At 42.5% G+C, this 71,050-nt stretch overlaps 3 protein-coding genes across 10 annotated transcripts; 1 reads left to right on the top strand and 2 right to left on the bottom strand.

Moving 5' to 3' along the window:
• Window positions 1-2,670: 2,670 nt before the first annotated feature.
• LOC146436224 (uncharacterized) lies at window positions 2,671-11,960 on the bottom strand. 3 transcript variants are annotated; one of them, XR_014852578.1, is made up of 4 exons: window positions 11,574-11,960; window positions 11,049-11,126; window positions 5,651-5,695; window positions 2,671-2,846 (listed from the first exon to the last, which is right to left on the bottom strand). XR_014852578.1 is itself a non-coding variant. In XM_085061979.1 (4 exons), exons 1-4 carry the CDS (start codon window positions 11,507-11,509, stop codon window positions 2,805-2,807), a joined length of 396 nt encoding a protein of 131 aa, XP_084918105.1. In that variant the 5' UTR covers window positions 11,510-11,566; the 3' UTR covers window positions 2,671-2,804. The 3 variants fall into 3 exon arrangements, 1 of the variants encoding a protein (XP_084918105.1); XR_014852579.1 differs by lacking the exon at window positions 11,574-11,960 and adding an exon at window positions 11,231-11,274; XM_085061979.1 differs by lacking the exon at window positions 11,574-11,960 and adding an exon at window positions 11,279-11,566.
• Window positions 11,961-15,610: 3,650 nt separating this feature from the next.
• On the bottom strand, window positions 15,611-18,547 carry FOXG1 (forkhead box G1). The gene has a single exon (XM_085061980.1). It carries the CDS (start codon window positions 17,966-17,968, stop codon window positions 16,589-16,591), a length of 1,380 nt encoding a protein of 459 aa, XP_084918106.1. The 5' UTR covers window positions 17,969-18,547; the 3' UTR covers window positions 15,611-16,588.
• A 133-nt stretch (window positions 18,548-18,680) lies between these two features.
• LOC146436226 (uncharacterized) lies at window positions 18,681-28,844 on the top strand. 6 transcript variants are annotated; one of them, XM_085061983.1, is made up of 5 exons: window positions 19,512-19,873; window positions 20,285-20,353; window positions 21,488-21,632; window positions 21,704-23,231; window positions 28,050-28,844. In XM_085061983.1, the coding sequence occupies exons 2-4, from the start codon at window positions 20,344-20,346 to the stop codon at window positions 21,927-21,929; spliced, it is 381 nt and encodes a 126-aa protein (XP_084918109.1). In that variant the 5' UTR covers window positions 19,512-19,873; window positions 20,285-20,343; the 3' UTR covers window positions 21,930-23,231; window positions 28,050-28,844. The 6 variants fall into 6 exon arrangements, 3 of the variants coding, with proteins under 3 accessions (XP_084918109.1, XP_084918108.1, XP_084918107.1); XM_085061981.1 differs by having other exon boundaries at window positions 19,513-19,873; window positions 20,285-20,365; XR_014852582.1 differs by adding an exon at window positions 18,681-18,921 and having other exon boundaries at window positions 19,607-20,365; window positions 21,488-23,231.
• Window positions 28,845-71,050: the final 42,206 nt, after the last annotated feature.

A 71,050-nucleotide genomic window follows, 5' to 3' on the forward strand; every position in this document is an offset into this window, starting at 1 on the left:
CCAGTGCCTTCTCTTTTAGGGCAATGTGTACCTTTTCCACACTACTTTCAAGAAGTTGAAATAACTATTTGAAAAATAAGGAAAATTGCTGCTCACATAAGGCCTAAAACAATATTGAAGTGAAGCTCTAGGATAATATTGGTCCCTTTTTCACCTCTCAGATGATCAGAAAAGTCTTTGCATTTTCTGTTTCAGAAAACCCTAAACATAATGGATAATTCATTTCAGAAATTGCAAGTAACACCCCATTCTTCCCAGGTTTTCATAGCTCATAGTAGTGGCTGGATAGATGAGGCCATCACAAGCCAGAGACACCATCAGCACAGAACACTCTGCTATTTATTTAGACTCTGAAAAAGAGCCTTCTTGCTTATTTTCCTAAAATAATTAAAATGCATCACTTAAGTTCCGATTTGCTAAAAAAAAAAAAAAAAAAAAGAAAAAAAAAGGCGTGGGAGCATAAATGTTTTGGCTCTGAGCTGACAGTAAATATATCTTCACATCATGCTTTTATTTTACCGTTTCCAATGCATCTATCCCTCCTAGCCCCTTCCCCTCCCCCATTAATTTCTGAAGTGTCTGAAAGAGCCCTGGAGCTCACAGCATTCTCTCTCCCCCTCTTTCCGGCGGGAGATCAGATGTATTACCTTCCTCTATTGCACGCCTGATGGCGGGATGGAGGAGCGGGCCGAGCCGGGGTGCTGTGGCCCTGGGCCGCGGTTGGCGCCCGGAGCTCAGCCCAGGGCCCCGCTCAGCCCCGGGCAGCAGCAGCAGCAGCAGCAGCAGCAGCAGCAGCAGCAGCAGCAGCAGCAGCAGCAGCAGCAGCAGCAGCAGCAGCAGCAGCAGCGCCCATTCCCGCGGCCGGCGCGGAGCTCCCCGCGGCCGGGAGCCGCAGGCAGCGGAGCCGCCGCCGCTGAGCCGCAGATGTGCTTACCCTGCCTGTGCGGCCGTCGGTCCGCTTCGGGGCTTTGGTGCTGCTTTGTAGATGGGTTTTTTAACCCGCAAAACAGGTCGGGGGGGGCGTTACCCCAAATTCGTCCGCTGCTGACTGGCTACACCGGGAAATGGGTTTCTTGGGTTAAACTAGGGGGAAATACACATATATGTTTCTTTCAATCTTCGTTCCCCTCGAAAGCTGAGAAATGTCTGTTATTTGCACATTGTGCAGGGAAGCCAGCTCGATATTAATTTAAGGAGGGTAACTCCAGCACTACTGGTGATGTTCATTTGCAATTCCTACACACTGGCTATTATGTGCAGGGAACTAATCCTGCCCTGCCTTGAAAACAGAGCTCTCACTTAGCTCGTTGCGCTCCTCAGATTTCCTTTATAAGGGAGTCGTTGTTTTGCTGGGGTTTTATTATTTTTAATAACATTACATAGGTATTTGAATTCTCCCAACACGTGTGTAGTGCTTTCTTTTTTTTCTTTTTTTCCCCTTTTATTTTCTTTTTTTTTTATTTTTTTTTTGGAGGGGGGGTTTGCTCTCTCATGAGCCTTTGGGATCCTGCCGTGCTCCCGTTGCTGCAGTGGGACGGAAAAGTTGAGAGCACCCATGTTTCGTTCCTCCTCCCTGTTACAGCTGTCGGCGGTGAAAATCAGCCCATAAGCACTGCATAATGGCCAACCCTCTCAAACCCAGGATCAGTGTCCGGCCACGGAGCACCGCCGAGGTTTAATTGCATCCATCTGCTGGCATTTACTGAAAGGGTGAGCGATATGGGCCATGCTACCCAACAGGGTATCCGCCCCTGGAGAGCTGTGTCTCCTCGTAAGCAGACTCTAAGTCGGGCAAAAATCGGGCAGGATTGTCTCCAACCGATAAACTTCTAAAGTCCTGAAATCCTGAACCCACTGACACGAAATGAGCCCTTGCCTCTGCGACCCCTCGCAAGCCAGGACTGGCCCCTCCGAGGACAGAAAAATCAGAGGTCAGTGTAACAGACCCCGGCCCACCCCCAGCCACATTCTCCCAGAGCACCAAGAGCGCCCGAAGGTAGGGAGCGATCCAGCAGTCCCGGACCGGGCCAGGTCTCGCTTAGACCGGGCCTGGGGGGCGGGAGCATGTGATGGCCGCTACTAAGACGCGTTTAAAGCGTTTATTGGCATTATGGCAATACAGTGCACGGTCAAAAACAATTTGAGAAGTTACAGGCTCGTCCACGACAGCCTTTCCCGCCAAACCCGAGGAAGAAGCTCTAGTTCTGCATGAAATTACTCCAGGAACGAAATAATGTTTGCAAATTTTGGTAGAGTTTTAGTTTATGTAGTAATGTCGCTCCAACTTCGCAATCGCCTTTCCCATCCTAGCCCCTGCCCCGGGGCAGAACTTGCTCCCTACCATGAGCAGACGATTATCGAAGAGCCTTACTTAACCTCGGACACCTGTCTGGAAGATTCTGGGACTGATTATTTTATAAAGTGCTGTCCCTCGAGTCAGCCGGGACCAGATTTCACAGCCGCATCTCGGAGCGCTCCGATGGCGCCTCTGCCTCTCGTCGGGGCTCTAGCCCGTTTGGCAAACACAGCTTCTCCTTCTCCCGAGGAGACGATGCACTCATGCTAACGCTACAGCCACTAACTTCTCCGATCTCTCTCTCCCTCCCAATTCTCACTGACCCCCTCCCCAGGGTCCCCCTCCCCCACTCCACCTTCACCCATCCTCCCCTCATTTTTCTTTCCAATTCTAGCGAACAAAAACCAGCTTTTGATGCCAGCACACTGTCCTGAGCTGCTTTTGCATCGTGACTTCGCAGACCTCATTCATCACGGATCCTTCTCCCGGACAGTTCCCACTTTGGCTGTCAGGCTTTTCTCGTCACGTCACCTTCTTCCTCCACAGATACCTAATCAGGGAGAGAGCACATCCCAGACACATCCAAGGCAGAAAAGTCCGCCCACCCCCACCTTCCCGTGCTCCCTGCGACCGCCCTTCAGGCCCCATGGCTTGGCTTTCCCAGGGCTCAAGAAATGCAGGAATAGAGAAAAGTGCTAACGCAGCTTCCCCGGGTCCCAAGCTAAGGGCACTGATTCAGTGACGAATTTCACCAAGCACTACACGACAGCACCAAAACTTTGTGACCGGGCTGTTCACGCCTCTCCCTGCCAAAATACTTGTAATGCTGGAGAACGATGCTGCTGAGATAGCTAACTGCATCTGCAGGTAGGTTATGAAATGCTGAAGGTCTGGTTAGCAGAGAGTGGAAAAAGCAGACACCGAGGAGAGTTTTTCAAGAGCTCCTAATAAAGTCTCACTAAATCACTGTTTTTCTCGGAAGAAAGGTAAAGGTATGAGTGCATCTATTTGACCTTTTTATTAGTGTTTTTAAAAGCAGGAACCAAGGTACAATCTTTAAAAGATCGCTCATTACTTAAGTGATGACTCATCACACGGTTAGTAGCTTTTCAACTATCGGCTACCACAAGATGTGCATAAAAGCATTAAAAAAAAACAACCAAGCAAACAAAAAACACCAAAAAACCCAAAGCAAAACCAACTAAACAAAAAGGAGCTGCGGGCCCAAACTCCCATGAGTCACCATGTTTAATAACTAACTAGGTTCAACTCTACGTGTCTATGTGTGTTTGTATTTTCATTGTCAAAGAATAAGCGTGTATGTTCTTCACATGTTAGATTTGCAATTTCGTGTTCATTTCGACATTCCCTAACGACCCATCCCACAGAGGTGTCTAAAAGCACCTACAGATTATCTCCCATCTCTCTACTATAATGTGACACACCTACTTACATTTTAGGGGTAAATAATTTGAGACAGATTTACAGTTCAACCCTCTCAGCAGACAGGAGGAGAGGTCTGCGTGGAATATAAATTCAAGAATGTAATTCTTTCTCAAACAAATAATCTGTTCCCTTTCAAATATAATTAATGTTTTGATAGTGCATTTCTTGTGAGAGAGAGATACAAAAACAGAGGCAACCTCTTGGATCTTTGTTTGTATATTTTCAACAGGAATTTACAGTACCTATCTTGTGAATGTGACAGATAGAGTGTTTTAAACATCTAGAATTTTATTTATTAGCAGAACTGCAGCAGGAAACTGATAGGTCTTTACTATCCACCGTGCCCATTTAATGCACGGTTTTGTTGCAAAGGAAATTGCAGTTGCAGGAGGAGGGCATTAGTCTTTCACTGGGATGAGAAATGTTCCCTAGCTCTCAGGATGCAGACTTCTGTCCTGTTGTGCTCAGGAGGCTCATGTCTTTGTGCTTTGTCTTTCATTGTGCTCTCTCTTTCCTCCGTGGGACTGAGCCTACGTCCCTTATTTTCTCACGTAGGTAGTTAAGGAAAACAGTGGGAACATTTCGGTTTTGAGTCTCCAACGTTCACACTCATCCGGCGATGATGTGTTTCAAGTCATATAGTCTGAACAAAGCCATGTTTGCAAATGCCCCGAACATTCGTCAGAGGCTTGTTAAGTACTGTTATATGATCGTATGGTTCATTAGTTACAGATCTGCTACCTAATCTAGTGGGGATGAGCTATCTCTTTTTCCCTTCTTCCCCTCTCTCTCTTTCTTTACTTCTTTCTCTCTTTGCTTTCTATCACCGGCTTCAGAGGAAGGTGTACAAAGACGATTGATTCTACCACGCCTGGGGACACGGAATTCGCCGATATCCGTTCTCAATACCTACATCGTTTCTAAAGCACAACACAAAACTGTCTTTGTGGGGCAAAAAAACCCAAAACCAACCAACCAACGACAAAATAAAAACAAACAAAGAAAAAATACCAACAAAAGACAGAAACAACAAAAAAAACACCCCACCAAAACAAAAACAAAACAAAATTTAAAAAAAAAAACAGAAGCAAAAAAAACCAACCCCAAATACCCAACCCCAAACCAAACACAAAAACTATCTTTTAACTCCAAATCCATGAACGCTGGAAATCACTTCGAGGCCAAAGCCATATGGACACTCTTACCTAGTTCATCAATGGCCAGATTCGACTTCCACAAGTATCAAAAGTAAGTTTCACATTCATGCCAATGCACTGGGTCCCCATTATGTCCATAGCTTACTAATGCATCTTGTCATATCGTTCATATTCCAACGTCATATTATTTTTGAAAAATAGAGTATTAATCAGAAGAGTGGAGAAATTTTTTAAAACATTGGTTTCCAGCTGGGGTTGCCTTGCCTCACCTCACTTTGCTCAAGCCGGTATTTTCAAAAGAAAGGGAGGACACATCTGAAAATGACTCTTCATAGGATGCCCCAGACCTGCAGTCGGTCTGAAAGTCTTCAGCAACAATAAACATTAGGAATATGCGTCATTACTAACCTAGAAAAAATAATCAATGGACTTAGAAGAGCGGGATTTGAGTTTAAAAAATAGTGCAAGGAAGGCCCTCTAGTTGTACAGGAAACAGACCTGGCTATTCCGATATCAGGCTTTAAAAAAAAAAAAAATATATTCTCTGGATAGATTATTACAGACCCACAGAGTGTTACCTCCCTGCACAGTGGTAGTATAACTTGGATTTGGAATATACAATATTGTAACGCCCTTTTAATTTTATCAGATATATTGTCTGGATTTACCTTTTCTAGAAACTCTTAAAATGTCTTGTAAACACCTGAACACTATGACAGAGATAACCTTAGTGCAATACAAAGTTACCAACCTCAGTCATTGAGATCCAATTAATTCGATGTTTGCCTCCAGTGATCTGTGAAAAAAAGAAAAACATACGGAGAGGGAGGCGACGGACACACAAAAAAGGAAAATATTTACTGCATTGATCTGATAATATCTAGAGAAATGTCAAATACACACTTTTTAACTGTCGTCTTAAAAAATAGTAAAAATTAATAAAAATAGCTTCGATACCTCTGATATGCAACTGGTATTTTTTTCGCCAAAGGCTAACATTAGGGACGATCGCACTTACGTTCAGAAAATATTGTTATTTTTCTTAATGGGGAAAATTGGACTCCCGCGACTTAGATCTGTGGTTTTTAGAACTGGGATGGAAATTGGACTGACACCACTTTGCACTTTAACAATCGGATTTCGTCAGGGTACAAGTTGTTTGTTTAACCCGACAGCTCCGTGCACCCCGTCGCACGCTTTTACACACTCATTAAAACGATTATTCACGACCTGTCGAGTGTTTTCTCGTTCATTCACAGGAAAGACTTAGCGCTCTAAGATTCAAGAGCATACGGTCAGCTATACCGCTGGCCGAGGGGAGAGATTACTTATCTCTGTGATCATCTGATGCGAGGCTGTCTTATCTCTACAGGTTGTAAAGCAGCAGTTCCTGGAGGTAAAAGAAAGACGAAAAAAAATTCTCCCCCCTTCCCGCAAAACTTGCCGAAAGCAAAAGCCGAGGAAGATAAGCGAAGAAGGGCTCAACACTTGCTCGGCACAGCGCGGGTCCTGTTCCCTCTTCCCAGCCCGTGGCTTAGGCTCCTGCCGCGCTGCTCGGCGGGCAAGCGGCGGCCAGGGCGGCGGGGGCTGCGCCCCGCGGAGCAGTGCGGCCGCCGTGGGCCCTGCCGAGGCTGCCTTCCCTCCCTGCACCTGGCTCTCACTGCGGCCCCCGCCAGCTATCCCTGCTCCCGAGCTCGCTCCCAGCCGCCGGGTGCCTGTGTCGGCACAGTCGAGGCGGAGTGGGGAAAATATTGATAAAGCACAGCCCTCCCCGGAACGGCCGCGAAAGAAAACGCAGGTATCGGCAGGATAAGTGTGTTAAAAAAATAGATCAAAATATGAGCCTTCGGGGGTCTTGAGAGGGGATGGCTGGAAAATAGGCCGTTTAGCAGAGAGGCTGGGGAGATTTTTTGGGACCGATTAAATCATTAAGCAAAAAAAGCAACTCAAAATTTTGCCTCTGTTTTGAGCACTCTGATATTTGGATACCGATCCCTCTATTTTGTTTGGTTTTGCTTGGTAGGATTTTTTCTTTTAATATATCGATTCCTGATTTCGATATTCAGATTACCTCCAGTCCTTACATTCCATCTATGAGGAAACCCCAGGGGCCACTCTGTTGCTGGGAAGGTGTTTTACACTTACAAAGGAAGCCAAGGGCCCAGAAGGCAAAGCACACATCCACTCCTGTTCTGCCTCTGCGGATCCAGAAACGCATTTTTCATTTGGAAAATATCTAAACATAATGCCCCTTTATTTAAATGAACCGACCCCGAATGCAACAAGGGATTTTAATCTGAAACGGTTTCCTAATTGCTCGAAAGGCAAGCACGTATAAGTAATTTGTTAAACTTATTGGATTGCAATAATCCACTATCAGGTTAGCTAAGAATGGATCTGTCAAGTGTATTTCCCAGTCTAAGCTCTTTCTTTCAAACCAATCTGGTATAATAATTAGCAGACAAAGAACCCGAAATATGTAAGCAAATACCTAAAGATCTGCATAAATAAACATACTAATCAATAGCAACCTACTCGACACATGTCTTATTGATGAAGAGACAATCGATTTTGCTGTTCCAACCTGCAATCAGAGATCTGTATTTAATTATCAGTACTTCTACCTTCGCTGATTTAGTAATAAAAATAGAGGTAATAAGTCCTACCCTTCCACCTAAATGCAAATGATAGTGATGACATAACTAAAGGCAACTTACGCTTCCCAGCAAAACAAACAACTTTGCTCAAACAGAATAAACAAGCAAGCAAGAAAAGAGCTGACTTTTCTGATGAATGCTACATGACACCTTCACAGTCAGAAAAAATCGGACAGATATGTATGTGCATATACACATACGTGTATACACGTGCATATGTATAGCTATAGAAAGATAAATATAGAGGGAAAAGTTCATTGATAAATCAACCATGCCATTTTTATTTGCAGAACTCTTATCTGTTTTCTCATAAACCAACATGAGTGTGTGTACACTATATGCTAATAAAAATACCCTTGCCATTTTGTACCACTGTGAGTGTGGTACAACACAGTGGTACAAAATCGAGACTGCATTTAGAGTCCTCTAGATGCACTCACCATCAGAAGTGCAGCTCAGAAACCTAATAGGAGATTTACTCATCACTAGCATGTTGTGAAGTTACCTATGGGCCATAGCATTAAATAGGTAGATGATTATGTGATGTGCTTAACCATACCCTGCCATAGACCTCTCTAATAATCTGTCCCAGCTTTGTTTTGTTCTGGGTCTAGTGAAAAGTCTAATCGGAGCCATCATCCCCATTAGAAAATATATTGGTGTGGGGGAGAAAGAGCGTTTGGGTGTGCAAGAAGCATAAAAAGATGTGAAATGCAACTTATAGTATAGCATCACCAAGATTTTTGATTCAACAGAACAGTTTGGTAACCAGTGATTACCCGTATTTAATTTGTAAAAGTATTGCATCCTTTTGGGACATGCCATGCTTCACAATGAGATCATGCTTTTTTTTTTTTTTTTTTTAATGAGAATACAACTTTTTCTTTTTTTTTTTTTTTTTCCCTGGCTGTGTTCTAAGGCTGAGAAAATGTTCTCCATTTTTACTTTATAGCCAGACTTCGGCCAGACTTTTCGGCAGGTATGTGTCTCCTCTTGGGTATGATTAATTTAGCAGACTAGCTAATATTAAATACTTGAGTTGTGATAATTTCTGAGTAAAAGCAGGAAAGGTGGGAGTGTGAGGTCAAGAGGCGACGGAGAGGGGTTCTCTTCCTTCCACTAGCGACTAGTGCAGGGTAAACTTTTAGCTTGGAGGGTCTCCAAGTAAATGGGGAGATTGCACGGTCTCCCCCGTGGGCCGGGCGCTGCAAACCCCGCTCCTCGCCACCGTCAAGGGAGAGCTGCCGGGAGCGCCCCGAAGGGGAAGAGCTCCTTTCACGTGTTTCTACTTTCCTGTAAAAGATGCCCCTGCGAAGTCATTTGTAAAGCGCTCTGAATTCCCCGCAGCGAGGGAAAAAAAAAAAAAAATCTACCCAAGAGAGCCCAGGCTTCGTGCCGCCTTTGTAGTTCGAAATTCAGGCTCCCTGGTCAGGCGGCTCCGGGCGAGGAGAGGTTTCACCTCTCGGGCTTAGGTTAAGCAGTTCTTTGCAGCTAGCTTTACAGGGATGCTTTACTCACCTTAGGGTAGGGTGACAATGGCAGGCTTTTCTCAGACTCCCTCTAGTTTAGTCTTTCCTCTCAAATCACGGATAACCCCAAATACACTTGGAGGACTCCCTAGAGATAATTCTTTGAAATGGACTTTTCATTCATTTCCCCGATTGAGAGCAGCAAATCCGCTCGCTTTGAGTCTAATTCGCTAGCCTGATACTGTATTCTGTTACATGGTATTGAAGAGGGGGAGGAGGGGAGATTGCTAGTAGTTGCTTCGGTTATTTGTTTATTTTTGCAGTTTAATTATTATCTTTATTTTTGTTTTTCAAGTTTTCGCCTGTTTGTTTCGCTCCAGTGGAGCGAGAGGTGAGTTTAGCAATCCCTTTCCTGGATCGGAGCATCCTGGACCAGTTCTTGGGAGGAGGACTTGAAACGCCTTTCCCTAGGACAACATCTGTCCGTTGGTGGCTAGAAGAACGCAACGCTAAGTTTGCACGTAGAAGGACACTTCAAATCCTTCCTCCTCTCTGAAGGAAGGGAGGCCGCACGGGCTCAGGCCCTGTGAGTACAAACGCCCGCGGCCCGCAAGCCGCCGTTTCACCGACGGGCAGGGTGCCGGGCGGCGGGAGAGGCCCCGAGCGGACCCCGCGGCTGGCCGTGCAGTGCGGCCGCTGCCCGCGGCCCGGCGGGGCGGCTCTCCCGCGGGCCAAGAGCGCCCCCAGCCCGCGGAAGGCGCAGCGCCGCCGCCGCGCCGCGCCAGGCCCCCGCCGCGCCCCGCGGACACGCGTGTGAGGGCACGGCTGCTCGCTCGCCCCGGGGTCGCGCCCAGGGGCTGGCTGCGCCGGGCCCTGCCGTCCCGGGGATACGGGAGTGCGGATGCCGCTCTCCGCTGCGCAGGGAGCGGGGAGCTCCACCGGTGCCCCGCGGCACCCACGGGGCATCCCCGGACGGGTTTGCGCCGGGCACACAACGCGCCGGCGGATCTGTCACAAGTCACCGCCGGCGTGTGCTGTGCGTGTGCGAACGCTCGTCTCCGTGCATCGTGTAGCTTTCTGCGATGCGAAAGAGACAGGCGCTCAGTACCGCTGCCCCCTGCTCTGAGGTGTCCCAAGCACAGCGTCACGGAAAACTCAACTTGCTGTATATTAAAAAAATTAATTATGTTCATGAGGTCAAAAATGTCAGGAGCAAAGAGGTCAAAGTCATCCCCCGGGTGGGACACCAGCCGTGGCTCTCCCCCTCAGTCACATCAGGACAGCAAAAGAAGAACGAGTCGGTCCAAGGAGGGCCCCATCCCGGGTCCTGCCCACGCACCAGCGAGCCTGCCCCCACCCGCAAGGATGAGCACGCTGAGCACATCAGTTTTATCAGTCGTTTAAACTTCCGCCCCTATCCCGAGATTTCGGCACGTAAATCTCTACGTACACACAGCTCAGTCATGGAATTTGGGGAGTGGGAAGACAAAGGGAGAGTGCCTGTAGCTCTCCCATGGACATGAACGCTGGTCGTGATCGTTTGTAAGGGCGCATTTTCTCCGCTGGAGCACTCAAAGCAGAACCCAGCTCAGGACAGTTCTTTACAAGGTCTCTCTCCTCGATCTCCCAAAATTTTTGGCATTTAGTCGCTTTCCTGGAAATTTAGGGATACTAGCACTCTTTACACAACCCCAAAAGGTGAGATAAGCCTGTAGGTTTCTCTCAAATGACAGGCTCAGAATTTTTAGAAATAATTCTTTACGGAATCCGCCTATACTCGCCATGCTAAAATCGCCTTTCAAACAGCAGAGATGGATAAAGGACCAAATTTCCTCCCGAAATGAGTGGTGGAGGGGAATTTTGCCTAACCCCCGTAATATTTCTGTGCTGTGACCAAAAATGCAGAGCACGCACAAGGATCTGCGGGAATGGCGCTCTCTCCCGTTCTGGTACCAGAGGACAGAAATCGCGCGTGTAGTTACTTGGTTGCTGAGTGTAAACGAGGAGTAAAATCCGCACTCACCCGCTGCCGTCGGAAGACTCCTATCCCCAAGTGCCATCGTGCGCCTTTCTTGCAGGTAGAGGCAGTTTCTCCTGGCATCTTAAAAAAGGCAAACACAACATTGCACCCGTGTGACTTTCTCTGACATTGGTGGCAAACAAGCAAACAAAGAGCACGTTAACAAAGCAAGCTAAAATATCTACAGATTAACCGCAAGGACTGCTAAATCGGCGAAGAAACTTCCAACTTACCGGTTGAAACGAAAGAGCCCGAGGGGGAGGGGGAAGGCCGGGGGAGGAAACACTTTGAGGAAGAGACCGAAAAAAAAAAAAAAAGAGAGAGAGCGAAAATCCTGACATTAGGCACACGCAGTTTTGGTGTAACTGGTGCTTTGAAACTGTGCTCGGTTGCACGGGCGATCTGCTTATCAGGGGGCACGGGGAAACTGTACGTTTAGACAGAAGTCTGTCATCTCTATTCATTCGTATCACATGGATCTGCCTGTGGGGATAAGAGGTAGGGAAGATTTTCTTGAAGTGCACCTACCCTTCTGGCGGGAAGGATTGCTGGGCAGGTTTCTTCTGGAGGGTCCCATCTCTCTGGAGTAGCTGAAGTGGAGTTGAGGGCAGGTTCTCCGGTGAGGTAGGAATGTGCAGGAACTCCGCCCTCTGGGCACAGTCACACAAACCCAGCACAACAGACACAGCCAGCCCTAAAACCTCTATTGATCTTCACCTTCACCTCTTCCTAACCCAGTTGCCCACCAGTTTTTGACCCATTTACCCAGGCACCTTCACCACGGGGCGGGGAGGGGGGGGGTATTCAAAACAAGAATATTTCAGTGCACGGAAGCAGAGAAGTTACTCCAGACATTAGTGCACTGGATAGACACCTCTGTAGTCTGTGTGTGTCTATATGTATGTATACATATTTATTGCCAATCGCTGAATTTGTAGTCGCGTAAGATATATGCGCGTGTGCTATATCGGGCGGGTGTATTATTCGCGATCACACAATTATGTGCAATAGCGGTGATTATCTAAAGGCAGACTTGTTTGTTTATTTGTTTCCCATCCTAAGGGAAAATACAACAATTAAAGAATAAAGTCGCTAATAAAAGAAGGAGTCTTGCTCAATGTTCTTTCTTAAGCAAAACTCTGATGAGGTTCAGTCAAAACGTAACCGGAGTTCAGTGGGAGTTTTGCTTGAGTGAATATTGAATACATGGTGATTGAGACCTCATATTAACACAAGTGGTGAGGGGGTGTGTACCTGAATCATAATTTCTGACATAAATCTTAATAATCATCAGAAGAAGTTTTAAAGAACAAAATGACGTCCCCGTTAAACTATTTTTTCAAGTATCAGATTAAAAAAAAATATCACTCCTCCAAACAGCAGTTTTGTGCCATTTAAATGAAATTACATTTTTGTTCACTTTCTTTTCAACCCTTTAGTTAGAATACATTCTACATAACGGATGATATTTTACTGTAACAAAAGAAAGATATCTAAAATATGGCAAAAAATTGGTTGGCCAAATATCGCGTTGAGAATTCAAGTTACTGTTTATTATGCTTCAAACATGTTTGCGAAGGCAGTCTTAAAGTCATAATTGGATGTTTCTTGATGAGCAGATTTCTTCTCCTACGATCTACGCGAGCAAAGTTAATCACCTCAAACATCGACTAAGAATATAACAATAGCTCCTTAATTCCATAAAGACCGCCCGTCCCCCATAAACACTCTAAATTAGGAAACGCTAAAGAAACGACGCTAAGACACCGCATCATTCTAGAAATATGCATATTAAAAAAATTCCTAAAAGACTAGCTTGAGGATTTGACATATAAACTACCGCGGAAACAAGTATCAGATAACAGAAATACTGTATGCTAAACAACCCCCTCAAAAAAAAAAAAAACCCACCAAAAAAACCCCACCACCACCAAAAAACCACCAACACCCCCAACAATAAAACAACAATAACAACAAAACAAAACCAAAAACAAACAAACCATCACTTCACATTCAGTGCCGAAGAAGCCTGTGCAAAGATTAGCCTAGGGGACATCCTCAGCGAACAAAAGGGTTTCTCTGGCTGGGAAGCAAGCAAAGGTAGAGACATATTTGGGGCCTTAGCGGTTCTACTACAATCCATGACAACTTCAGCGATTTATTTGTGTTATTTTGGTTTTGCTTTAGGTTGGATTTATTTTTTCCTTAGTAAAAATAGTCCGATTGCTGGTATGTGTATGGAAACGTGGATAAATTACCATCTCAGCAACCACCCCTGCACCCAGTGTTAAGAGAAAGAGGGGAAAAATCTGTGGCACCTGAACTGCTTAGGCAGTGCTTTGCACCATCGAGCCTAAAGGAGAGCTCTGGGAGCGAGTGCTTGCTTAAACTAAGTCTGGAGAGACATATATCAAGGCTACCCTTTTCAGGAATTATTATGCATCACGCTTATCTAATTAATGCTTATTAGCCAACCTCAAACTCTGACATGGTGAGATTGTGCTTTCCTCCAACTCGATCTGTCTTTTTCCTCCTTTCAGTACCCTGACAGCAGATTTTTTTTTAACATTGCTAAAAAATAATACTTTATGTACGTGCTATTGGATTTCCTACAGTATACAACCAGTTGCAAGTGGTAAATAATAAATAATTTTCTTTGTCAGCTGCAGCAGATGCTGCTCTTTTACGCTGTTTAGGCACAACTACACAGAATGGGGTCTCTAGGCTTCAAGAACTTAAATCACACCGATTGCATTTTATTATTTCCAATGTTTGTTGAGTTTTGTTTTTTAGTATTTTTGCATCACTTGTTCTAATGACAATAGAGTAGAGAAAATGGGGGAGGGTAGGAGCTTCCAAGTGGTGGTATCATCTCTTCATCCCCAAACAAAGCAATCGTTTTCTCATAGCGATGATTAATTTTGAATTGCAGGAGTGAGAGTGAAAGCCAAGAATATCAGAGAGTTCTCTCCTTCTCCCCCACACAGTGCAGAGCTGGGTGTCCCATCTCTCATCGGTAACCTTTCACTTCTCTCTCTTTCCTGCAGATCTGTTTGCATCTGTTTACATATTACTTATTTTCGGGAGATTCCCTCTTCCTCCCCTTATTCTTTTAGCACGACAAATACACTGTTTGCAAGAATTCAGATTTTCTATTGCTTCTTTATTCATCCTCCGGCATTTTTTTCCTCTTTCTTCCTTTTTTCTGTCTTTCTAAGATAAGCTCTTTAAAGCGTTTGCGATAGCATCTCCGACCTAGAGATTATTTTTCATTGGGCCTATTGTGAGCACTCGCCGATTTATTGCACTGCTGCAGAGCTCAGTTTAGGCTACAAACGTAACAAATGAACAACTTGTCCTCTGCGGACTCACCGCGGGATCCAATTAGTTCCTAAACCTTTTGCACAAGTTTTCTAATTATTTTCAAGAGTTGTGGCCTTTATAGGCTTCTCTAAACTCATCAAGACACCAATTCTCTTTAGGATTAAATGCTTCTTAAAATTACTAGCAGCGTTGCCCCCTTAAAACTAATGGATCGATTCTCCGGGCAACGGAGCTTCCTTAGGGACGCCTGTGTGGGTTACTGGGCTTCAGCAGGCACTGAGAGAAAAAGAGCTCGGTTTCGAAATTTCACATTTAAGTGCATCCGTACAGGTTTGATTTGTTGATTTGCTTCTTTCTTTCTTTTTTTTTTTTTTTTTTAACCCCCTAAAACTTTTAAACATCGGTATGCAAGGCAGGGTGTCACGTGACCCCCCGGCGCCCTGCCTCCCTAGCATGGACTGCGACTTCACCTCACCGTGCTCGGCTCCTGCCCCCCCGCCCGGCCCACGGGCACAGCAGAGACCCGCCTGCCCAAAAATACCGCTACTTGCACAAGACCTGCAGCCCGAGTGTTTGCAGCACCAAAACTACATAAATACGTATAGCCCGGATACTTCCGGAAGAGCGCTCCTTTAGGATAAGGGTTATATTTTATACACATACATATCCTAGCTTGCTAAATTTGGTCAAACGATCATATGAGAGCTAATATGTGTATGTATATACGCACACATACACATCCTTTGCTAATATACCTCGAGTCATCATAGAGACGAAATTAATTTCTTTCAGGAGACTTAGTCTTTGAATGCATTTCAGAGATTGCAGGAAGAACACGTACTACACATAATAATGCACCTTGGCTTTTTCCCAATGTGTGCTTATATACTTGAATTGTATATGTATGTATGTACGTATGCATACATATGCAACGTTAAGCATCTTCAGCGTAAGGCAGTTTTTAGTAAGACACTCTACTTCCTACTAATAAATTTTAAACAGACTTTATAAGAGTTCTGCCCCAAAACGGACATCAAAATAGTGGCCATGGTGTTTAATTAAATACCGTCATCCTTTACATTTGAAAATACTGCAGTTAAAGACAGTATGGGAGGGGGCGGGGGGAGAAAGAAAGGATCATTTGAAAAATGGTGGACTGCAATAAGCAGCGCTCTGATCTCACTGCAACTTTAAAGCCTCTGCCACATTAGGGTTAATAAAAGAGACAAAAAACTATCAAGTATATATGAATTTAGCCTATTTTTTTATTTCTGTGTGTTCATAGTAAACATTTTTGTAAGTGACAAACACGGGCATATGACCACAGTATCACAATCAAGAAATTTTAAGACGACATTAACAATCACTCAAATTTATGCGGCTTTTGCGCAACACAGGTTACATATTTGCAAGGTTTACCTATAAGTACAATAGGTATTAACATTTCACTACATTTAGAAAAAAAAAATAAAGGTGACCTGTTAGTGACCACATACATCAAAATATACACAACACAAACTGAAGGCAATCATTAATTTTGTCCCCTTCTGATTCATTTGAACGGGCAGTGCTGCAAACTGAAATAATGTAGCTGTTTTTTAAATTATTTCGTACACTGAGTGCATTTTCTAAAACCCAATCTTTGGTCTAAAAGTAAACAAACAAACAATTGAACAAAAAAAAAAGCAGTTCTGTAAAGGAAAGAAACAAATAATAAATGGCCAAAAGTAGGTCTTGGGCATCTTTCAGTATTAATTCTGCTTAAATACAAATTATGTTTTAAGTTCTTTTTATAGTTTTCATAAATTTAGTGGTTTGGTTTGTTTTTTTTTTTTTTCTTTCAAGGTCTGCACCCACCGACATATCCATGATAACTTATAATACTGCAAACATGGAGAATCGGGCGGCTTTTAGTGATAGACTTATCATATTTGAATAAAAAATTGCAAAAGCAGTCACTATTTAGATACACATTCTACTATAATTTTGTCTTCCAAACTTCATAATCTACAATGCAATCTCCCCACATTGCACCTTGCTGACACTTCTCACCTTGGTGGAATAATAAACAACCCTAAAGACTGAACAAACGTACAGAAAATGGGGGACTTAATAAAAAATACCTGGACTTTTTTGTTTTGCTTTTTTTTTTCCTTTTAATTATCATTTACAATGCAAATGTGTGTAAAATGTTCACTTACAGTCTGATCCCATGGATGTTAATGTATTAAAGGGTTTGAAGAAGACCCCTGATTTTGATGTGTGAAATAATCAGAAAGTCCTCCGGAAAGTCCCGTTGTAAAACTTGGCAAAGAAGGTCTTAAGGACTCACAGGGGAGAGTGGAGGGCGCCTGTGGCGACGTGGAGGAGGAGGCTGCCCTGGCCGTCATTGAAGTGCTGCTTTGAGAAGTCATTGAAGGGTGAGGAACATGGGGAAAAAAGTAACTCGTCTGTCCTGCTAGGAGATTTACAGAGCAGGGGTTTAGGGAATAGGTGCCGGAGCAGGGAACTGACAAGCCACACGGCACTGAGGCGGCCAGAGCTGCTGCTGTGAGGTGATGAGTGGCATAAGGTATCTCTCCATTGACTAGTCTATCAACACTTAACCCATTAGACGTGGAAAAGGAGTGGTTGTTTCCCAAGGAGTTTTGAGTCAACACTGAGCTGTAGGGCATGGGGTGGCTGGGGTAGGCGGACGTGGTCCCATTGTAACTCAAAGTGCTGCTGGCCCGGGGGTGGTGCAGGGAGAGGAAGGGGGACATAGGCCAGTACAAGGATCCTGCCCTATCCATGAATGTCAGTCCGGTGGAGGTGAGCCGGGCGCCCCGCTTAAAGGCCAGCTTGGCCCGAGAGGTGGTGGAGCGCCGGCGGAGCTTGCCGGTGGTGCCCCCGATGAAGACGTCGTCGCTGGAGGGGTCTAGCATCCAGTAGTTCCCTTTGCCCGGGTCGTCGTAGTGGCGGGGCACCTTGACGAAGCACTTATTGAGCGAGAGGTTGTGCCGAATGGAGTTCTGCCAGCCCTGCTTGTTCTCCCGGTAGTAGGGGAAGTTCTTCATGATGAACTCGTAGATGCCATTGAGCGTGAGGCGCTTCTCGGGGCTCTGCCGGATGGCCATCATGATGAGCGCGTTGTAGCTGAACGGCGGCTTCTCGTACTTGCCGTTCTTCTTCTCCCCCTCCTTCCCGCTCTCCCCGTCCTTGGCCCCCTCCGCCGCCCCCTTCTTCTCCTCGGCCGCTTTCTCCTTCTCCTCCAGCTCCGCTGCCGCCGCCGCCACCGCGCCCGCCTCGCCTTTGCCCGCCAGCATGTCCGCCTTGGCCACCTCCAGGGCGCCGGAGGCGGTGGCGGTGGGGGGCGGCAGGAGGTGCTGCCCCTTCTCCTCGTCCTCCTCCTCGGCTGCGGCAGCTCGCTGGGGCTGCTGCGGCGGCGGGTGGTGGTGGTGGTGATGGTGATGGTGGTGGTGATGGGGGTGGTGGCTGTTGTGGTGGCTGTGGCTGCTGTGGTTGTTGTCGCTCTGGACGGCTTCGGGCACCAGGCTGTTTATGCTAAAGGAGGACTTCGGCAGCATTTTCACTTCCTTCCTATCTCCCATGTCCAACATCACACACTAGTCTGGGGGGGAAAGTTGCGGCGGCCGAGGGAGCTGCGCGCGGGGCGGCGGAGGCGGCGGCCGAAGCGGTGGCGGTGGCCGAGGCGGCGGCGGCACCACCGGCGGCGGTGGCGGCGGCAGCGGCAGCGCAGTTGGACCGCAGTCTCAAGCGCCGGCAAGTCATGTAGCACGGACAGGAACCGCCGGGGAGGGAAAAAAATAATAGTAATAATAATCACCGATCAGAGAAAAATCAAACCGAGTCGGAGCGGAGGAAAAAAAAAAAAAGATAAAAACGGGGAAAAACCCTCTGAAACCTTAAAAAAAAAAAAAAAAAAAAGCAACAACCCACACACACAAAAAAAAAAAAAAAAAAAAAGCTACTTCATGGTGCCCGGTTCCCCCGGCACGGCAGCGCAGGGGGAGGCAGGAGGGAGCAGCAGCCGCCGCGGGCCGGCGCGGAGCGAGGCAGACGGGCGATACAGCCCGCCCCGGCCGCAATTAATTTCAGAGCTGCCGGCACGCACCGGGGCTGTAAAACATTTTTTGGTTTAACCTTTCCCACCGGCCGCCCAATCAGGGCCGGCGGCGTGCCCGCGCGTCTGCCCGCCCGCCGGCCAATGGCGGCGCGCCGCCCCGCCCCGCCCCGCCCCGCGCGCCCCGCCCCCGCCGCCGCCGCGGCTCCCGTGGCGCAGGGATACCGGCGCGGGGCGCATCACCGCGCGGTGCGAGCCCCCCCACCCCCCCGCGCCCCCCCGGCCTCCGCCGCCAGCACAAATCCCCCCGCGCCCAACAAGTCGCGCCCGTCCCGCCGCGGTGGGCCCTGCCCGTCCGCCCGCTCCCCTAGTTCCTCCGGCGGATTAAAGTTGCCGTGAGCTTCTTCGCCCCTTCCTCTGGCGGCGAAGGAGGCGGGGTGTGGGAGGCCGGGTGGGTGAAACGGCCGCGGCACACCGGTGGCGGCGGAGGTACTACTTTGCGGAGCCCGCCGAAGTCGCTCGGCGAGTTTATTTTCCCAGGCCCGGTTATTTCTGTTTGTTATTTTACCGAGGGAGAAAACAAAACAATCGTCCGGAGGGCCTGGGGGCCGGACGCCGCTGCCCGCGGCCTGCCGGGGAAGACGGGGTCTGCTCCGGCCCGCTCGGCCCGTGCCCGCCGCTCTCCGGACTGTGAGTTGGGAGGCTCGGCAGCGAGCGGCCCATCTCCTCCCTCCCCTGCTCTCGTGTCACCGGCGGCCGCAGCCCGGCTTCGCGCTTCCCTCGCTCAGCCCCGCGCCGCTCCCGCTCGGACGCCGCTTCCCTTGCGCGGCCGCCGGAGCCACGCGGGAGGCGTCGGGCTCCGTCCGCCTCCTCCTTCGCGCTGCCGGGCTGTTGGAGCCAGGGGAGCGCAGGCCGCGCGCCAGGCATACAAAATAAATACTGATGTTGGTCGCCCATGAGATGGACACGGCGGTTCCCTGCCGGCCCGGCCCGTGGGCCAGGCCGTGGGGTCTGGGTTCCGCGGGCTTTAGTTTTGCTGGGGGAAGGGTTAGGGCGTGCGGCTGCGGGCCGGCTGCTCCCGGGGCAGGGGAAAGCAAGTACGCGCGGTGACATAGGCTCGGGCTTACGGCCACGATTTGCCGGGACCACAGGGTTGAGTATTAATCATCCACAGCATATCGTTTCTTACTGTCAGCACGGGAACAAAAAAAAAATCAACCGGAAAGCAAAGTGAAATACATCGCGCAGCTTTGTTACTGGGAAAGGAGAAGGGGAAATGTAATGGACAGAGAGCGTGCTGATTACATTCAGACCGGAGCTGTGGCAAACGTCTAGCATCGCGTTAAGCTGCTTCACGTTTGTGCTGGAGGAAAAGATGCTCCGTACAAACAATACGTGCAGCTCAACCCCTGCTAAAACAATTTATCCCAAGGAAATTCAGGTTAGAGCACAATGCAGTGAATGTGGTTGTGTGCAGATGTGCATTTTATATGTGTTTGTGTGTATGTGTGTGTGTGTGTGAGGGATGAAGGAAAAGCGAGTGTGAGAAAGAAAGAGTAAATAACGAGAACAAATAAAATGGACCGGTAATAAACAATTGCAATTGGGAATGACATGAACTCTGTGCATTGGATTAACCTCGAATGACCTTACCACAATTGTATTTATTTAACCAATTTCATAACAGGTTGCTACTGACACACACACACATACACACACAAGTTAATGATCAACAACCACTCTTTTTTTCTTTCTTTGTTGTTTAGTTTTGGATTTTTTTTAATAGAAATTCAGGTTGTGGATTTTTTTAAAACGTGACAATTTATAATTGTTTCGTTTCTCAACACTTAAGTCAATGTATGTGATTTCTTGAAGAAGAGTGCAATATGGAGGATATTATGTGACTTTACCATGGCAAGAGGTAAGAGGAAAGGTAAGCTTCGTGCATATTATTATGATTATGATGATCATTAACTAATATGTGTCATTATGGTGCACTAGGATCCCATTAGGGTGGCTGGGCCCAGTGCGTTTTCCTACTCGGTCTAGCATGTAATGATTCGGTGTAACCAGATTCTTGAGAAAGGACAGGTTACGTAAACATTTACTGATGTGGAGTAACTATACTATTTGTACTCTGATATGCAGGAAGGAAAGTGTTGATTAACACAGAAGAAAAAAAAAGCGAAATTAGCTGATTGCATGCTCATAAGTGCAAGCTGTCATTGAACTGCTTTTAAAATAGACACAGCTGGGTGTTTGTGTTGAAAAATTTCTTGTGTTTTTGCTAATACTGAAATAAGCATGATTTTGTATACCAAACATTTTCAGATGATTAAAATTTGTAATCTGTGCTGGTTTTAAACACAAAGAAAAGAAACAGATTCATTTCGTCGTAAAATTTGCTGATATTATATTAACTCAATCAGGTCTCTACAAATGGTGTATTGTGCCTTATCAAATCTCTTTGATCCATTTAATACACAAAGTGCCAAACGTGTGTATTGTTTGTTAACATTGAACGTTTTATTCAAATCCCAGCTCTGTAGCGAGCTGGAGGAGTTCTTGTTTAATGTAACACTGACATTGCCTGTTGAAATTTTAATGCCTTGAGGTGTTTCTTAGGTCAAAGCTGAGTTTACTTTGTGTTGTGATCAGGGATGAAAATGTAGCAGGGAAGAAAATAGATGTTGTATCTTTTTTGCATTTCTGAGCAAAAGGCTAACACCAAAAGAAGCACACTTTAAAAACATTTGATGATGTAGATTTAACATTCGATCATTTGTCACGGGTGCAGAATAAAACTCTGTGCACAAACTTAGGATTTATACATTTTTTTAATGCCACGGATATACAGTTCTACCAAAAAAGGAAATGTTTTGTCCAATCTGTAGTACATATCTTTCTAAGTCCATGAAGATTAATTCATTGTTTACAGGAAAGAAAAGGATATGTAGGAGAAGCCACGTCAGTTATAATTTCTGCTGGACTTTAACTTTCTGGTCCCTTTTTTTTTTTCTTTTTTTTTTTTTTTTCTTTCCCTCTCCTTCGGCAGAAAATGCACCGTTTATAAAACTGGAGATATTTACTTTGGAAATGCGGGAGTCTTGCTCTAACGCCTGTTCCTTCCTGAGCTCTTCCCCAAACACGACTCCACTTCAGTGCTACCTTTGTGCGTCGGGGCACTGCATGAGCGGCAGGTTTGACCGCTCAACCCTTGCTAAACTCGAATTCTCTTAAAAAAGTCTCTCATGGCAGCATTTTCTAACAGGAAAGGTTTCGTGGAGTATCTGGAAAAGAAGCTTGTGCGTGGAATGGAGGCGCACGGCCCCAGCCCTGTGAAACACGAGTGGCTGTGCAGAGGGGAGCCAGCTCTCTGCAGAGTGTGGATGCTGCCTCACCTGCACCCTCGTCGACGCTGCGGATCCACCGAACCAAGGGGCTGGGATGGACTGAGAGCATCCAAATCCGGGGTCAGGATGGGGGTGAATAGCTGAGCTAAAACGTCCTGTCTGAAGCGCCATTCAACGGCGATCTCCGTGCAGCTCTTGGGTATAACTCGTAGGGATAATGTTTCAACTACACACTTTTCTTCCCTCGCCTTTAAAAAAAAAAAAAAATTTTTCATTTTGTTTTTAAATTAAAGGCCAAAGGAAGAACAGACCCTCTCCATTGTACATTTAATGGATATAGCGTACTTCCCTTGCACCACCCCCTCCCCAGCTTCAGCCTTCAATTCCCCTTCACACGGGTATAGTGGCTCTGTACTCTTCGAGCTCTTTCAAGGCGGTTAAGCTGCTAAAATGTACTGACAGCTTAAGAAATGAATGAGGTTTTTTTCAGCCATGAAGAAAGGGTATTTAATAACCACGCTTCGATGGCATCATGCTTCCATGAAACGAGTCTGGACACTTTGATTTAACAGTCAGTAATATCACATTCGGTACAGTAAATGCCTCGATGTACACTTATATTATTCTATTCCCCCTTGACTATAAGCTTGTCTCATTTATTCCAGGTTACCTGGGCAATTAAGGTAAGGACTGCTCAGCAGACACTGATACCCTGCTGCTAAGGCATGGCGAATGTGGACGGAGCAGTGCGCTAACAAAGAGAAAGGGGTAGTCAAACATTTTGAAGAGGGGTGAATGGGACTGAAGGTGGATGGATGAATGGAGGCAAAGAGAGAGAGGAAGAAGCATTCAATGGTCCAGACTTCTCTCCGCATTTGCAGATTTAAGTTTAGGTGTCCGCCTCTAGCCAGCTTCCAGTTAATCCTCAACAGCTTCTAGTGATTAGAAGTTAGTCTATTTAGCATGCTGTATCCTTCTTCCATGGGTTTTAGTTACAAGTTATACGATTAGGATTGCGAGAACAGTAGTGAACTAAACTTCCCAGTAAGAGGTCTTCACACCAGGGAAGTGTTACTTTGCTGCAGCAGCCCTGCCTCGTCAGTCATTAGGAAGCTGCAGGTTGTCAGAGGCTTCTCTTGCGCGCACACAAGCGCAGACACACACTCTCACACACACAAAACCACAGCACTAAAACTAAATTAAGAAGCCGATGATTAAGACAAGCGTCTACGAGGCCTGTCATTTCAGCATCCTTCCATCATAACATTGTGGCACCGAGAAATTTGCTTGAAAACCCTGGAAAAAAAAGTCTATGGGAGAGCCTCCTGTTTGAGGCTGTTAATATCAAATATAGCCTGGGAACTGCCTCGGATGCGAGATAGTATTCCGCAGAGGAAAGGAGCGCTGCAGAGACCTTGGGGCCGTCCGTGCACTCCCGAAACTCTGGTAAGTATCTCTCCATTCTCTTCCAGCAGGTACGCACTGTGTAACTGGAACTGGACTGGGTTTGAAATCCGCAGCTATGTTCCTTTCGGGGAACTCCCCCTAAAGATAAATCTGTAATGAAAGGTCCCTACAGGATGACTAATGGTTATTGGCACTCGGTGCCCCTTTAAGGAGAGCAGCACATATTGTGCCGAAGACCTTGCAAGCACACTTTAAATACAAACCTTTTAAGTTTCCCTCCCATGCATACACATCCCTGTTGTTTTCGGGCTAGCTGTGTTGTGTCTCTCCCCCCTCCCCCCCATTTAAGTTTTCTAGTCTTCCCTCCCCCCACACCATTCAGAACTAATTGCTCAGTTACTTAAATGTTTCAAAAAGAGCTAAATTTCTCCATCCGATGATCTTTTGAGAAGCTGCACTGTACCATAAGGAACAGCCAGCGGGGCACTGTATACCTTAGAGGAGCCTGCGCAACTAGGGGAGAGGTAGCATTAAAACAATGATATTAACAAACTAAGTGCACAGAGTTCCCCTCCTGTTGAACTTTGGGAAGTTTCTTGGGCGGGCAGAGGTTGAACGAAGAACGTCGAAATGGGAAACAATGGCTGTACGGGCCAGAAAGCTTTGCTGATGTCGTAAGCGTAAAACAAGACAGAATAGTGACAGAAAGAGATCCGAGTAAACATTGGAGTATACATTTCCCACGGCGACTACGCTGAGTGGAGAGGTCTGAATTAAATCGCCTTAATTAAAAGCTGAAGATTTTATTTATTTATTCCTGTAGCTGTAGAATGCCATCCACAGAAAGCCTATCTAGGGAGTGTAGAGCATCCACTAGATTTGTGTTCAGCTACCACTGCCAGAATTTTTCAGAGCAGAATATTTTTATACTCACTGCCGACTTTAAGACATGTGCGTTTTTAGATCCTAAATGTCGCTATTATTTTATATGCCAGTGTGCAAAAAAGAGCCGTCACACCTCCCTAGACAATAGGTGTCCCTGTGTAATGAAAGCTCTCCTTAATTCGGAAATCAAACAAAAGATTAAAATATCCTTTAAGAATTATCCGCAGAGTTATGCAGACGATGGTTATAAAATGCAAGGGAGAAATGATCAAGCTAAAAACCTCGTTCTGTTCTCGAGGTTTAAATATATGATTTTGTTTTCTGTTGTGTTTACTGTTAAAACGTTCTAGGCTGGTGCTTTTGTCGGCGTTGTGACATTGAGTCAAAGAATGTGAAATAAAACAGGGGGGAGAAAAAGACCTGGGAAAGAAAAACAGAACAACTAAACAAACCCCAAGCAGTACTTGAAGAATACCTCCAGCTGCTCTTTGACTCCTAAGAAACTGTTGCTGGAATATTTTCGTGGTGTTGTTCTAAAGCTCTGTAGCCTCTTATAAACGTAATCTTTGGCAAATGGCACATGTATCTGGTTCTGCAGCTTTTCGGTGGCTCGAGAGAAAAGACGCGCTCTCGCCCCCCAACCCCCTCCACCCCTCAGGCTTCCACACCTTCCCCAGCAGAAGGACAGATACGGTCTCTCTCTTTCTCCCAGCGCTGTTTCCATTCGGTGGCTCCGCCAAAGGCATCCTGGCGCGGGGGGGCGCCTGTGCCTGGTGGTGCCCCTCCGCCTGTCCTACCTGGCCGCGCCGCGCCCGCCACCGCCCGCTCGGCGCCGCTCCATCCCTCCGCGGCCCTGTCCGCTCACTGCGCCTCTACTGCACCCCTTGGCTCGGCGGGGTCTCGGACTCGGCCGGATCAGCTGCGGATCTATATTTTAGGGCCTACAAAAGCGCATCATCCTCCCCTATGCTCTTATCTTCCCCCGCCCCGGAGTCCCCTTGTAACCATAGCAAAATGCCCGGTGTAGAAAGCAAGCCATAATCGACTGTACACCGCTCTAGGAGAAGGCGTTCGGCAGCCTCGGAGTAGAGATAGTGTTGGCTTTGCCCGTGTCGTGGCTCAGGCGTGAGGAGGTGCCGGAGCGAGGTGCCGTTTCTCGCTCACGGCCGGACCCGCTCTTGGCGGCTGTCGGGATGGTGGGGCTGGCGCTAGCGCCAAGGACGCTGCCCGAGAAGGGGACCCTTCTCGCTTCTTGGTCTCCTGGCACGAGTAGGGCTCGCTTGATCTGCCTCTTTATGTTGCTTGTTCTGAACACTTTTTATATCGGGCAGGGTGGTCTCCATGTTTTCTTTCTTTCATTCTTCCTTTCTTTAGCGGAGGAAGGAGGGGAGTGATGGCAAGGGGCTTGTTGGATGATTATAACCGCTACCACTTAGAAATAAGTTTCTTGGGGAAAGGCTGATATCGTACCCTTGATATCAGTGGGTGTGTCTATGTATTATTTTAATATGATATGCCTTTTATATAGAGCTGGTTTTCCTCCTCCCTCTCTCCCCGGCCTCCCCCTCCCCCCCGCTTTGTTTCTGGAATTTGTTTCGCTTTTAAAGCACCAGCACAAACAAACAAACACACAAAAATGACTGGCAACAAGTTAAATCCCATTTGTGTCCCTCCCACCGAGCACGGACCATGTCTCGCTAAAGCCTGGGGCTTGTAGTTTTGTATCTATAATAATTTGACCAAGAAAGTGAAGTGGCTGCAGACAGAGTCTCCCGGCACTAACAATGCGGAGAGGAAAAACGTAGAAATATTTCTCCCGGGATGCATCCCCGTGGTGTGTTTTCTCCACTCCATCTTTTGGATGGGGCACTCACATAGACGCTCACACACACAGAGGTTATGTTTCCTAGGCGTTTTTAGAAAACAGTGTTTATTATAATCGGGCTATAAACACCACCTAAATAATAAAATCATGCTGTAGCTCCGGAAACTCCTACAAATAAATCATTCCCATTTGTCTTCTAGCAGAATATTGCAGAGGGTGACATTACACTTTATTTTCACATTCATTTCAAAACACCAATGAAAGGCCAAAGAAAATGCCCTCAAGTCGTTGTACACGTTGGAATTAATTAAAATATACTAGTAGTTCTTTTTAATTATTATTTTTTTTCTGCCATCCAAGGCGACTTCAAGCTAATTTCCGTGGCTATACTAAAGAGGGAATCCGCGAAAGCAACAAGCGTGGTTCTCACGGAAGGTCGGGATCTTGTACCACTGAAGCTTCACTGAAAGCATCTCACAGTGATCCACCCGCGCATTCCCGCGCCTTCCCTTAGTTTTACCTTACACAATAGCGGAGAAAACATTCGTGTTTGACTGTACCTAAGAAGTACCTTTTTACGCAATCGCGCAGTTTGCAAACGATAGTTTAACTTTATCTGTTGTGGTGGGCACGTGTTTTGTCATATAAAATTAACTTGTGAAAGCCTTTGTATCATTTTTTGATTTGTGTTTGTCGACAACGCAGATCCTACCTCTCTGAGTTGATGGCTGATACAATTGCTAAATTAAAGGCATGCTTTCGTCTTTGGAAAACAACAACAAAAATCCACCTCTCTGAGAGCTCATTCACAGAGAAATAACCCGAGGAGCAGTAGAATAACTCACCGCAGTATTTTCTATGTGTTTACAGTGTCTCCATATACTTCTGTATCATTCTGTGTTTCTATTGTCTGTTCCTAAAGATAACCAAGTCTCTCCTGGGCTTCTCACCTATGATCGCCCACCTAAAAGAACATACGGACAGTATATAATGGCTCTAAATTCTTGGAGGAATGTAATTGGAGTGTATTTTCCCCGTGTCTTTATTCTTCCACGGTAAATATTAGCAACCGAACTGCTTGTCTTGATGTGTTTCTATGTTTGAGCCCCAAGAAGCTCATCAAATCATTGCAATAAAGTCATCAATCCTTCCTATGCACACTGGAGATTTTTTCCTCTCTACTTGTTCTGCTTCTCATTTCCAAGAAGGACAAAGTGTTGAGCCAGAGGTCTGGTTTAGGCACTTCTCCGGACTTTCATATTTTGAGTCTAAAGCTTTCAGTATGTTGGGGCTGAAATAATGATTTTCCACATTTCAAAAGGGACGAGGCTCTATTTATAAATGTTACAGAAGGTTTCGTTACTTCAGGATCAACAAAACAGGAATAGAACCGCAATTTTCAAGAAAATAGGATTTCAAAATATAGAAATAAAAAAGTAGTGGAGATGATGTATAATTCAATCAAATTACAGAAAATTGCTTTAAAATTCAGAACAGTAGCGATCCATTATGTCTCTGTTTTATTAGTGACAAGTACAATTACTCTAAAATAAAGAACAGTGGTGAATATATAATTGGCTGTAATCATGTTAGTGTTTGAATAAAAATGACGGGGACATTTAACACTTTGACAACAAAATGTTCAGAAACAACTTATTTATTCAAACAGTTTTTGTTTGCTTCCACGTGAAGGAGAAACACACTTTTGCTTATGATAAATCCAGGGGTTTTCACTTTCTATAAAAATATAACTAAAAATCTATTAATTATTTTATTTTCCAAAGCTTAATAAAGTCTCCTGAGTATGACTGTACTGTTATTGATTACTCAGTACCCAAAGGACGCCATCTGCAGGAAAAGGTCTTTAGGCTTAACACCATTCTAATCAATGCTGATTAAAAATATATATATATCTGAGTTAATATTCCTCTATAAATCCGGCTCCGATTTTACCCACAACACCGATCACAATATTTGCTTTGTAATTGCTTCTTGTGATTCAATTCGTTATAATTTGACACCATCTAGGAATCTGTTATAGGAGGCATTTTCTCTGAGATACGGCATTTAAAAAAATTGATTGAACTCTCCGAAGCAGCAGTTTTTCTCCTTTTAAAGCGACTTTTTTTTTTTTCCCCCCCTCACAGGATTGACTTGATCGTCCCTGAAAATGCAGAACAGCCCATGAGATCCCTCTTTCCACCAACTGTGTGGAAGATGCTTACAAAAACAGCCCTGAAAACAAAACAACTTAATTGAAGGCAGTTCGTGCAACAATTGTGTCATGGAATACGTAACATTTCTTTATCTGTAATTTATTTAATTTTGGGTAGTTCAATAAATATCAGCTATGCCAAGCAGACTCTCATCCGTTTTTACAATACATTCTTCGCCCCGTATCTTGGTACTTAAATGTGCCTTTTCGCCGTAGCCCAGCAAGAAGCCTATCGAAGTAGGAAGAGTCCCCTTTACTATTGTGACCATAAAAACACAGATCCGTGGGAATGGCATATGTCCACCCTGATGCGACTCCAACAGCCCATTGAAAACTACAAACTACAGAAAATATGGAGAGAGCCAGAAGAAACTTTCAGGACTCCTCTGCAGGCGGCCTTTAAAAAAAAAAAAAAAACAAACAAACAACTATACAACTATTATTTTCGGGCTTAATCCCGAACTAATATTTCTTTTTCCCTTTTCTTATTTTCATTTCTTATTTATTCGCTCCCTCGACAAGTCTCCAAATTTCTGCTCCTGGTCCGTGTGTGTGTGTGCGTGCTCACAGCGGGGTGGACCCCACACCGATCCGAGTGGGTCCCTCCTGTCTTGCGGTGAGCGCAGCTCGGTCCGACCGCGCTTTCACTGCCGGCTCCCAAGGGTCTCTCCTGCCCAGGCGGGTTTCGCCAGCACTTGTGAAATAAATTATCTCTGGTTTCTTTCTATCTCAGGCCAGTGATGTGAATGGGCGCTGAAAAATTCGGAGGCTGGGGGGATTAAACTACGAAGTGAAGAGTCAGAAGCAGAGGTGCGTTGGCACAAAGGCTGAGCAAAATGACCCACGGTGCAACCTCGATTTTATGCGTTATTTTGTAAACCGGGGACAAAAGCCTGGAAACTATTACTATTTGTACTTCCACTGGAATCAGGCTCAAAGTTTATACCGAAGGTCTCCCTCTATCTTTTCACTTCTGGGCATTGACCGTGAAGGTTCCAAATCTAGAGACTGTGTCGTATAGCTGTTTTCAGACTTAAGGAAAGCTCAGGAGAGGAGGTTTCCTTCCCTGGGGCAAGCCGCTCCCGCAGGCGCCGCTGGGGCTCGGTGGGTCCCTCCCCCGCCGGGAGCCGAGGCGGGGGCGCCCCTCTGAACCGGGAGGTCTGTCATTTCTCGGGTGCCTCGTACCAAATCGCAGATGTCAGCCTTTCCCTACGTGTTCGGGCTGCTAATGCGGGCACTTCACACAACAGAAATGCTCAGCTTGGGAGCTTTTCCCAGGGCCAGCCGCCGACTTCGTGCTTCGCATCTGCCTCTGGCGGCACCGGAGCTCCCTCCATGCGGGGGATCCCAGTGTGCGCAGTAGCCTTAACCGATGGGACCATATTCCCGTGGGAGCCAAACACCCCCAGCGCTTTGCCCCCTGCAAAGGGGCCGAAGCACAAACTCCGTACATCTGCACGGGGACGCGCTACCTAGGCTCCCGGCTCGAACCTCCTGCGTGTCCTCCGCAGAGGCCCTTTCTCCTTGAAATTCACATCATAAAGCCCCTCACCTAGCAGGACCCCGCCCCGCCCCCATATCGCCAACTGAGGCGGCCGGGGCCTCAGAAAGCCTTGCCGTCCTTGAGGCTCCGAGGTTTCCCCCGGCAGCCGGTCCCCGCGGGGGAGCGAGGGCCCTCTGCGATTCCGCTCGGGCAGGGCAGTGCGGAGGGGAGCTGAGCAGTGTCCGGTCTCCATCCCCGGTCCGGAGCGGCTCCGGCCGCGCTCGGCGGCTCGCCGGGGAGGGAGCGCGATCCGAACGGCGCCGGCGACATCTAGTGGCCACGGGCAGCCAGCGCCCCCGCGCCGCTCCGCGCCAGGGGACAGCCAGCGCGGCGGGAGCGGCCCTGTGCGGCAGCGGGGGACACGTCCCGCTGCCCCGGCCCGTCCGCATGCCGCTTCCCGGCGCTCTGCCAAGTGTCAGACACCGCTGTGCTCCTCTCAAACGCCATAAAGTGTTCGGTGCAGTGGTGGTACCAGTGCAAACCGTGTCAGTTTTGCATTTACGTACACGGGGCATGGAGAAAAGAATTACAAGCACTTTCGTCTCCCACTGTCGCCTCCAAAGGACCTCCATGGAAAACAAACAGCCACTCAGGAATGGCAGTTCCTGCCACCTTCACCTTGAGGGATGTCGCTGAGGGTAGGCACCGTCCCTGGGCGCACTTCTGGGGCACCTCCCCAGACCTGTGAAGAAGAAGAGGGGGGGAAAAACCCCCAACAGTATTGTGGAGACACCGTTGGCGAAAGGAGCCTCACTATTTAAATCCTAGTGTCAGGTCTCATTAACAGCTCAAGTCATCTTTTCCCCGGGGCAGACCTTGTCTGGTCTATCGACTTAATGGAAAACAAAACACATGTTTGTATTCTTTTATTGCAGTCTCGTTCCTTGCCTTGCGGAGAGCAGGGACAGTCTTCGCTCGCTTCGTGACAGGCTTCCCGAAGCGACAAAGCTTTCCATTCGTTCCTCCCTCCTGCCCTTCCTGGAAAAGATAAGGATTCCGACGTTCGTCTCCTGCCCTTCCTCGTGAATAGGGACTGCAATGGCAGCCACAAGAGAAGGCTTTCACTGAAGCAGCGGTGGCTAAAAAGAGTGCAAGAAAAATAGTTACTGGTATGTTCAGTAAAACTCAGCAAAACACAACAGTCTCTACGGGAAACTTTGGGGGTTATTTGTGCATCAGGTGAAATCCTCAGCTCGGATCCAGCCGCCAGGACCACAGCATCTCCCAGGGAGGCCAGGCATGAGGAGACCGGCATGCTAGGCAATAACCAGCTACAGACTGAGAGAGTTTCGAGACAACCCAAAACAAATAAACAAGCTCTTCCGATTCTTCCAGTGGGAAGATGGCTTTGATAAGAAAGCAGAGAAAGTTTTGAAGAGCTGCAGACATGTTTCCTGATGTATTTTAACTGGTCTATGCAGTTGAAGTAAATTAGGTGGTTGTTGGTTTGTTTTGTTGGTGGTTTTTTTTTTTTTTTTTTCCCTGAGGCAATGATACGGGGAGGGTGAGAGTAAGAGCTGTATAAAAGACAGGAATACATTTCTCACCCAGAGAAAACAGGACAGGTCTGTGTAAGTGACGACCTGACTTGAATGAGGGAGAGGATTCTGGTGCAAGGAAAAATCATTCATTTCATCTCATCCTCAGTGCTTTTGTTGGGGTACAGATCTGCGTGCAATGCCAAGCACAGGGCACCTGAACCTGACAAGAGTAACAGATCGAAATTAGCTCTCCTAATGTTCACCTCTTCGCTCTGTTAAAACATTTTAAAGCCATCTCCAGTTGACCTCCTCCCTACCCCCAGCCCCACTTCGGGACGTGCAGGAAAGGTGCGAATGTGAAATTGCCCAGAGGCAGCACTGGTCCAGGGGAACTCCCTTGGGCGGCTGCGGAGTCCCAGCCGAGGGAGCGGGTTTCTGGGTCTGGGTCCCTCTCCCGCCGAGGGGGCTCCTGGCACCTCGGCATAGACAGTATGGCCCCCAAATTTCGCGCTTTTGAAGCGTCGTTTGCTCTCAAGTGCTTGCCTGTAAATAAACGCTGTAGCAGCGACAACACAGCCGTCCTGCAGTCAGAGCGGAGGCTGCCTGTGCACCTTTCCTGTGCAACACACGCCGTCAGCGTTTTAATTCCAGCTCCAAAGGGAACCTGCAATTATGAGCCCCCCTCGTCCCCTCCCGCTCACATTCTCTTGTCTGAAACATTCACTGAAGAAGGTTATTTGGATTGAGAGTAAAATCAAACAGGGAGGGGAGGAAGAAAAAAAAAACAACATAAACCCAACAACCCAGCAAACCCTTCCATTTGATATTTACAAACCTCATTGTCATGCTTCACTCAGGCTGTCTGCCTAGCTTAGGGAAATAAATGTGACTGAACCAGAGACAAAGCCGATGCAGCTGTATTTGAATTTCTCAAACACTGTCAAACGTGCTCTTGTCTCATAATTCTCGGGGTTGTTGTTATTATTATGAACATCATACCTAATGTGAACATACTCGAAAGAGAGCTGCTTGGCGGTGGAGAGATGTGGTTCTGATCGGGAATTCACAGAAATTTCTTTAGCCAAAAAGATAAGGGCTCGTTTTCCTTCTTGCTTGGAATCCTAGGCAGATAAATTAAGGAAAATTTGAGACCTGTAATTTCCCCTACTTACTTTTTCTTTTCCCTCTCTCTCCCTCTCTCTCTTCCCCCCCCCCCCTTTTTTCCCCCCCTTTTTTTCCTTTTTTCTTTGCGTTTTCCCGATTCCCTCAGAAGCGGGTAGGTTTGACTGTCTAATTTCCGAGGTGATAACCCACTTCGGCAGCCCTGCGCTGCAGCCGTGGTGGGAAGGAAAACGAGAGCACAGATCTCTTGAGAGGGAAAGGTGCCTGCTGGCGGACACGTCCGAGCCGTCACGTCAGCTTCCCTTTCCTGGGGTTCTTAGGAGCCTGCCAGGATGCTTGGTGTGAGCAGGGCTGTCACAAGCAGGTCCTTGCTCTCGACTCCTTTGGAGAGGAGGAGGCTGAAGCACTCCGGGCCGCCACAGGAGGTGTCTGTAAGGGATACCTGCGAGCACGCCCATATATCTGGCTTTAGATGCCCTGCTCCTGATGGGAACGAGCAAACCCTGCCGGCCCCTTTCCCAGGCCCCGCCGCCCAAGCAGGCAGGCCGGGCCGAGCGGGAGCGCATCGCAGCTGCGGGGAAGCCCGCCCGCCCCAGCAGTGGCCCGGTGGCCTCAGCGAGCAGCCTCGGCCCTCGCTCGGCCACACCGCAGCCTCAAGCAATGCCCCTCGACGTGGCGGCAGCGGTGGCGGCGCGGGCCCGAGGCAGGACGGAGCCCCAGCTCCTCGGCGGCAGCTCCGGCCCAGCCCTCGGGTTCCCCTGCTCCTCCCGCACCCCTTGGCGTGTCCTGCGAGACCCACTGCCGTCCGGGGTGCCTCCACCACGTCAAGCGGCGGCTGACCGCCGGGCTTTGGGGAAAAATGGGGTCCTGCAAGCCGGGGGGACACACCTCGCTACCCCAGGTGTAAACTCAGTCTTCGCCATCCACCTGGGCAACATCTCCCCAGCTCTTCTTTTCTTTTAACCAGCTTCTTCGTTGTCACACTCCTCAGACGGCCCTTCCGAGCTCTCTTGCCGGGAAGAAGGTTCGTGTCACCTCTTCCCGGCAGGACCACCGTCTAGGAGCAGGGCCGCCCTCTCTCCCTCTCTCCCCAGCTCCTTCCCTCCGTGCCCGCCGCGGTTTTCGTTGCACGGTGTCCTTCAGTGAGGGGAAGCAGGGAAATGAAAAGTACTGTGATCAATTATTGGTTTTAGACCATATTTATGGACGCGTAGAAGTAATAACAGTTATTTACTTTGTTGAAACGTTTATTTCGCACTTGGTATATTTCCTTACAATCGGAGAACCGACGTGGGAAAAATAAGCATAAATAAACTAATGCATGAAAAGTACGGTTTTAGCAAAAGGTGATCCTTCTCCTGTCTAATTTTCCCGGGTGCGTTTCTTCCTCCTGACATTAATTCAAACCAACGAAAAGGCTAAATAGATTAATCTCTAGCCCTCAAGTCAAGTAAGAAGCAAAATAATAATTTACTTGTCTACCCCCTTCACAAAAGAATACTTTGCCCCCCTTTTTTCCCAAATCATAGATGAAGAACAATCAAAAACCAAAGCAGCCGGGAGGGCAGGAACTGTGTCTCTGGAGGTTATGGTCTGGGTACCTCTTGGTCCTGCGGACTTCCTCGCCCTCCCTCCCTGCCCGGGTTGCCGGGGATCGCCTTCCCCGCTGGGCGCAAGGCTGCAGGCTGCTTTGACACCTCCTGACCAGGCTTTGCCCCTTTTGAAGCTTGTTAGATTCTCTAATTTGTCAGCAGCACTTCGGTTGCCCCCAGTGCAAGGAGGGGGAATGATGCCAGAGGCAGGGAAGTAGACACCACTCTGGGATTTCACAGTTTTAGTGTTTTCACAGGCGCATGTTGCATACATTGCTTACATCAGGGTGACCTTAGTGAGTGGGACAGGGAAGGGCTGGGAAGAGAAGATTTTAAAAAAGATGCAATTCTACCATGTGTGTCAAGGATGTCAAGTAGAATACTGCTTGATACCAAGGTAACATTTACTGTTGAGGGCTCTTGGTCTTCTTTGAATTGCTTCAATTCTCATGTTTCATCTATTTATTTTATCACCGGCAACTGTGGGCAACAGCGCCCCAGGTTGGGTGGCACGTACTAGCCATGGGCAAACAAAAAAAATGACTCCTGATTGCTCTCAAACGCTCTACAGCGAGTTGCGCGACGGCTCAGTTTGTCCCTCTTGCACGGAGCAGCCTCTGCCTCCCTCGTCACCACCCGGACACCGTGCCTGCTGCTCTGCTCCGGATCGAGAGCAGGACTGGGAGCTCTCTGGCCAGCAACTCACGCTTATGAAACCATCCCGTTGTCCCCCCATTCTCACCCCTTCCAGTTGCTCCATAGGTAAAACTGAGACTTCTTATGGACCATGGCATCTTGCTGCTGGATCTGCCAGGGCAAGAGCAAGAAATTCTAGAGAGGGCTGGGCACTTAATCAATACTTACAGCTTTCAATTTGGAAATGTATTTTCTGTATAGGCCAATCAGCCTCTGTGAAATACGCAGTCTCCTGTCTGTTCGCTCCTTTGGGGACAGCAATATGCTGCCCTTTCCCCTAGAAACCTAGTCTTTGTGCAGTGCCCATAAACAATACATCAGGTAGTATTAGCTGGAATCAGAGCCTTCAATATCTTCCTGTTCTGTTGTCAGGGCCTCCCCTAGATAAGGTCCCACCAGCATGGAGAGACACACACTGTCTCTTGTGCTTTAGGACCCTTGCCATGTGCCCTGCTCCTGAAGTGCAGGGAATAGGGCCAAAGATGAAATTCAGCACTCAGCTGGACCACTGTTCAGCTCTGCAGACCCCTCCATGCAGCACAGTGTGCTGAGGATCAGCAATTGCAGCATCCATGCAGCATCAGACATTGCACAGAGAGCCTATATGGCTGATGTTGCACAGACTGCTTGGTTTCCGACCCTGCGCTTCAGTCCAGCTTTTCAAACTCCTGCTCTTCCAGCAGCTCCACCCAGAGGGTTCCTCTGTTCTCTTGGGTGAAACATGGTAGTTGGAGGTATCTTTATGTTTACAGTCTTGATAAAAAAGACAGAATAAAAGAAGAAGATATTTGGTCTTCATAGCCACATTTCTGGTGCGACTTTGCCACAGTGTTACTGCTTGAGCAGCTCTACCTCCAACAACAGTACACTTTGCACTTAGATAAAGTTCTTCCAGTTTTTGAGCTGGTTAATTCTCCTGCTAGCTGTCTGAGATTATAGCCCTATCTTTCAGACAAAGTGAGGCAGATAAGTTAAACCTTTATAATCACAAATTACTTAAATTTTTTCCTCAAGTGAACTATTTTAGTTAATGTAGACAGACCACATTGGATAATAAAATACCATCTGAAATCTACCAGGAAGTTATCAACACATAAAAAAATGGCAATCTTATTTCATCTCTGGGAAAGATAATTTTTTGCCCTTGATATATGCTTTGCATTCTTGAAGTATATCTTTTGAGATATTATATAGATTTTGAAATCCTATATATGCACCTTTACAATAGTAATGGCTTTCCACAAGCTCTGTGGGAGGTGACATTTCAGCAAGATATTTCCCCTTGACTTTGTTTATTCCAGCAGTTTAAATTCTACCTCTGGTGATAGCTGTTAACTTGGCAATGTGAAAAGTGCTACATGATGTGTACTGTGCTCAGGCAGCTCATCAGAAGCTTACCAATTACGACTGTGGAGCCCATTCTTCTTGCCACAGCATGCCACCCACCATGCATAACCAGGACAGCTGATCTTCACATGTGCATAAAATCTAAAAGTATGCACACATTTACTCAGAAGCCATACAAAGCAGGCACAATAAGTCTGCTGCTTCTTAGAAGCCTTTTTATTTCCTGCAATAGCTCATACACAAGCAGTTGTAGATCATTTCTTGCTCCCTGCCTGCCTTGGAAATGTCAAAAAGAGGAGCTTTCGAATGCCACCCTGCAAGAGCTTTGTACATGTCAGGCAATCTGGATGCCTGTATTATGGCCATACTCTCAGGATGGCTGTGAAATAGGAATTTGCAGCTATCAGGGTTATCCATTTCACCCAGGGCTTGGTCTCCATCCACATCTTTGAGGTGTCTGGGAAAGGAGGTAGTGGGAAGCAGAGTGTGGACTCAATAAAATAATTGAGATATGCTGGAATGGCCCATGAATTGGGCATCTAAGCATTATGAAATAAAGAACTTTGTTAACAAAAGCCTTTGTAAGCCTGTTTCTCCAGGATGAAATCTGATCTCAGTTTAAGGTCTCCTAACAGCATCAGTGAGGCAAGACTTAATTCTAGACAGATGCTATTTGTCAAGCACATAGGGAGTGTTTGAGCTTCAAAAATAATGCTACCTTTGAGCATTAATTTTTGTTTGGAATATCCAACTGAACATACAAAGTCCAGATTGGGCTTTTTGTTAGGTTATGATTTGCACTTCTCCAAAGATATTATTTTCTTTATTTTGAAGCAACTATTTTCCAAGAGATTGAGTGCCATATTCTGTCACCTTTGACTAGTTTCTTTTGCATCAGCTAAAATAGAAGTAACTCTGTTCAAGTAAGCAGAGTAACGCTACTGAAAAAAACAGAATAAATAATCAGAGAATCAAGCCCTTTGAATAGCAAATGACTCCATAAATAGTCCCATTGATTTCAGCAGTATTTTATGGCATAAGTAGCTACATTAGTGGAAACAGCATGCCAGACCCTTAGGGCTCGGACAGAGAAAAAGCCACCCAAATTATAATTATTTTAAAAAAAAACAACTCCATAGTGCATCAGTCAGTTGACATGTTACTAGCTTATTGAACGACTTACTAAAGACAGAATCAAGTGCATTGATGATAAGGATGATTCTTCTGTTAGCTGCTGTGACATGAAATCTGGGTACCTCATTTACAAAAAGAGAAAGCAAATAAAGCAACACTAGTGAAATGCTTTCCATTACCCTTAAAGAAATGCTTCTTTAAGTCAGAAAGAACATTTTAACAAATGGAGTTGCCCCTTTCTGGATGCTGTTTATGGATAGTATCAAAATGTGAGAATGTCATAACATGGTCTCCCCTGGCTCTATTGCTTTGGATGACAGAAAAATTCTTTTGCTTGTTTTTTCTTGAAATCTAGAAAAAAATAAGTGAAGTCCAAGTGTGCTGTCTTAATTATGTTTCTTTGGCTGCACACAATTCTTGAAAACAAAGTGTTCTCTGGAAATATTTTGTAGCATCTTTTAGCCTGAATATAAGAACTGTGTCTGGATCCAGAGAGCAGTGAAACACCTACCCAGCTTAAAGTCTTCTGGAGCCAACAAAACTGTTCCTGGGATCTAATTGCTGTGCTGTGGACCCATTTCTGAAAGTGACTTTGAGTGGTTTAACTCCACTTAGGGAGTTGGAAAATGATGCACAAAAGCAGGGGAAGAAACCACGATGATCAGGGAATATAATAGCCTGACTAGAAATGGCATCAGATCCCCCATACCTTCCTGCCAGTACTGAACTTAGAGTCATCATTCTCGGGGAAGCAGGTGATGTATTTCAAATATTCAATAAAGAACTGTGCACCCACGTACACGGTACTGCTGAAAACTTTCGTAATTACAGTAATTTTAATGAAACCACATCAGCTTTGTCCTTGCCTTCCTCTCATTGCTTTTCTTTGTGCTCTCTTCTTGTCACATCACATAGTAACTGTAAAAAATGTTTTGTCCAAATACAAACTCCCTGTTCTGAGTGCCACTCTGCTATCAGCAGGAACAGTATATCAAATAAGATGCTGGGCATTTGCTTCTATGAATAGCTTCTTCTTTGCACATGCTAAATTGTGAAAAGCAGGTATACATCTTTTGAGTGCACATTTTTCATTAAGAACCTCTAGAGCACAAAAAGAAGGGGTCAAAAAAGGTGAAAAAAAAAGAGATCTTTAGCTTTATCACAAACAGTTCTCTGCTGTGTTTCCTCAGTTATGACCAAGCTGTGGCTATTTTCTATCGAGCATGGAGCATTCTTATTCCAGGAAAATTTTTAAGGGAAATACTTTGAATAAGATTGTATAGTGCTGACTTTTCAATGTTATCTGAAAGTAGTCTGCCATTCTTTCTCTTTCCATGTAACAGCGAAGTGACACAAAATGGATAGAAATTTTCCTCCCTATCAGGTAAAGACAAGGCTGTGTACCACCCCATCCCAGTACTGTCCATGCTGCTACCCCATGGCTGAAGGGTAAGAGGGTCTGCCTATACCACCAGTTTTGGGGAAAACGTCTTGTTTGGTGCTCACAGTGTACCTTGAAAAAGCAGTTGGAGGAGGTTAGATGGAGGCTGGTTGACTGGTCCCCTGCAGTTCACTTTTGTAACCTTTTGGGTCAGGAATACTGTCTTCCTGGTATAGGCTTCTGGTGAGTTATTGATACCCTTGAAACAGAGAGCACAAAGACAACCTAACAAGATATTTGTGAACCAATACAGCAGCAAAAAATTCCCAAGAATGGATTTCTCACAACTTCACCACAAAGTCTGAGGGATATTTGGTGCTGGATACAATTCTGGTCCCTGGTCTCATAAAAACTCAGCCGCCTGCTTTTTATAAATTGGCACTCTAATTTTAAAAGAAACTTTCTAGGTTACTAGTAAAAAGTCATCCCAAACTCTCAGAAAATGTACATGAAGATTCAGATTATACTGTTTTTTGAAAATCACTTGTTTCTAAGCAGTCTTGTGACATTTAGGGGAGAGAGGGATAATTTTAGGCTTATTATTTTTTGGTGTTTGGACAATTTTTCCCTATACTTATCCTAAATAATTTAAAAAAATAAAAAATGATTTCTCAAAATATTTCCTTTATTGAATAATTGTGTTATGTCTTACTCTATTTTAAAATTTCAACAATTAGTGAGGGCTTTTAAGGGGTCTTGTCTTTAAATTTTTTTTTCATTTTTATTTTCTGGACTGAAACAAGCTCCTTCTTTCTCCTTCTCCCTCTCCCTCTCCCTCTCCCTCTCCCTCTCCCTCTCTCTCTCCCTCTCTCTCTCCCTCTCCCTCTCCCTCTCCCTCTCCCTCTCCCTCTTCCTCTCCCTCTCCCTTCCTTGTTTTTTTATCCCTCTTCTTCTTTGTTTTCCTTCTTCCTTTTTCTTTTAAACCAGCCAACAAAACAACTAGCGAAACAAATTCAATTTTTTTTAGTTCTGCTCTGATACAAATTTTCTACCCAAGGTAATACCAGTCAGAAGCCCAGCAGTCCAGTGTTCTCTAATGACTCACAAACCTACCTCTGCAATATCAGTGCAGCTTGATCTCACTGCATCAGTAACAGAGTGTCTGGTTTCACACGCTTGACAGTGGTAGCATGAGAAGGAGTGAAAATTGACAGCAAGTTGACAGAATACTACTGGGACTACTCTGGGGTCCATCACACAGTCATTTTATCCCTATGTCACTGAAAAAAACCCCTAAAAATGAACAAATTTGCCACCAGGATAGCTGTTATAGAGAACTGATTTAACAGAACTGGGTTTTTAAGGTGTTTGTTATGAATGAAGTTTTCCTCTTCAGCCCTCGGGATTATCCTTATAAACAGATGGAGACACAAAAGAAGATGGGTGAAAACAAAATCAGATGGAAAGAGGAAAATATTTGTTTCCTCCATTTGTTTGCATTGTGCTGAGCGCAGCAGGGTGCTGAGATGGACTCCTCAGATGCTATCACAGTAACAGCAATATCATGTAGCTCTACGTCCCTTCAAGCTCCTCTGAAAAACTCTATAATGTGATCACTTAGTTGGCAGCATACAATCTATACAATCTGAAAGGAGAATGCATTTTCTTTTGGATACTGAGCATATTTTCTGTTCCTGTTGGTGTTCAAAAGTCACTGTAATGAGGACTCATTTTATTGTTGTGGTTCTTTGCTTGTGTTTTGGTTTCTGTTGTTTTAATAAAAACAATGAAACAAATGGTTCTCAGAACAGCAGAGCTAATGAAGTCACGTTTTGTGGATTTGTGTTTGATAGTGTTACATCCTTTCCTTTGCCCCATTACAGCACCTTTGACCATTGATACTGAGGTTTATGCCCAACTCCATTAGACTGCCCTTTCCAGTCTGCTCAGCTGCCTTTCATGTCTGCAGATATCAGCTGTGCAGAGGGCATTATATGCTCTCAGTAGTTCTGAGCTACTTTTGCACTGCCGTGCTGGCAGAATACTTGCTGACTGGAGAGCAAGAGGTCAATTAAAAAAGGTAAGTGCTGAGCTGTCACTGATGGTTTATTCCTAGTTGCGGCGGCTACTTCTGAAGTCATGACCAGAAGTGCTTTAAATGCCACAGGAAAGTTCATTCAGTGGGGAGAAGGGCTGTTTTGAGCAACACAGGAGATGAATTTGGGCTTCTGGAAGTCGACTCAGGCGAGGGGACGAGATGAGGTCTCTTCAGCTTTATTGGGGGTTACATAGGGGATAGGAGAGTTTGGAGAGACATCTGAAGAGCCCAGAACAAAGGCTCTACAACAGGTTATAAGGGTACATAACTGGGTGGGTTTACAAGTTTTCAGAACAAATAGAAAAGTGAATACAAGTAATTTACAGTCTAAATTTACCAATGTCTAACACTGAGATATGCAGGCGTCGAGTGGTTGGGGAGAGATAACGGCTCATACTATCTGTAATACTTTTCTGGGAGGTTGTTGGGATAATCCATTTCTTCTTCACTTTCTTCTGGCACTTCTCCCATTTCATCCCAATCCTCCACATTCTCAAGGGCACTGAGTTCTATCTCAGCTGCTTGGGCCGCAACACCTAGTGGGACAGCAATCTGGCTCTGTGTCCTCTACCAAATTGGATGAAACTTATGAGACTTCTTTAAGGCTTTGACCTCATTCTTATCTTTGTCTGAATTTGGCCAATAGTTTTGGAGGTTGTGAGGAGTACAGGGACAGAGAGACAATGTATCTCAGATCAATAATACAATATGTAAAAGGGCTAATTAAAAAAAAAAAAGTTAAATTTCCAAACCAAATTGTCTCTCAGAAACAAAATAGATTTAACATTAACATGGCTTGTGTTACTAATTCATGCAAGTACTTTGAATATTTCACTAAGATTTTTCATAGAGTTTGAGTGAGAGAAAAACACATCTTTTAAAGGCATGATAACAAAATATGCTAGTTATGGGTCCATCTAGGCTGAGAAAAGAAAATTTGAATCATAGCACTGACACTGAAATGCTTTCTCTATTTTAAATTTTCATCTGGCTCAGAACCCTGAGTGCTTGTTGTGTGGTTTTGACTATCTGTTAGAGCATTCAAGTTGTATCATAAATAGCAGTATTGAAAACATATGCCACAGGGGAAAGAAATATGTAATAAAACCAGCTGTCATTATATGATAATGAATTTCAGTCACTACTGAGCTGGATAAGTGTTTTTCATAGGGAAACAAGTGGCAAATTCAGCAAATAAAAATGTGTGCAAAACTTTTAAGTTTTTAAGCCAGCCCTAGAAGGTATAATTCACTTTTATCAATGGGAAAAATCACCTGGGACTAGTTTTGAAGCTGGACACATCTAGTTTATGAAACTGTAAGATCCACATGGTAGCAGTTTTCACATATGTAGGAGGAAAATCCTTTTAAGGCAGCAGTTTTAGGGTACAGAGTTAAGGGAAAGAGGAAATAAATCACAGAAAAGAATAAATCAAGTGTTTAAACTCTCTTAAAGGCTAGAATTTATTAGACAGAAAAGTAACTTGCAAAATGTCAGCGAAGATTTTATTATCTGGGAGAAATGAAAAAGTTTGGCTGCATTATTGAATATATGTTATGAGAAGTATTCCAGCTTTGGAGTGAGAAAGCTTAGATTGTCTCATAATTCATTCACAGTTTTAATTTCTATGATTCTATTACTGAATCTCATGTTGAAATCCCTTTGCTCTCCTGAAGATAGCAAGCAGATAAAATAAGCATGTGTATCATGGCAAATAAGCAGTCAGGTTAGCATTTGCATAGCAAGGCCATGGAGTATTTTTGCTATTAGGACAGCAGTCTATAAATGTCTTTCAAATTCTCTATTTAAAGTAGGTTGAACTCCAGCTGGTGACTATTATGTTCTGAAATGGTGTTATTATCTCCAAGGGAATGCTGCAAGAACACAACTACTTCAGGAATCTTTCCTTAAGGACAAAGTTCATACACATGCTCCCTCCCACCTACACGCCCACCCACCTTGTATATGTATAGATATCTCCTTTAACGTAGAATTGTAATTATAGATCATGTTTTAGCATAACTGAAAGCAAATAATTTCTCTTTGGAAAGACATGGGGTCAGTTGCAGGATGTAGGAATAAAATCATCAAGAATAAAGCTGCAGATTTCTAAATGTGCAATATATGAAATAAATCCACATGACTAAACTTCCACATGACTAAACTCACTTGATTCAGAGATGTTTTCAAGATACATGAAGAAGAGTGTCAGTTCATAACAGGAAGAACAAGGCTTTTGAATCAGATGTAGTTTAACACAGTGAGTAAGCTTGTAAGGTCTTACCGAGCTTATAACAGCAAAATAACATATTTGCACTGTCAGAGAATTCACTGGGAAATACACTCATGTAAGCAGGTAGGATGCAAAGGTAGCTCTCATCTTGGATTACAACCTGAAGGTTGCTTGGCACAGTGTCACATAAGAAGCTACAGAAAATCTGCTGGTTTCATTGCTGTCATTTGGATTCGTCACTGTCTTAGAGAGTACAAAGTCTCATGTGTGGTTTTTAGAAATTTTCTGAAATACACTGATAAGATTTTTTTCTTCATGTTTGGCCTCTAGAATTTAAGGCATTAAGGAAAACTAGCAGGTTTGATCAAGAGTAGACCTCCATCCAGGTGACCCAAACACACCAATATAGGATTAAACTTCTCTCAGGTAGGGTGTCTTGGTCCTGAAAGACCCAGTTGGGCTGCTATGAAGGGAGGGTAAAATCCTTTCAAGTGTGCTAGGCTGCTGCACTGAGAGTTTTGGGAGATACAGACACATCCAGATTTCCTACGTAGTGCCTAGACCAAGTGGAAAGACCTTTTACTGAGACAAAGCTCAAGCTGTTTTCTGACAGACCCATGCCAATTAGTCATAGCACGGACTGTTAGTATAAATAGTGCTCAAAAATGCTCACCTGATGTATAGTTCTTCCAGAAGAGGCTTAATTGGCATCATTTATAGCAATCCCGAAGGAACATTAACCTCTGCTGAAACACAGGATTCTGCCAAACTGGCAAAACAGAGATTCCCAGGTCTCTGAATTCAATTTGGAGAGCTGTTCCTTATTGAATGGTTTTTTTTTCCAGCACAAACCAGGATAAATCAACATTTTCAAATAACACATGTATGTACCAGTTTTATTAGAATTAGTCTCTCTAACATTTTTGCAGTGGCCCATGAAAATCATATCAAGATAATAGCAGAAATAATTGACCAAAGAATAGTAGTTTCTTTAATCAAGGGAACACGATGATTAAATCAAAAGCTTTAGATCTGTGGATATCATCAATGGTCTTTTGACTATTAATAACACTATGTCAACAGTGAATTTTAAAAATGCATTTTTGGAGGGTAAAATATCTACATCTAGATGGAGAAAGGTCAGAACAGTATTATTTGTAACTAAATCCATTAAGGGTACCATTGACAGTTTTTCAAGTGATTTAGACTAAAATATATCACTGAAGCACAGCAATACTTACAATGAGAAAAGCTGAAATCCTACAGTTTCTTAACATCAAGTACGCTTTCCCTGGAGTTTTTGATCCTGAATAGGACCCAAACTGTAATTAACAATAATAACAACAACAACAACAGAAAGCAGAACAACAAAATGTCACTAAAGAAAGGCTTGCTTTTACTTTAGAAACTTTGGCAGAAATATTTAAGAACACTGAAGCCTAAAAGTGTTTTGCTTCCTGTTCTTGTGCTGTAGCCACAGGGAGAGTGAGCTTTCTACTCCTTTTGTGCACAACAAAGCTCTTTAGCACAAGGACACATTCAAGCCTGTAAGGATTCACTAGCCTAGGGAAGAAACAGCAACCATATGCTGAACATTACCAAGGTCTGTGACAGTGTGGAGCCTTCCAAAACCAAGGTATACCTGAGCACCAAACACCACTGCTTGAATAGTGCAGATATATTTTGCATATATGAGTGCACTAAAAGGTATAATAAAAGACTCTCTGTTCAACCATAGAGATGCATAAGAATCCTGATTTTTCTGTTTCCTGAGCCTGGAGGGAAGGGAGATTACAATTTTCTGTACAATATTTAGTGGCATCAACTCAGAAATCCTTCCTTTTCCTTCTTCTCTTTCTTCAGCCACTGAACTACAGTTTCCAAGGGAAGTTTTTTATAGACAGTGATGTCTTACTGTTTTATCTGTCTTGTGTATGGGCCAGGCAAATATCCTATGAAAAATATATATGATTTTTCTAATTAATGATAATAGTATCAAAACAGCAAAAGGAAACCTGATGAAAGGTGCATGAGCATCTGAGTCTTTACACCTTGTTACTACCAGATGCAGCTACTAATTTTGTGTTCCTCAGATTGCCTCATTAAAATAGATACTTTGTATTAATTTATTAGCAGACATAACATTATTCAATGTATTCTGAATTTGTTATTCAGGGTACATTTCACAACAATTTTGTAGAAAACTGGGCATGAAGCTTTTTGGTATCACATAGGCATAAACTTGGTTTTGATAGGCAGTACACATTCATTGACAGGAAAGTGGCATCAGAGACACTTCTGCCTACCTTTGGAAGGTCTGCAGGGACAGAATGAGTATTTGAACAATAACAGTCTTCCATTTGCTATCTGTGCAACCACTGAGACTGGAAAACAAAGATGGTCCAGTTGCTGCGGCCTGGACATGGTCACTTTCTTGGATAGGGATAGTCCAGCTGCTACCCATGTAGATCATACGCAGTGGGATGGAGCATGAGAGATGAAAGGAATCATGGCTGGCTGCAGAAGGTCCTGGAATTGTGTTAAACTGAGTATAATCTATCACCCAGTGGTTTTGAGCTTCTAGTCACAAATAGGCAGAGGTGAGCAATTTTATGTTATAAACAAAGCACAAATGAAATATTTATAAAGTACTGAATTAATTGGTTATAAATATGAGATCCTTGTATATGCACTTTTTATTATAAGTCCTTTAAACTCAACTGCAAGGTTTTAGGTTTTTATTAATTTTTTTAATCCCTAAATTATTTTATCCCTTTTCTACCAGAATTCGCCATTTTCATTTCACGAGTGCTCATATACTATCAAACTTTTTTCCTGTTCTGAACACTTTTGGTGTATCTATTTCTCTACCTTTTACAGAACCATTACCTCTAATATCAACAGCTTTTCTATACTAGACTACTTTCTGACTGCAGCTCATTTGTTGAAATTTCCAGTATATCTTCTAGAATATACTGATAATTTTAACCTTTTTTTTTTTTTATGTGAAGGGATGCCAGCTTATCACAAATTGTCATAAAATCAAAAGTACAATGTGCTGTAGTGGGCAAGTTGAAAGTATGTAATATGTACTCTTCTTTCATTTTCCTGATCATCTCTATTTAGTTCTGTTAGCACTTTCTCAGAACAGAAAGTAGTCCACTTAGAAATGATTGGATCATCTGTTTTATCCTCAATGAGATGATATTCATTCACCCATTAATAGTCCCCTGTTTCCTATCCAGAGTCCACGATGAAATAACTTTTTTTCTACTAAATAAAACCCACTAACACTCCCAGAATAATGTGAAATAAAAAGTGCAATTAAACATTTCTTAAAGTAAAATGTAACGGGTTTTTGATAACACCAGAATTTTTAAAAAAGGGAGGAAAAGAGCAATTAAAAATTGTCAAGTGATTAAATGACTACAGCCATTTCTTTGGGAAAAAAATGTTCTTTCTCAGGTTATAGATCTACACAAGGGTGTCCAATACAGACCAATAGTCTTGATGTACTTTATTTTGAGGTATATTTTTGTTTTCTGCATGGATTTGTAAGTTCTTTATTTTTGTCAGAACAGGAAAGTTAATTCTCCAGAAAAAGTAGACTTCGTCCACAATCTGGAGGAAATGGAAAAAATATTTTTAAATTTGAAAAAAAAAAATCAATTTCTGTAAAAGTTGGAAGACGGTAGTGTGTCCTGGTGCTCTTTAGGTGAAAGAAGAGCTACAGTTGAAGTTTGCTGAAGTGTGGTTTGGAGAGGGATCATTTTCCCTTCAGTTCTCAACGAGGCTTCTCTGTGAGGAAACCAGCTCCCTGCCCAAGGCTGGTTTTTCTATTCTGTACAATGTCATGGTCTAAGTGATGTCTTTAATAGTTTCACAAATGGTAATATAATTTTGTTTTTTAGCATATGAAAATGACATAGTTCTTTATTGATCCAGTTTGAATCTTTTAACCTTCTTACTGTCAGCAGGGTCAATGGCTATGGGCCCTAAACTTGTTTTTGGGATGGGAGATGTAGTCCAGCCTATTCTGATACTGCTGTCTTCTTGTCCTTTCTCCAAGGGAAATGATCATGTCCATTGCAATTTCTTTCTATTTTATTTTTTTTTTACAGCTCATAGACACACCCTTATGATCACTGTACAACAATGCTGGGGAACTAATGTTCAAGAAACAGGTTGTAGTAACTGCATCTGAAGGTGATTAACACTGGATCATTCGTGAAAATCACAGTCCTTGTCTAGGGGTGGATGTTGAAACAGTTCCATCTCCTGTGCACAGGATTCTAAAAAATAATAATAAATAAATAATCACGATATCAGATGGGGAGATTTTTCCAGAATGATTCAGTTATCTTTTAGTTACATTGAATAATTTGAGTATCTTGAAGATACCAAATGTACCACAGAAAGTAGGCTTCAGTTTTCTAAGCATGAAGAGTTTTTCTTTTATATAAAATATGGGAATAAAGAGTTAGGTGTCTCAGAAGAGGATACCACAACTGATACCACACAAACCCATTTAAGACCATGAACCCTCCCATGTAGCATTATTTACGGAGTATAGAAAAATCAGAGCAGTTGCTGTTGGAATGTACCCTGTTGTACCCAGAGGACAAACTAGTCTGTGCTTGAGGAGGTAAATCAGATGACACATGTACAGTGGATCCAAGGCATTGGCTGATAGATCCATTGAGCAAGGAGCTCAATCAAGCCTCAAGAAAAGTGTCTGGCTACTTGTAAAAAATGAAAATAAAAATGCATGTTTCACATGCTTCTTTCGAGAGACAAAGGAGCTGATCCTTTGAAAAGGTTTTGTACTTCTTCCTACTTTTAAGGGGGAAATATTCAAAGGTTCAATTTTTTTGTTATTCAGCAGTATATTTATTCAGCATTTGTCTTTTAGTTTTCTGTTCCAGCATTTGGTGACTTTAACTCTATCTACCCAAGGTTCCTTCGCAGTTTGGCTTTCATTGGTTTTTGTTATAATTCTGCTTACTCAGTGATTATTTTACTCAGCAGGTAGGTTCACTAATACTGAGGACAGAAAATATTTCCCAAAAGAAGGATGGCAAAAATAAGTCAACATATACCTGATCAATTAAACACTTGCCCTAAGAAAGCTGTGTAAGGATTATGTCTCCTATTTTTACTCTGAAAGTGCACCAATGTCCCTGAACTTTCATGAAAATTCTTTGTGCCTTATTTATTTGGAGACTTTTGCAGTCCTACTAGGAGGTTGCCTCTCCTACCAAACTGGTGATGCTCCCAGTAGCTGCTAGGTGTCACACTGCTCATTGCCTGCATGTGGCTGCCTGCCTCATCTCTGCATCTTGCTGCAAGAGTGAGGCTGGTGTATCTCACCACAGAGAAAGTGTCTTTAGCACAGGCAGAATGAAGGGGCATGGCTGTGACTACCTGACACCACAGATGCCCCATGCACTGGTTTCCCATGGCCTGGTTTTTGGTAGCAGGATGGGGCCACAGAGGTGGCTTCTGTGAGAAGCTGCTGGAAGCTTCCACCATGTCTGGCAGAGCCAATCCCTGGTGGCTTTGAAGTTGGACATGCTACTGACCGAGGCTGGGCCAATTTGGAATGGTGGCAAAGCCTCTGTGATAACATATTTAAGAAGAAATCAAAACAAAGGTTGCTGTGCAGTTTTAATTCTGGCCAGGGAAGACTAGGAGTGAGAATATGTAAGGAGAGCAACATGCAGACACTTAGGTCAGGGGAGAAGGAGGGGCAGAAGGTGCTCCAGGAGTTGGAGCCAAGATTCCTCTGCAGGCCATGGTGACGACCATGGTGAAGCAGGTTGTCCCCCTGCAGCCCATGGGGATCCACAGGGAATGTGGAGATCCACCCTCAGACTGTGAAGGAGAAGCCCCATGCTGGAGCAGGTGGATGCTTGGGAGGAGGCTGTGATCCAGTGGGAGTCCAGGTGGAGAGACGGGGCCATGCTCCCATGCTGGAAAAGCCTGTCCTTCAAGGACTGCACCCCGTGGAAGAGTGACCCACGCCACAGCAGTCTGAGGGGTGCCGCTGTCCATGGGATGGACTCACATTGCAGCATTCTCAGGGAGCTGTTGCCCCTGAGATGGACTCACGTTGGAGAAGCTCCTGGAGAACTGTCTCCCGTGGGAGAGCCCCCACAGTGCGGCAGGGGAATGACTCCTCTCCCTGAGCAAAGGGAAAAGCCTTGGGTGATGAACTGACCATAACCCTCATTCCCTGTCTCCAGGCACTGCTGGGGCAGGAGGTAGAGCTGGAAGGAGGGAGGGGTGGGGGGAAAGTGTTTTCTAAGGGCTTATTTTAAGGGTTTATTTTATTTTTCGTTATCCCGCTCTGATTTCTTTGATAATAAATTTACTTTATATCTCTAAGTCAAGCCTGTTTTACCCTTGATGGTATTTACTGAGCGATCTCCGCTGGTCCTTATTGCAACTCGTGAGCCCTTTGTTAAATTTTCTCTCCTCTGTCCAGCTGCAGGGAGAAGTGAGTGAGCGGCTTTTGTGGCTGCCTGGCATCTGGTCAACATCAACCCGTGGCACCCCAATAGGAATATTCTCATGGTGGTACCTTTTCCAGCATAATCTATGTCAGTCATCCCCAGGATTCAGTTTAATAGAGATGACCTAATCCAAATCAGGAAGAGTGAAATACTCAAAGGCCGCTTGAACTTTGTATTTCACGTAACTATTATTCTGCCTGCGGCCTTGCAGTGCACTGGTTAGAGTCTGACTGGGTGGCAGGATCTGTATTCAAGGGAAACAGAACGAATCTGTGGAGAACTGGAAACAGTTTTGAAAGTCTTATTCACTGTAGATGATATTGTTATACAGGAATGAGTAATTTTTAGCTAAATGTATTAGGTCTCCCAAGTGATTTGCATGTATAATCAAATGAAAAGACCTCTGAAATATTGAAACTCTAGATGAGAAAAATGAAATTCTATTAAGAAAGAAAGAAAGAACCTCTGCATTTATAGCACATTCAGGGAACATATCAGAGTATAAATTTAATGCAATGCAGCAATGCTCATCTTACTTTAAAGGTAATTATATAGAAAAAGGGGCATTTAAAATGTATAAGTAGAGGGGTTTTTTGCACTTATACAGCATATAATTAACAAAGTTCTTTAAACCTATTCATAAAAGAAAGTAATAAAGCACTTGTAAATAATGGCAGTCTCATATTCTTTACAGTTAAATATCAATAATCAGAATGTCTTTTTTATACCTGGTTGTAAAACTACATTTTTGACATATTAAGTAGAAGCAGGTATTACTAGTGTGACATTTCAATTTTCTAGAGATTTAGACATATTCATATCAAAAGGTTACAAAATGAAGAACTATAGCTATAGAAAGCTGGAATGCTTGCAAATTAAATCAATACTCTGCCTGCAAAACACAAAGCGATAACAGAAAAGTGAAGTTGCAGAACATTTCACAGCAGAATTAAAAGGTGTAGGTGTTGAGACCTTAAAATACTAAACTGTAGGTGCAGAAAAAGAGAACAAGAGAATGACAAAAGAAAGTACCAAAGCTTGTAGTATTGTACAGATCAATTAACAGTGATTTGTTTTGCAGCAATTTCTGAATCCTCACAAGATACCCTTGAAAAACAAATCCAGCTTTTTCCAATGCTCATGTGTTACACAGTCTTTTATAAGCAAACATTTCTCAAAAATAAGGGGGAAGGGAACAATATGGAGAGGTTAAAGAACATATGAAGAAAAAATATTAAAAGAGATTAGATCATAAGGGATTATGGGTTGATTTTGGGTTGATTTGATTTCTTTTTTCTTCTTTCTCACCTCAGTCTTTGAGAGCCTTTATCACAGACCACATCTCTGTTCTGACACATGCCACCTTGAACAGCCAAAATGCAGGGTGCTCCTAGTAGATTATTCTGTGTTTGACCTTGTAGGGGTGTACAGCTGGCTACAATAAAGGTCCTACCACAGTGATAGAGACTGGGCTAGATTGAATATTACTGGTGTGGAATAAATTCAGATTAAATTAGTTAGGGTTAATTTTTTTTCCCTCTGCATTTAAATTTCAATGTTTAGGAACATCTCAGTTTTTTTCCATGTTTACTGCTGTCCATGGAAAGACGGGGTACTTTGCCTGTTTGCAGTAAGAAGTGAGAAAAAAATCAATACTTTCCTGAAATTAAGCTCGAGTTGCCATTGCTACATTTCAGAGACTGCACCTTAAAAAACACAGTTTATGTTGCACCTAGCCTTGGATATTCAGTCTGGTTAGTTTTCCACAAAGTTGAATATATAAATTCTTATTAAAATGTCATGGTTTAACCCCAGGTGTCAACCAAGTCTCAGGTGGCTCTTGCTCATTCCACCACCAGTGGGATGGGGGAGGGAACAGGACGAGTAAAAGTGAGAAAACTTGTGGGTTGAGATAAAGATGGTTTTACAGGTAAAGTAAAAGCTGTGCATGCAAGCAAAACAAGGATTTAAGTCACTGCTTCCTGAGGGCAGGCAAGTGTTCAGCCATCTCCAGGAAAGTAGGGCTCCCTCATGTGTAACTCTTACTTGGGAACAAAAATGCCATCACTCTGAATGTTCCCTCTTTCTTCCCCCCCAGCTTTATGTGCTCAGCATGATGCCATATGGCCTGGGATATCCCATGGTCAGTTGGAGTCAGCTGTCTGGCTGTGTCTCCTCTCAGCTTCTTGTGCACCCCCAGCCTGCTCGCTGGCAGGGTCATGTGAGAAACAGAAAAGTCCTTGGCTCTGTGTAAGCACCCCTCAGCAGTAGCAAAAAAAAAATCTCTTTATTATCAACACTGTGTTCAGTACAAATCCAAAAATGCCACAGCACTGTACTAGCCACTGAGATAAAAACGAACTGTGTTCCATCCTAAACCAGGATATGGAATGATTAATAACATTTTAAAAGATAATCTTGATTTTATATTAAAAATAAAAATGTTTTGCCTGCATGAAGTAGATGTTTAATGTCAAAGATTATACTGTCATAAGTAATGCTTTGCAAAGGCTTTGTTTTCCTGGTAAAACCACTAAAATTTCTTCCTTCTATTTTTAGCTAAAAGATAATTATATCTCTACAGTCTTCCATATCATGTTTAAGACACTGTATATATAGAAACAAATTATTGCATAGATAGGTTTATATCTACACAAAAATATATCTATTTACACACAAACACACATATATATATACACACATACACATGAATACTTTTCAGGGCACATTAAAACAAAGTAATTAAAATAACTAAACAAAAATTTTTGCTATCCAGATTTGTTTTATGACAAAGGAAGCACTGATTCTTACATGAGTGTTAACACTTTTGAAAGGCAAAAGGCAAATTCCATTTAGTCTTCCAAATTTTCAGAGCTGAACCAGTGGTAGATTAGATCAGAATGTCTCTTCTAAATAGTCCTCTCTCTCTTGATTATGAAGGCAGACTAGATTAAACGTAGATATGTCCAAACTGTAGGTGGACACTGTGAGATGTCCCAAGGTCTTGGTCTTTAACTTATACAGTCTAGTGACCTGGCAGGATGCCACCATGTTTCCCTGCTGCCTGCATGCTCCCTTTTCCTTTCCAGGCAAATTCAGGAGCAAGGGGAATGTGGGTGAAACGTGGGGGGCTTCCTGCAACCTAGAATGTTGGTGCAACCATGTCTGACAGTCTAGACCCTTCCCAAATTCATCTAAGGAACCCCACACTGAGATTTAATATTAAATGGAGTCACTTGAGTCTTTAGTCTTTCAATACAGATATTAAAGTAATATTTGCTCTTGAGTTTATATGGGGTTCTTTACGTTCTTTCCTGTATGCACCTCAAGATGCTCTTCCTCATGCAAGATGCCTTTCCTCATCCTAAGATGAAGGAAATAACTCTGCCTGTATGTAGCTCAAATTCACAATATTGCTTCTTCAGATCACCCAGTGTGTCCTTGCCTATGCTAAGAAGGGTGGAAAATGAGCAGCCAGTCAGTAACCATGGACTGGCAAGACATTTAAAGAAACATTTTATTGAGGTTTTGGAACTTAAACTTCTGGATCAATGTGAAATCAACACTAGAAAATCCTACCCTGTGGCAAAATCTGCTGGTACATCTGATTCCTCTTTTTGCTTCATTTCCATACTGGAATGAAGAAAACTGAAACAAATGAACAAATTTCATTTTGATGCCAAAGTAGCATCCCTGCAATGTGAAGAGGATCTGAAAAAGCAGAAATCTGGTCTATAGTGAGGAGATTCAGACTTCTCTAACACTCAACTTGGTCTGACTTTTGAGCTGAAGTTCACCTGTGCTTGCTAATGATGAGAATCTAAGTGAATACAAGTCAGGTGACTGAAGTGTAACTGCTACATTAATATAAAACCCATGCAAACTAAACTCCTTAATTAGTACCTGAACTTATAGGTTACAGAATAGTTGTGTGGTGAAGTTCCTATTTTATTTCTTGTAATTTTTTTATTTTTTAATTAAAGCTAGCAAACATATTTGGAATTGCTGTAATAATCAGTGATTACAAAACAAAAGCTCATACCTTTTTCAAAGACATCATTACTACTTTATGAATTCAAGCATGATGGTGAGTTATGGGTTTATTGAACTGATAATCCAATGATCAGTTCTCTTTGTTTCCATTCCAACGAGTAATTTATTCATGGGATGGGAATCTTTGTCTATGTTTTGAAATCAAATGTTGAAAATGTGAAGCAAACTGCTAATGTTGATATTCATGATTTGAGAATTGATAGCTGTTTGTTCTTTCAGTCTTCTAAAAGTTGAATTTAATATTTTATTGAATCTACCATAGTCCTTCCCTTGTTTGTGCAGTGAACAAGCATTAAAGCAAAATGACATAGAAAATTTTAGGTCCAAAGGGTGAAGGAATTATGTGCACAAATAAAATACGGAAAAAAATTAGGCCATTTAAATATTAGAAAATTCATCAGCAATTTCTGTACCATAAAAGAAACAGAACTCTAGTTACATTAAGGCTAATTCCCTGGTGTGACTCTGGAATTCTTGTTCTTTTCACTGTACTTGGATGTAAAGCTATTTAAGAAAGAAACTTACCACTTCAATGTTGTGCAGTATGACACTGTTTCTACAAAAATCACCATTTCAGTAACTTGTTCCAGGAGAAATTCAATGAGCTAAACATCTTGAGTTACTCATTTTTACCCCTTCAACCACTATGACAAGTGTTTCTTGAACCTTGCTTAAAAGTTCTCTCATCCTTGCAGGGCACCTGGAAGCTTATCAAATTCAGGCTATTTTGAGCTGTGAGTGGGTGGGAGGTAGTCAAATGAGGATTGGATTATCATGTTTGATGGATTATTGTGATGGTAAGGAAGACCCAGCTAATCACAGCATAGCTGCTGGCCTGGGCTGAGGTGGAAAGGCAAATGTGGTTTTATCAAAGTGTAATCAGTAACAGCATAGAAATAATAGGGCCAATTATAAAAAGTGATATGTTTAAATACAGGAAAGGGACACCAGCAGGTTTCAAGAAATTGAGTAAATGCTGGACATTAATGGATAAAATAGAATAATGCCATGTGTGTATCAATATAAAACTGGGCAGTGACTTTTAGTGTGAATGACTTCATAGGGTGAAGCAAAATATGAGAAAGGAATGGTGAAATCAGTGATTAGAAGCTGAAGGCAGACAAATTCAATTCTGAAAGGAGAACACATATTTAATGGGAAAAATGATTCATGCAAATTGTTTCCAGGGACTTGTCTAATTAAAAAAGTAACTACCTTTATTCAAATTTACCATTATTGGACTGTGAGGTATGAAAGAACTCATCAAGTGATCCATTGGTCTTTTTTTGGCCATAAACTCTATCAATATACTAAAAAATAAAACAAACATCTCTCCTGTCCTTTTCAAGTCCCTTATCTGAGGGTTCAGGGGAGGCTGTTAAAATACAGAATTTATTTTTATTCTAGTTATTTTTCTAAATGTTTCAGGAATGAGAAATTTCTACTCATTAATATGATAGCTCATATTCAGGCCTCAGAAGTGGTACTCTGCCAATATCAAAGAAAGGCAGGTGTTACTGCTTGCTGCCGTTTCAGTCAGTAAGCTCAGGGAGACGTCTCAAGTTTTGCTTACCTTTATGTAAAACATAAGGGAAAGATATATACATATATATGAGGCACAATAAATTAGTACGGATGTTGATTTAATCCTAGTTATAAAATACATATAGTTAAACTAACCAAAGCTGTTATGGAAATCAGTCAGAAGTTCGAGTGTGGCAGAAAATATGCCCCTTCAGAAGACACACAAGGTGGAAAAGACGGTAATTGCAAAAAGGACACCTGCTTATTGTTAGAAAAACAACAGGCTTATTTTCAGATCTGAAATGAAGGATTAGGTCTAGTACAAAATTTCATATCTTATAGAAGAAGAAGGATAAAGCAGGCAGTGTTTTTTGGGGGAAGGGATGCTGTTGTGCAGGCACGCCAAGAAAGAAGGAAACTGTCTTTCCTTAACAGTTGTAGGCAGAATTTGTACCAGAGCCATGATACTAAGGCTGAATCACTAGAGGATGTGTTTAAAACAGCTTGGTCTATTCAAGTTTAGAAGAGCTGATGAACTGCAGTTTCAGTAGGGAGGAAAAAAAAAAGGAAAAAAAAAGAAGAAAAGCAAAACTATAGCAAGGCTGGGGCAAGAGGGCCATATGCTGACTTTCTGAGTAGCCGTTTATGTGATAGTAAAGGTAAGAAGCTTTTGCCACTTATTTTTTCTACTCTTTCATTACATGTGCATGTGGAAAGAAGACAGGATGGTATTAAACTGACATCCTGCCCCAACTGCCAGAATGTCTTGTTATGGCTTCAAAGACTGGATTCACACAGCAGAAGGCACTGTCTGCTTTACTCACTTGCACACTAGTAAGGGCTCTTATACAGCCTGTGGGAAACCTGGGCTCAAATTCCTCTTCTGCTGTTGGAAGAAATGTAAGCCTTTTTCATTTCTATGGTAAGAAGCAACTCAATTGCCAGACTGCAGGGTATTTTGAAATGGAGAAATTCTCAGTCTCTTCTGTTAGCTCTTTTTCACTTCACATGTCATACTTAAATGTTCTTAGAGTTAGAACAAAAATAGCTATCTAGTCCCTTGAGCACCTGCCTGGAAGATGGAGAACCTGAGGTTTTTGGTGCTGTTTGGCTTAATGATAGACACAAACAGGGTCTATGCTAACTTGCACTCTATCCTGCATGTGTGAGCCTTGGTGCTTCTCTCACCAGGGCTGCTCAAGGCTACACCACTGATGTTCCAAAAGGAGGAACTTCTTGATGACACACAAGGGTGAAACCACTTGATGGCATTCAAACTGCATCTCTGGCCAAAGAAAATTGCTAGTGAAATTTGTTTTGCACATGTGGAACACATTTTGGACTCTGGTTTGTGAGTGCCAGCTGTGTTTACTAGATTTCCAGCTCTTGCATGCCTGTCTGTTTGTCCTTTCTCCAGTCTGACTCCTAATCTCTATACTGGATCAGAATTTTTTTTGTGTTAAATTCCATCTTCTTTAGATCCTGTCTATTATTATGTCTTTCTCAGAATGACCTGACTTTGTTTCTGTGATTGCTATTTGCAGTACAAGTCTCCAGAAAAACAGCAGGCTCTAACATTCTCGTTACTATTTTTGATATACAGACCTCATGTATTGATGGAAAGATCCAAAGGTGATTACAAAAACCATATCTTTAGTCTACTGAGGTTTGTTTCACAGGTTTTTCTTTGAAGTAGTTACCAATTCCTAGGATGTAAAAAAATTTATTATGAAAAATTTGAACCAATGATACCATTTTAATAGGCTATTCCTGCTTCATCTTTCATTTTATGCAGAAATCAAATTGCAGATCTTTGTCAGAAATGAGTTATCTCAGCAGGGTGCAGAACAGTAATTATTCATGCCAGGACTGCGGTGATAGACATTACTCATAACGACTCAAATTAATCATACGGCATATGATTGATGATGAGTACATCAAATTGTGTGGTATGGACACATGAGGACTGTGGATATTGCTAAACATGTCTCTGATCCAAAATCAGAGGTGACTTTTTGAGAGAGGTCAGATCATCTGACTATTTTGTTTAGTCATTAATATGGATCCACATAGCAAATAAAGGCAATCAAAGTCACTTCATTTCCCACTGACTACTTTAAAATCTCTGACAGAAGCGTTTAGAAACATTACTGCTTTGCCACAGAGTATTGCCAGTGAAACATGCCTCCATGCCAACGTAACATTGTGTGCTGACGATCTTTATACAGGTCTAAGTTTTTAAAAGTGATTTCTCAAGTCAAAGGGAAATTAAAAAATAAGGACAAAAGTAAAACTAACTCCCCACTTTCAGATTATTCTGATTAGGCAGCAGAGGGATTTGAATTTCCTGCTTTTGAGGCTTTCCTTTCCTTAGTCACATGCTATTAGCTGATACTGAAGGGTCAGAGATTGATGCTTGGTTTATCTGTCCTCACTGAAGCACTGTCTCCACATCATCTCCATAGATTTTGGGTTTGCCACAGGATGAAGAATAAAGGCTTTTTACTTAGAACTCCTTTCTTTTTCATGTCCTCTGCACACATGAGGAGGGTGCGAAAGTAATCTTGGCTCTCGCTCCTCAACATGGCAGTGAACTGAGCTGAGCTGGCAGGAGTGGTAAATAATCTATACTATAGAGCATTTGCAGGTTACTTTCTTTCTGGAGCAAGTAGGCAGTCGAGGTTGAGAAAGAGGTTGGAACTCTCTGAGTCACAATTTCTTCCCCAGCTTGCTCTGGAGGTGCTGTAACTACTTGCTGTCCCAGACATGGGCAATTGAACACAGGCTCAATTTGGCCCTCAATAAAGAAGAAATCATGAGTCTGAGAAAAATTGTTCCATTTCATGAACCAATTTTCTCATGAGAAGACACAGCATATCCACAGAATTTCTGCAAACAGCATAGAAGACAGATGTATATTATCTGTGATGAGAGGAAATGGCTGAATTGCTTATTGCAAAAAAAATTAGTTTCCTTGATGACTCATTATTTCAAAAATTGCCTGTCAACTTAATAAGCAGACTTTATTATTATTATCATCATTTATTATTTCTATTACAGTAGCACTCAGGGGCTGCAGTCAAAAACTGGGGTTTCATTGTGCTAAGCACCATGTACAAATAAAATCTCTGATGGTGTCTGCCCCAGGAAGCTTACTATTTTGAATCCCCAAATTGCAAAATTTTGAGCATACTTTTTATTTCAAGTCTCTGGGTATGTATTTTAGCAAATAAACTGTTGACAATTTTTTTCCCTAAAGTATTATTTTCTTTTAAAGCAGAGGAAATATCTGCAAAAGGTAAGACCATTAAAAAGAATCCAAATTTGTGTTTGTCCTTAGCAGATAGTGCCATAATAAAATGCATGATGAACTGTGATTAAGGAACCTGCACAACCAGTAAAAGTGGTGATATCTAATTGATTAGTTCCAAATTTTCAAGAGATACAGAAATGGACAGATTCTAAAAGAATTAATTTAGGTTGCAAAAACTCAAATTATCAGTATGTTGTGTGTGTGTATAAATATATATGTGTATATATATAAAATACATTTGGTAGGTAATAAGTTCATAGAATCATAGAATGGCTTGGGTTGAAAGGGACCTTAAAAGTCATCTCATTTTGACCCCTATGATGTGGGCAGGGACACCTTCCACTGGACCAGGTTGCTCAGAGCCCCATCCAACCTGGCCTTAAACACTCCAGGGATGGGACACCCACAGTTTCTCTGGACAACCTGTTCCAGTGCCTCACCACACTCACAGGAAACAATTTTTTCCTAATATCTAATGTAAACATTGTCCTGTCACTCCAGGCCCTTGTAAAAAGCCTCTTTCTGTTTTCCTTGGAGGCACTCTTCAGGTACTGTGAGGCTGCAAATAGGTCACCCCAAAGCCTTCTCTTCAGTCTGGCAATACAAATTTTCTCAGTCTTTCCTCACATGAGAGGTGCTCCATCCCTCTAATCCTCACAGCCCTCCTCTGGACTCACTCCAGCAGGTCAATGTCCTTCCTGTGCTGAGGACCCCAGAGCTGATGCAGCACTACAGGTGGGGTCTCACCAGAGCAGAGGGGCAGAATCCCCTCCCTGGCCCTGCTGCCCACACAGCTTTGGATGCAGCCCAGGATACCACTGGCTCTCTGGGCTGGGAGTGCCCATGGCTGGGTCATGTCCAGCCTTTCACCCACCAGCACCCCCAAGTCCTTCTGGCAGGGCTGCTCTGATCTGTTCATCCCCAGCCTGTGCTGATACTGGGGGTTGTCCCAACCCAGGTGCAGCACCTTGCACTTGGTCTTGTTAAACCTCAGGAGATTCCCATGTGCCCACTACTTGAGCTTGTCCAGGTCCCTCTCGATGGCATCCTGTCCTTCAGGTGTGCCAACCACACCACTCAGCTTGGTGTCATCTGCAAACTTGCTGAGGGTGTACTCAATTCCTCTATGTCATTTATGAAGATATTAAATAAAGTGGTCCCCACAAAGACCCCAGGGGGGCACTGCTTGCCACTGATGTCTGTTGGTACTCAGAATCATTGTCCACTGTTCTCTGGATGTGACCTTGCAACCAATTCCTTATCCATCTAACAGTCCATCCATCTAATCCATCTCTCTTTCTTAACAAAGTTTTTTTTTAGCACTGTCACATTAAATATACAGCGTTAAATGAAGGCACTCAGTACTGGGACCAGTAGAGAAATGATTTACCAACTATTAGATCTAGGAAAAAAACCCTGATATTTTAATCGATGTAGAATAATAAGCAAATCATTAGGTACTATGTCATGATGGCTTTACAATTTTACCTGTATTTTTAGTAGTTACTGTATCTCCATATCTCCCACCTTCATATCTTGTCCATTATTTTTTCCTACTTAATTTGGCAACTCAAATTGATGATAATTTCAGAGTCACTGTAGCTTCTTGAAGTAATTCATATCACATACACCTAGCAGTATGTGCTGCCCACTCCTTGTATTTCAATGAAGCTTTTCAAAGAGAACATTTTGTTAGGACTTTATTCACCACTTAATTTAGCATGCTTAAAAATCATCTTGATAGTCTATAGAAATAATGGTACACCAGTGTTAAAACAGTCTATTGGCAGAAGTGGAACCACAGTTATTTGCCTTAGGCCTGATTTTAACATTTTCCTTTGATATTAGTCTAATTTGATGTTGGGTAGTTTACTTCTTAAAACCTAGAATTCAAAATCACAGAGGCAGAAGTTATTGAGTATTTTCTCCTGGAATATGAAAATGTGATGTTTTAAAATCAAAATTTAAGAGCTGCTTTTACATCTACTTTATATTCCTGTATAGTAGACTATCAAAGCTTGTTTTGTGGCATTTCCTAAGTGCAAATGAGGAAAAACTCCTAAGACTGGTGATTTATAATTTTCTAGACTTTAATTGAACTTTTAATTAACATTCCCACTCTAGAGTATCATTTTCTCTTGGTCTTTCTTAAAGGCTGTTTCTCCTTCCAGGTATTTTTTTTCAACTGGCTTTTTTTTAGTGAAGTGCCATTTACTTACAAAATTAACTGTCCTATCCCATAAAATTCATTGCAATACAACACATTGTGCATTACCCACCTGCCCAAGGCAATGCCACAGACTACAGGCATAGGTGAAAATGGAACGTCACAACTTTGCAAGGATTTCATAGCAGCATCTTAAATGCCTGGACATTTTCTCCAGTGTAACTTTTTAATAAGCAGAGGAAGGAAAATGCTCATGAATCAGTTCAGAAAATGAGAATTAGCTCTGGTCCATAGTGTTGCTCCTGTGTAGTGTTGCTCCAGCGTGCATTAGCTGCATATTTTGCTGCTATATTAAAATATCAAGTTATGGTGAATGGGTTTATTCCTTGATGTCTGAAGGGTAACTATATAATTCTGGTATACATATTAGAAAATTGTTTTCCAGGATTTTTTCCAGTAGAAGTACCCCCCCTTCCAAGTATTTCTGACTATCTTTTTGTCTGTACTTCTCAATTAGTTTTGAAGGATGTTATTGTGTACCCTCAGTCTGGGAAGTGAAGTAATCAGGTAATATTCAGAATCACTGAGCTGTGTAATCTGATTATGAATGTTTATCTTGTGATTCTGCTGTAGAGGAGAATGAAAGACATGGGAAGGACACACAGAGAAAAATACCAAAATGAGCTCTCTGAAGTTTATCCTTCTGAAATGCATATTCTTAATTCAAGCCAAGTTTGCAAAAACAGAGATTAAAAATAACAGTCCTTTTGTTCTTTACTGTAAAGCTCCACTTTTAACTTAACAGATCAGGTAGTAATTCTCTCTTTATATTTTCTGCTCAAGCTTGTTCAAAGCTATTTTATGAAATGTGAAGCTACCATATATGAATGAATCAAAGTATTTGGAAGAAATTTTGGTTAAATCTTTTGGGCAGGTGGTTACTGACCAAGCAATCAGTTCTATGAAGCACTGAGGTTGCCTGATGCTGTAGAGCAGTAAAAGAATGTTAGATTGCTTGTGTTTACAGTGGCTCTGTTAGAGAGAAAGACTTGGGATAAATTGGAAAAGAGTTGAAACAACGATTTAGAGGCAATGAGAAAAATCTAAGGATCTCATAAAAGCCATAGTCCAGATAAGTACTGGACAGAGATGAAGAGTTGGAGAAGAATATGGAAGTCTGGTGAAAAAAACACTTCCTCAGAGAAATGAGTTCCTAAATTTATTCTGAAGATTAACTTGTATTCATGACAATAGTACATCTGCTGGGAGGCCATTTCAGATGCTAAAAATACCTTGAAATCAGCAGATATTTTTATTAAAAAATTGTGTTTGTTTGAATAATACCAAGAAAACTAGACTGAGGAGAAGATATTAAGGTTTGTTTGTAGGCTACAAGTTCCCATATCTACGGATATCAGTGATGATTCAGTTACCCTCTTACACAAAAACAATTTACAAAGTTCTATTTTTGTCCACAGAACCTGACAGTATTTTTATAGGGTGGCTATGATTCAAGAGAGTATGCATCTTGCCATCAGCAAGTGAAGGCAAAGTGGGTGGGAGAGAGGAGGGAAGGGGAAGAGCTGTCATTCATTCCTTTATTCACTGAGTATAACACAGGACAAGAAAGAAGCAAGAAGGAGCCATGGTTGTGTGATATGAGTGCAAATCCAGTAATTTCTGGGGCTGTTCCTGGTATGTGGCAAAAGGCACTAAGATTTGCCAAATTTACCAGTCTGACCCTATCCCACAACTCACAATATCTAGACCGGATATGTGCATTACTGAGTGTTCTGGTTATAGCTTCTGGCAAATTACATGGTCCAAAAGTGCCAGGGAAGCTTTGTGTTACCTGAAACTTCACATATAGTGGAACAAAAATGTGCAACATTTGTTGTGACTCATGCTTACCTGGTTTAGGTTGCATTGCAACCCCTCATGAGAAACACCCTGCAACCTTGATAGTCTGGATCGAGCCTAGATGCCAGACAAGTCTAAATGCAGTTATTGCAAAAAAAATCTTACAGTCATTTCCTTCCATTGAAGTCCTGATGACTGGCAAATTCTCTGTTTGCTCCGAGATTGCCTCTTCCTCCTTGGGAAAAGATAGTGTGGTTGAATACAGCTGAGAATTCATTTGTCTGAAATCACTTCAAGCTGGTTAATTTCTTAATGTCTGCAAATTTAATTCTCTCATGGAGGCCTCATTAATAATAACTTATGTATTACTTTTATTTTCTTCAGGTACATGACAGCTCAGGAAGGATGGTTCTCAGTGGGAAGTAACCTTTGCCCTTTGGTAGTCAAAGGTTTTAATTGCTAACTTGTCTTCACCAATCACTACTTTTCCTTTTCATGACTTCTATGAAATGTCTTAGATTCTATTAAATATAACACATTAGAATTGCCTAAACCTGACATTTGATTAAGGCATGCTGTTGTAAATATTTACCTTTTACAAATTATTAAAGGTGTGAATGCAGAACCAAAACAATTACAAAAAATCAAGGGAATTGTTTTTCGGAACAGGTAATGTTATAATATTTATTGGAAAAGTCTAAATTTTTGAGTTGTTTAGGGCCTGGATTTTTTGTGTTATTTTACAGTAGCATCAGTGAAAAAAATTCAGTATAGAGAGGCTGAATCACCAGAGAAAGTGTGAGTCTGGACATGTAATCAAAATTTTGAATAGTCATGTTAATGAAAAAAAAACTGTCATGTATATCTAGCATTAGGTAGAAGTAAAATAGGTGGGGAAGCAAAATTATCAGTCTTTTAAAAGCATGAATAAATAAGGGAATATGAGAATCTCATGGGTTTTAACATGACCTAGTGCAAGGGGCTGCATGGAGATGATTAAGAGGGATGGAGCACCTGTGAGGAAATGCAGAGAAAATTGGGATTGTTCAGCTTGCAGAAGAGAAAGTTTTGGGGTGACTTATTTTCAGCCTCACAGTACCTGAAGAAAGCCTCCAAAAAACCCAGAGAGAGACTTTTTGCAAGGGCCTGGAGTGACAGCGCAAGGGGCAATGACTTCAAACTTAAATACTGGGGGTTTACATTAGATATTAGGAATGAATTTTTTCCTGTGAGTGTGGTGAGGCACTGGAACAGGTTGTCCAGAAAGTGTGGATGTCCCATCCCTGGAGTGTTTAAGGCCAGGTTGGATGGGGCTCTGAGCAACCTGGTCCAGTGGAAGGTGTCCCTGCCCACATCATAGGGGTCAAAATGAGATGATTTTTAAGGTCCCTTTCAACCCAAGCCATTCTATGATTCTGTGTTCTGATACTCACTAATCATGCAGCAATAAAATAACTTAAAACCCCCTCATGTATTTACCAGAAATGTTAAGATTCTCTTATTTCTATATAAATAGCTGACTTATTCATCTTGATTGCCTTATGAAAAGCCAAAATATTTTTCCTTTATAAGATCTCCTACCTAAAGATCTCTGCAGTTAGTTATATGCTTAGGTTTTATCACCACATTTGTTTAGTGGGAGATATTTGGGGGTTTAATTTTTTTTTGACCTTGGTTCCTTTTGTAAAAGACTGATTTTAAATTCATACTTGAATTTTTATCTCCTTGGATGATATAAGGTGTCGTTTAATTCTAGATGATTTTTCTGTATTGGATTCTCCAGAATTTTTATCTTCATTTAGGCACCCTTAACCTTCCAGAGATGCCATCTCTGTGTTTTAGGCTGGCCAAATTTTGTGTCTTCTGCTTTCTCTCTCTGCTGTGTACATACATTGTTGTTCGTATCATGTATATTTTTACATTTAAATAACACTGGTAATGTTTCTTTAACTTTCTTTACCTCTGATATTAATTTGGACTTGCATGTCAAATCAGAAGCCTGATTTGAACCTGAGGGATGGAACTTTATTTGTAACCAAAGGTAACTGCAGCTATTTTATTATATAGGATTGTCAAGAGCATGAATTCAGACTTCATAACTCATTATGGTTTAATAAGTGGAGTTCTTTGGGGAAAGATTAAATAGAGAGACTACTTACACAGTTATAGGGAGGCTTATTTTCTCCGCTTCTGCTACAATGGATGCTTACCATTGTCTTCTGAATTAGGTGATTTTCTTATCACTTGATCCCTTGTTCCCCTACCAGCTTCTTCATCTCTCTCAGATGTGGCCATTAGTGTTGAGACACCTGTAGTAGGCATTCTTCCTTGCATCTTCTCCCTCCTTAACTCTTACCTGAATTTATGCTTAGTATTTTTACTCTATCAGAGAATGGACACTAGTTCAATAGTTGAAGGCTATAATCTCGTAATAGCTTTAAGTTTCCTCACATCCTGTCTGTTCCTACCAGTCAGTTATTCCAAAATTGATTTTACTTTCGTACTTAGAAGTGCCAAGTTAAACTGAAGTGCCTCAGAAGACACTGAGCCACGGTAAATACCCTGCACTCCTTTGACTGATTTATTTCAATTCTTAATGTTTAGTTTTCTAAGCTCCTTATTACAGAATTGGTGTGAAGGAAGCTCAGCAGATGTCTGTCCCGTCCCACGATACTGTGAATAAAATATTGTTTCCCCTGCAGCCCTTTAAAATGCCCAGTTTCACTGATATATGTTTTGATATATTCCTTCCCTTCTGCTCATCTGCCTTTCTGGTTTTACCATTCTTATAGTTTTTTAAGTATCTATAGCACAACCAACTGCAATTAGAACTTTACCCTCCAAGTGACTCAAACCTTCTGTCATGCAGCTTGCCTATTGATATAACATCTGCTATACAGAACAGTTACATCCTATATTTAGTAGGTTTAAACCACTATGACATAGAAATCTCTTCATTTCAACTCCAGCAAGCTGGGGAGTCAAATTCCATTTCTGTGCATGAGTAAGAGGCAACTTCCTTATATGCTTCCTGCTAAAGAATTTCTGGTCATCTGGGATAAACCTGAAGTTCTTGAAAACTTTGAGCAAAGCTGAGATTAAGGTTTGCTTTAGGACCACTTAAACTGAGAGCCAGTGCTGGTGATAATTTAATGTTTTTGGTACTATGATTCCAAGATCACAAATACTGATGACAAAACTAACACACTTATCCCTGCCATCTTACTGTTTGTGCCAAGAAATTCTGCATGAAACAAAGAAATAACTCCCTGGAACTGCAACTAACTGACTCCAACATTTAGAACAATGTAATCAATAATCTTTGGATTATGGTCTACCATCCTGCTCTTTCTCTCATGCTGGAGTAAATGCTCATGATGAGTCCGGACTTACTGAAACCCTAGCTGAGACTTGCTTATCTGGTATTCTTAAGGAAATGTTCCAACTGCAGAGCTTTGGGTCCCCAGGGGCCCCAAGTCAAGTAGCATGTACTTAATTTTACTTACTTTTTTAAAAAAAGATTTCACTGGTTTTGAAATTATGTCTTACCCTAAACTTTAGAGTATATACCTTTCCTCTTTCTCAGAGATTTCTACTTGCTATCAACTTTTTTTAAAATTTATAAATAGCAAAGACCAAAATTAGATGTTCTTGTGCAAGAATTAGTTTTAAAATCAGATTGAAGAGAAAGCAAAAGGAAGAAAGTGTGGTTACAGAGAACTTTTAGTTTAAAATCTTCCATATTTTGTGTTTCCCAAGTTTTCTTAATGTCTTTTGTTGACTCATGGGCACACAAGACACAAAATCACTTGTGCTGATGATTAGAATTCAGATCACAGAAAAGAGAACAAACATCCACCCTCATTTGTTCATCACTGCTACTGCTCACACAGAGAGGGTCAGTTTTGGGAGCAAAGTTTAAAAAAATCTTTGTTGTGGTCTTAAGAAAATTCTGGGTAATGGAGCCACATTGTTGAATGACATTGTTACTGGTCCTTAGAGATCTCTCTTCTCCTCTCTCAACAGAAAAATAGCATCTTTTCATTACAGTTTAAAAATAAGGCTATCTAGTCTGTTGGTGTTACAGACTTCCATGCCATAGCTTTTAAGATCAGTTGTCCTAATTTTTTTGCTTAAGTCTGTGAGATCCCATTTTTCCTGTGCTGGAATTTCTCTCATCCCTATCAGTTTCATGCTGGCATTGTTTAAAGCTGTTCTACTGATGATTTACAACACTGTTATGAAGACAATAATTAGGTTTCAGAGAAATTTCTCATCTCTGCTTAGAACAAAACTATCATGCAGCAGCCATAATTTTGATTAATTTAATAAAATATGTAAGATCTTTGTTAGCTGATGCAGCTCTTTTGGAGTAAATAAAAGTAGATTGTAATTTGATGTTGACTGGTCTAGCTCCATTTCCAGCAACAGACCTATCCTTGTTTATAGCAGTTGAGAATTTAGCTTACTGTTTTGGCACAAACAAATGCTATTATTTTGTATCACTTTTATTTTTAGGTTGTTGTTGAATCTCTTGTAGGTTGCTCAGAAGTTCTACCTATTTAATCTATCTACTTTGCTTGCTGTGAGTCTGTTCCTCAAAAAATGTCTAAGGCAGGGCAGCAGCCCACACATAAGCACAAGCGAGACAGAAGGAGAAGGAGTGAAAACAAGAAGTCAGTGGAGCACTGCCAAGTTTCACTAGTTGAGGATCTGCTCAGAAACATTTGCAGTGCTTCTTTCAGTCTTGCTAATGCTGGTGTGTATCTTGAGTCTTTGGTTTGAGTCCTTTGGGAAATACACTAGCAATAAGAATAGAAAAGCAATTTAGGTGGCATCTTTGATCATCATTGCTGTCAATCAACCCAGGGCTTGGCATTAACATATGCTCTTCAGAGAAAAACCTAATTTACTTCATTTGGTAACAATTAGAAACATTAATATTACAGAAATGAGACTGAAAACCTGAACTTTTTTTATCTTGGAAGCCTGTCGAATGAGATGAAAATATTTTTAAAATACAGTTTTTATTTTCAGCTTCCAGGAGTAACACTAATGTTAGTGAAATGCTCTATGTTAATTTATTTAATGAAATTCTCTTTTCTAGTTTTAAGAGCTATTTAATTTTAAATTTTAAGCTAATATAGCTAAAGAAAAAAAAACTGAAATAAAAATAAACCAATCAAACTCTACAATAAATTTCTGCTGAATTTGTTTTCAGTTCACTGTTTTTCCGTATTTTCAGGTTTTTACTCCCTTCATCCAGAATCAGACTGAGAAAATTGCTGTAAATTTCAATTTTCTGCCAGAAATGGAAGAAATATGTGGTATCCAGTCCTAACCAGTCCCTCTATAATTTTGAAGGCCAAAAAACAATCTCTATAATAAAATTTCCTAAAAAACAGAGATTGTAGACACCAGAATGAAAAAGAATTTATTTTATAATTTTTTTTTCCTCTGATTATGTGTGTATATATATTCAATTCTGTCAGTGATCTATCTGCATTAAGCTCTAAGCATTCTTGAAAACATGATTTCTTTCCAATTACGTATGCTCCAGACAATGCTGTGTGTTATGACATATATGATTCAACTTAACCATATATAATAAGCATATTTAATTGCTTCACTACTAAGAAAACTGCAAGAAAGCCAGTTCTGAGTTTAACTGAGTTTCTCTTTTAGTCATATAATCTCCAGAAACCTAGTGCCATGAAAAAAGAAATTAAGCTAATCAGAATTATTATTCAGTATATATATTTGAAATATGTGTATTTATTTTCTCCCCAGAATATAAATATTTAAAAAACTAAGTGTAGAAGACAGGTAATTAAAGGAGTGACTGTTTCACTATCGCTTTCAATAGCTTCATAATTGGATGAAAATTTTTGAGATAGATTGTACTTTAAGAGTACTTTTTTGTCTGAAAATGTAGAAGGAAAAAGACCCTATGACTATAGAGCTGGTCAGAATGAAATTGAAATTCTATACTTGAAACAAAACATTTCACACAACCCCAAAAAATGCCACCACTTTACCCGTCTTTACTTTTTAGGCCATTGTAAGCAGATTCTTGGAGGAACAAACAAAGATGTAAATAATCAAATCTCTACATGTATAGATGATTGTGGCTGGGAAAACTGTTTTTACTTGGAGTTGGTAATCATCAGAACAAATTATTGAGAGAGTGCACCACAATCTACAGTCTTGCCAGCAAGACAGTGTACTTCTTTGGAAGATATGCTGTAGGTAGAGAAAAATATGGAGGCATGCTGGGCTCTGCTCTGCAGGAAATCCAACAGGACAGTCAAAGCAGTCTCTTCTGAGTTTAATTCTGAGAAACTGCGAGTCACACTTTATTCCCCTCAATCGACAATTCTTGTATCTCACAGTTAGAGACTTTTGTGTTATACTATTTCCATGGCAGAATAAAATTGAAAGTGTTGCATGACACGTACTAAACAGAATGTGTTAAGATGTCTGTCTTAGTTACCCAGAAAAAAAATCTGGAGTAACTCAAGAATTTGGCTCATTGATTTTAGACTTTACACTTACCAAAATGTAAGGCAAGTGTAACAGAAGAAGTATCAAAGTCACTCGGAGTTAATCTGTTTTAGGTAAACTGATACAATGTTGTTAAATCGTGTTTATAAAAACCCACAAAGGGCTTAGGAGACTTGGTAAAGAGAACCCAAAAACATGCGCCTTTTTTTTTTTTTTTTTTAATGAGTCAGAAGAAGAGCTGTCCTTTCTAAATATTCTTTTACTTCCAACTGCCTAGCCTAGTGCCTACTGACGTGATGCAGAGAATTGGCAGAGCATAAATATTTTTTAAAACTTACTCATTAACACCTTAGGCCCATCCATCAGCATGACTGACATCAAGAGACAATGCAATTTCTTTTTTTTTAAATAGGACACAACATGTACAAAAGGCTTTCTGTGGGCTAATGAGGCACACCTGACAGATGTGTGAGTCATTTGACACAATGGGTGGTAGTCATGAACACTATCACCTTGCAATCAACTCAGTATAGCATTCCTCCTTGTTTTTTGAACCCCTTCTTCTTTAAAATAAAAGGAAGTTAGGAATAACTGCACAGGTTTCAAAGCAAAGTCATTTATATGCTCCATCCCTGAGATGCTACTAATAATGATGTTCATGACATTATCTGAAATGTTATTAGGAAAATAATAAGAACTTCCTGAACTGTGTCTAAGAGATAGACTTCATGTGTTCCATGCCATGCACTTTATATTATTGCACCAAATGAATCCAGTAAAGACTAATTGGCATGAGTGAGTAACATAGCAGTGCAATAAAGATAACTTGTCACCTTTTGCTCATCTGCTCAGTGTTGTCTCTAAAGGGTAATAGGTTTCATTATATCCTGCTGTATTTCATGGAGATTCAGCAGGCAAATTATGCAAAATGGAGAATCACAGTGGGTTTTAAAGTAACATTACTTTTACAAAGTAGGAAAAACAATAAAATACCCAAAAGAAGGTATGTTTTTGATTGAAAAAAAGGCCTATTAAAATAGGCACTATGACTGTGGAAGCTTTCAAAAATTTAATTTTCTTTTAAGTAATCTGGCAGTCTTTTGCCAAATATTTCAGAAGATTCCTCTGCCTATCTATAGCAAGGGTGGCTGTATTCTGTGACTTACCCTCTGAACTCAGGCCATGCAAGTCAGGCTAACCACATTCATATTCATTATGTGTGTCAAACTCTGCTTCTCATCCTCCATCATGTATTTTCTGGGCTTTATTTGGTGGTGCTTGTAGCTCTGGTTCATGAATCTTATCTTGAGCCAAACAGTGGCATGTTTTCTCTTTTGCTGTATCTCTGAGGTGAAGCATTTACTTTCTGCATAGGCTACAAACCCATTTCCTTCTGACAGCCTGAGCGCTAGGCATGGGTAGCCACAGTTTGTTTTGAAGGACTGAGCTCTCTTCTCTTGTGGGTGATGAAATCCTGACTGGACAGGATAGATGGCTACCCAGAGTACTCATTTATATTTGAGGCAATTGAGGGTTGAGAATTAATAGCTTGTATGAAAGACTGAAGAACAGATGACACTGCAAATTATTTAGCTATCATACTTGCAAAACATTGTAGTGGGGCCTGGTGCCTGCTGTGTTCTCTGAATGCTCTTGAAGTAGAACTGAAATATTGATTAACTGTTTTATCAAGCTGCAAAATCAGAAAGCATCCCTGTAGGTGATATGATCCTTATAGCCCAAGAAAGCTACTGAAATTAGGAAGGATATTGTTGTCACGTAAAAGTAGTTAGAGAAAACCAGTGTAAGTAGGATGCCATAAAAATGGTATTTTATTTAGCACAATTTTCTAGCAGTCAAAATCAGAAGTGCAGAAGAACAATAATATAGTCAGAAATACAAAATTACTAAAGCAGCTGAGAAAGGGGCAGACCACATCTGTGGCTAGCACAGCCTTTTCCCACGAGAATTCTTCTTGTGTTTTATAAATAAAGATAAAGTTTGGATATTATTGGAACAGTGTCCCAGAACTTGGACGGTGCAGGCCTGGCCAATCAGGCCTAGGGGAAGGCTTCTGACCGACCAGTCTGGGTGACTTTTGAGAACTCTATATATGTGATGAAATCAAGACAATAAAGGTCATTCCTTCTTGCCACTGAGAACTGGTGCTTTCATTACTCTGCTAGCTGCTCAACAGCGACACACATCAATGGTTATACTATCCAAATCCTCATCTTCTATCCGATTCTCTTTTCTCTTTCTAAGTCTCCATACAGGTGCAGAGCAATTCAGGCATGAATGAAGGGGGGGACTGCCTAGATCTGTAACATTTCTTAGCTGTTGAATTTCCTGTTGCAACACCTATAATAT

The sequence above is a fragment of the Lichenostomus cassidix genome, chromosome 5 (genome assembly GCF_008360975.1).
Source record: "Lichenostomus cassidix isolate B80296 chromosome 5, HeHo_3.0, whole genome shotgun sequence".
Classification (NCBI taxonomy): Eukaryota; Metazoa; Chordata; class Aves; order Passeriformes; family Meliphagidae; genus Lichenostomus; species Lichenostomus cassidix.

Excerpts from the sequence above, each read along its gene's own strand:
- FOXG1 (XM_085061980.1), bottom strand. The coding sequence starts at position 17,968 with ATGTTGGACATGGGAGATAGGAAGGAAGTGAAAATGCTGCCGAAGTCC.
- LOC146436224 (XM_085061979.1), bottom strand. The coding sequence starts at position 11,509 with ATGAATAGAGATGACAGACTTCTGTCTAAACGTACAGTTTCCCCGTGC. Across the intron at positions 11,127-11,278 it reads GGGCTCTTTCGTTTCAACCG|ATGCCAGGAGAAACTGCCTC; the intron begins GTAAGTTGGAAG and ends GCCTTTTTTAAG. Across the intron at positions 2,847-5,650 it reads ATTGGATCTCAATGACTGAG|GTATCTGTGGAGGAAGAAGG; the intron begins GTTGGTAACTTT and ends CTCCCTGATTAG.
- LOC146436226 (XM_085061981.1), top strand. The coding sequence starts at position 20,344 with ATGGCAAGAGGTAAGAGGAAAG. Across the intron at positions 20,366-21,487 it reads GGCAAGAGGTAAGAGGAAAG|AAAATGCACCGTTTATAAAA; the intron begins GTAAGCTTCGTG and ends CTCCTTCGGCAG. Across the intron at positions 21,633-21,703 it reads GGGCACTGCATGAGCGGCAG|GAAAGGTTTCGTGGAGTATC; the intron begins GTTTGACCGCTC and ends ATTTTCTAACAG.